Here is a 72,089-nt window from a genome sequence, read left to right as displayed (position 1 = left end):
ACCATTTGACACATTTGCAGGAAACCTTCGACATATTGAGAAGATACAACATGAAGTTCAATCCTGAGAAATGTGCATTCGGGGTCAGTTCAGGCAAGTTCCTCGGCTTTATGGTGTCAAAAAGGGGAATCGAGATCATCCCCGATAAAATAAAGGCAATCGAAGGCATCACAGTCGTGGACAATGTTAAGGTCGTACAAAGGTTAACAGGACGAATAGCCACTTTAGGCCGATTCATCTCGAGGTCTTCGGATCGAAGTCACAGGTTCTTCTCACTGCTGAAAAAGAAGAACAATTTCATTTGGACCCTAGAATGCGAACAGGCATTGGAAGAATTAAAGCGGTATATTTCGAGCCCACTGTTGCTTCATACTCCGAAAGCGGATGAGCAACTCTACTTATATGTGGTAGTCTCGGAGGTAGCGGTAAGTGGTGTCCTAGTTCGAGAAGAGCAAGGTACGCCATTTGCTATTTACTACATTAGCCGAACTTTAGGTGAAGCAGAGACCCGGTACCCACACTTAGAAAAAATAGCGCTTGCTCTAATAAGTGCCTCTAGGAAATTAAAATTGTATTTTCAGCGTCACCCAATTTGTGTTGTAACCGCTTATCCCCTTCGCAACATTTTTCACAAGCCCGAACTCTCGGACCGATTGGCCAAATGGGTCATCGAAATTAATGGGTACGATATCGAGCATCAACCTCGAACGGCCATCAAGTCTCAAATCTTAGCAGACTTCATGGCCGACTTTACACAAGCCCTCGTACCCGAGGTCGAAAAGGAACTATTGCTAAAATCAGGTTTCCTCGGGGGTGTGGACCATTTTCACAGATGGTGCTTCGAATGTTAAGGGGTCCGGGTTAGGCATAATTTCGAAGCAGACAATACAATTAGACAATCAATCAAAACTCATAAGTTGACTAACAATGAGGCCGAGTATAAGGCTATGATTGCAGGTCTCGAGTTGGCTAAAAGTTCGGGAGCAGAGGTCATCGAGGCCAAGTATGATTCCCAACTCGTGGTTAACCAAGTCAACAAAACATTCGAGGTTCGAGAAGATTGAATGCAGAGGTACTTGGACAAATTGTAGGTAACCTTATACCGGTTCAAAGAATGGACCCTACAACATGTACCTCGAGAGCAGAACGGTGAGGCTGATGCCCTTATAAACTTGGGGTCATCAGTTGAAGATGATGAAATTAGCTTGGGGACTATCGTACAACTTTCAAAGTCGGTAGTCGAAGAAGGCCACGCCGAAAAAACTCCACAAGTCTAACTTGGGATTGGAGGAACAAATATATCGATTATCGGAAGAATGGGAAACTTCCGTCGGACCCTAAGGAATCGAGGACTCCGCGAATTAAAGTTGCACCATTCACATTGGCCGAAGATGGAACATTGTACAGAAGGATGTTCGATGGGCCGTTGGCAATATGCTTGGGTCCTGGAGATACCGACTACATCCTATGAGAAATTCACGAGAGCACTTGCGGGTACCATTCAGGTGCCAAATCACTGGTTCACAAAGTCATCAGAGCGGGGTATAATTGGGACAATATGATAAAAGGTACTATGGAGTTCGTTCAAAAATGCGACAAATGTCAAAGACATGCACCAATGATCCATCAGCCCGGGGAGCAACTTCATTCAGTCTTATTCCCATGGCCGTTCATGAAATGGGGAATGGATATCGTCGTCCCTCTGCCATTGGCCTCGGGTAAAGCTAAGTTCATTTTATTTATGACTGACTATTTCTCTAAATGGATTGAAGCATAGGCTTTCGATAAAGTCAGAGAGAAAGAAGTTATAGACTTCATCTGGGATCACATCGTATGCCGATTCGGGATTCCTGCCGAGATAGTGTGCGACAATGGAAAATAATTTATCGGCAGCAAAATGACGAAGTTCCTCAAATATCACAAAATAAAAGGATTTTATCAACGCCATATCATCCTAGTGGGAACGGACAGGCCGAATCAACGAACAAGACCATCATTCAGAACCTAAAGAAAAGGCTAAACGACGCTAAGGGGAAATGGAGAGAAATTTTGCCCCAAGTCCTTTGGGCATATCGGACAACAACAAAATCCAGTACGGGGGCAACGCCATTTTCTTTAGTATATGGCACCGAAGATCTGATCCCAGTCGAAGTCGGGAACCAAGCTTCCGGTTTTGATACATAATGAAAGAATCAAATCACGAGGCTATGAACATAAGGCTCGAATTGCTAGACAAAAAATAGGAAGCCGCCCTCGTTCGAATAGCTGCCCAAAAACAGCAAATCGAAAGATATTATAATCGAAGAGCCAATCTTCGACACTTCAAAAAAGGGGACTTAGTTATGAGAAAAGTCACCCTCAACACTCGAGATCTAAACGAGGGGAAACTCAGCCCAAATTTAGAATTACCATATTAGGTCCTCGGTGTTATCAGAAAGGGATCTTACAAGCTTGGCACGATGAACAATGAACAACTACCAAATAATTGGAACAAATCACTCCTCAAACGATACTATTTCTAAGGTATGACTCTCTCCCTTTTTCATTTATATTCGATACTAACTTATTACAAGTGTTCGATCAAAGATATCGGGAAATTCTTCAACACAAAGACCTCAGATTTTAAAGTGTGTGTTGCACTCTTTTTCCCTTAGATTGGTTTTTGTCCCAAATGGGTTTTTCCGGTGAGGTTTTTAACCAGGCAACAATTATTTGTACTACTTGGGGACAATTCAACAGTATACGAGACTTCTTTACAATCAACCCCGAAAACTGGGGGGCATCACCCTCGAATGTTATGTTTTCAAGGAAGATACTTCGTGTCAACAGGGTCTCAATAGGAAAATTTTGTAAAGAGCCAAACGGTCAAATGAACCGTGCCCATGTAAATTGCGGGAGCCCTAATGACAAAACATGTACGCATGAATGATCTATTGAAATAAGTACTTTTTCCTTATCAAATGTTCCATGCCTTAGTGAAATTTTTACTTTACAATTTTGTACTTACAATATATTATGGAAACCGGCTCAAGAGCCAATTGCAACTAAAGCTCGAGAAATTAACCTCGTACTCAAGGACTGCCATCCGAAAATTGACATGCTCGAATTATTAAACTTCAAAATCTTAAGACCTTAAAAAGGCAATCCTCGATTTTATAGGTCACGGCAACCCCACTCGGGGACGGATACTTTGAACAAGTTTAAAATACAATCGAGAAATAAGCCCAATTGGCAAATATCAAGTTAAAGGCTACGACCAAACTAACACGGTTCGAAGATGTTCGAATTCCGTAATCAAACAAGCCTTCAAATATTTTTATAAAATTGATTAAAAATGGACTACCCTCGGCAAATTTACATAGGAATTCAATAACATCAAACTTCGAAAAACTTAAGAGGCGCCAAATTATTTGAACTCTTGAACAAACTTATGCTACGACATAACAAAGTTTTTCGATAACATTGAATCCTAATGGGTACAGATTTATCTTATGCTAAGTCATAACAAATTTTTAGATGACTAAACTTTTTAAGCCAAAAAAAAGGAAAAAGCCACTCTTTTAAGGCAGTATTGGCCTAATTCAAGAGCCTAAATTTTGAGTTCGAAAAGTCTTCCTCACTTAACTAAATCCTAAAGGTCATCATACTTCGAGTTCAAGCAAATACTTGCTCGACTATAGAGATTGCACTAGTCCGATTTTGATCAAACTTCCCATGCCTAACACTTGTGAAATTTCCAAGACATGGTTGAAACAAAATTTGTACGAAGCGAAAATTGAAATAAAACAAGTCAAGACAAAATAAGGGAAATTCAAAAAGGAAAATTTTTATATACCAAAATTTTTCTTACAAGCACCATTTGGTCCGATCTAAAACTTTTTACAAAGGCTAGGGGCAGCCTTAAAAAAATACTACTAATCTTAAGGGCCTAGTTTTCTTCGGAGGCAGCTTCTTCGCCCTTAGAATCTTCTCCATCAGATCCGCTCGCATCCTCGGAATCCTCATCGGGGAATGCTAACTTCCGAGCCATTTCTTCCTCAGCCTTGGCAATCTCAAGCTCAGCGAATATGTCGACACTGCAAACTAGGATGTCCTCGAGAACCTCCCTTTGAGCCTCCCACTTAGAATGATTGACCATGCCCCTAGCCTGCTCGAGGGTGGCCTCAGCATCAGCTTTGTATTGATCCGCGATAGCCTGGGCCTTATTATTGGTCGCAACCACTTCGGATCTGTCGACATCGAGTTCCTCGGCTAAATTGGCTAGGTTGGCTTCGAGTTCCTCAGCCTTCTTCGCTTGGGCCGAGGCTTTGTCCTTTGCTTGATGAAGTTGCGACTTGGCAGAATCTAGGTCTGCCTGAACGGTCTCCTTTTGTGCAGCCAGCATGTTCATACATCCCTTAAACCACTCAGCCTCAGCTCGTACCTCGTCTATTTTCCCTTGAAAGTCTTTGATCTGTTCGAGCCTCTGTCGAGCCTGCATAATGGGTTTGTTAGTCGTTATATCCGATTTGTTTCACTATCATAAAGAATTTGGCATACCTGCTCTGCCATCTCTTCATGTGCGTTTCGGGCTTCCAATAGGTCCACCTGAAGCTTTTCACTAAGAATCTTATGAGTGTTGCACTTCTTAGTAAGGCCTTGAACCTCGACCTTGCGTTCCTCTCGGGCTCGAAGAAAGGCCTTGTGGTGCAACACCGAAGACTGCAAGAAAAGAATTAATGTTAGGATATTTACGAGACAAAAAACATAAAAAGGCAATAACCTTTGAACTTACCCAATTCAGGGCATGTTGGGCCTCGTTGAACAAGCAGGCAACATCCACTGCGTCCATTTTGGCTTGGTCCTCCTCAATGATCAGACATCGAAGGTAGATTTCTACCCTACGGGGGTAGAAAAAACTTGTGTATCCTCCGGGATCGAGATGATAAGAGGCCATTTCCGGACTGGATTAATGCTGAGATCCGGGAACTGATTGGCCAAAATATAGCTCGAAGAAGCCTCATTTGAGCTTTTGTTTGGTACGACCAAACCACCCAAACCACTGACGTCTTCTACGTTGGTAAAATAGCCACAAAAAAGTCTTCCTCCCCCTGGAACCCCTCTCTGTGACAAGTCCTCGTAGTATGGGCGTCACGAATCATCGATTTCGGGACTAGAGGGAATAGGAGGAATCCCCGACCACTATTGCCCCAAGTGGATCTTTGGAGGCATCACCGTCATTCTGGGGAGCCTCGAGCTCAGTTTCTTCCACAGATTTAACTGGCTCCTCGATGGCCTCTCTATCTTGAGGTAAAACATCTTCAACTCTCGCTGACTTAGTAAGCCGAGATGAAGCAGCTTCGACCCCCGCCTGTTCAGTAGTTCTTTGAACCTCGGTGTCAGATCGCACATGATGCACCAAATCGGAATCTTCTTCTTGATCCTCATCTTCGGTTTCATCTGTTAACTAGTGGACAGACTCCAGAGTTAAGGGGATGACCTTCCCCTTTGGTTTGCGGGGCTTTCTGGATGGTTTTTTCTTCTCCAGACTTGAGGAGCTCGGAGCCTCTTTTATTTTCTTCTCCTTGCCCTGCTTTGGGGAAGACATATAAAAAAGCGCCATTTCTTCAGCAGAAGGGGGCCTTATCGGCACATCCTTCCAAGACCTACAAAAAGAGAAAAATGAATAAGTACAGAAATAAAAGCACGAATGGAAACTTTGCAAAGAAAAAGGAAATTACAGTGGTTTCGAGCCTCCCATCGACCTCTCGGCAACTCCATCCAGGCACACTCGGAGTAGACTTTTTGATACACCAATTCCTCGACCCATTGCCTCATGTCGGGGATCACTTCTGGCATAACATTCTTGGCTACAACACAAAACATTTTAGATGAAGGGCAAAGAAGAAAGAAGGAACATCAACAATAGGTACTCGAAAGGCCAAGCAAACACTTACGTTCCACGTTCCATCTCTCGGGGAATGGCATATCTCCGACGGGGATCAGGTCCGAGGTCCTTATTCACATGAACCTATCCATCCAACCTCGATCTCGAGTCTTGTCTATACTCGAGAATGGGGGTTTAGTAGCTCGACGATAAAAGCTTGATTATTTCTCCGCGATAAAGCCGAGGGTCGTAGAGGCGCATGAGATAATCGAGGGTAAAAGGATGCCCCTCGATCTTACTTATGAAGAATCGGATGAGGATCATGATTCTCCAAAACGATGGATGGATCTGGCCCAGAGTGACCGCATACCTCTTACAGAAGGCAATGATGATAGGGTCTAAGGGACTTATCGTGAAGGGGTAGGTATAGACGGTCAAATGCCCCTCTTTGTAAGTAGTGATGGATTCTTCAGGGCTAGGCACTACAACATCCTTGCAAGCCTAGTTGCACTCCCCTTTTACCTTCTCGAGGAGGCGCTCAGTAATTGTTACACATGTACCTCCACATGGGCTCACATCACCCAGTGTCGAGGGTGTGTTTTCCACTTTGAAATCGGACGTAGTCGCACACTTCATCGGAACGAAGTCAGCGAGAGGATAATTAGGATCACAGCGGAGATTCCGGAACAGATCAGATCAAGGGCGGTTGTTTAGGCTAATCATGGAATTTACTTCTGTAATTAGAGTTATACCAGAATTAGGATTCTTCTACTATATAAAGAGGAGTCCCCATCATTTGTAGACACCTTACATTTATACAGATAAAAGCAATATAATATTCTCTCTTTAACTCATGTTCTCTTGTTCATCAGTTTGCTGCTTTTACTGTTCTTGCTCTACTAGCTCGAGGATATTCCAACTTGAGGACTTTGTTTAAACACTGGTTCGCTTTACATTATTGTCAATTTCTATTGCTTATCTTCACGTTTCTTAATCGATATTAAGTGAAATCACGTGTCCTTAAAACCACATTACAAATTTAATTGTTACTCAATTTTTAGGGTAAATACACTTCTCTTGTGCTACGTCTTCTTCTTAATATCCACATCAATGAAGATTTTCATCTCGTAATCAAGTATGTCTCTCCAATTGTATAATCTCCGCCACCTTATTCTTACAGGAGTGGCAATTGAAGTTTGAATTACATAGTCATAAACATATAAAATGTTTTACTCACCAAAATGTTAGAAAATTACATCAAATTGGTCACTATTACTGCTGTTTCTTTTTATTCTCTTTGTCACACCTCTTTTTACCCCCCAAAAGATATATGTTATGGATTGTGGGTTAAAAAGTTTTTCCAATTAAAGTAACAAATTTGTGTAGGGATTATTTTATTTATAGAGACATCACTTGGAATTGAATTTTCGGTGTTCCAAGTCACCATTTTTTTGAATCCCTAGTCAAAGGAAGGTTTGACTCTACTTTTTATCGGTCCTCAAAAATAAAGTTCGGGTAAGGAATTCTGTTGACCGAGGAGAAGGTGCAAGATATTTCCCGAGTCCCGTGATTCTAGCACGGTCGCTTTATTGGCTTAAAACTTGGCTTGAATTAATTTTGAATAAATTGTGCTTTATTTGATTTTCATGTTTTGCCTATGTTCGCTTTTATTCTTGATGACTTTTTAAATTCAAACTAGGACGAGTATCCCCGACCCTAACTTAGTCTAACCAAGACGAGTATCCCCGACCTTAGTTCGTGCGTCAAACCTAAAATTAGAGCCTACTCGAATGTAATTAAATAGAAAATTGTATTTATTTGAAAGAATTGGAACAAGACGTGTTCTCACAACCTTGCCATTTTATTTATATCTTTATTCCGAAGCGAGTCTTCCCGATATCGGTTAAGACAAAATTAATTATTTTTTGTTAAAATAAATTACATTAGGGGGAGTTAGATTATGGGAAAAATTGTTCATCTTTATTGTGGAAGAAAGTGCCTTTTTGTGGCTTAATGGTGGTAGACAACATATGAATATTTTATTGATATCGGACTTTATTTATCGCTTTTATTTACTAAATTATTAAACTCAGACCAATTGACTTGCTGCTGTGAAACGTTCGCCTTTTGAGGCCTTAATATTATTATAAAAAAAATATTTCCACCAAATCAAATGCACTTTTGTTCAAGAACATCATTTACTGCCAATGATTGAACCATAAGGAAATGAAAGGAAAATTACTTTTTTCTTTAGAATTGCACTTAAAGAGGAAAACTTACTCTACTCTTAAGAATTGCACTTGAAGAGTATGGAACCATCATCATAACAACAGGTTAACTTTGGCTAGCTAAAGATAAATTGAAATCGAGACCCAAACACGAGATTCATTTTTTATTTTAATGAAACAATGTTTCAATTAATTTAATACATCAACCCCAAAAAAGAAATTATTTGCTAGATGTATGACCATGGATTCATGTTCTCTTGAAACGAGTAATATGAATGTATATACCTTTTCATTATTAAAACTGCTTTACATGAAAATAAGTCAATACCAATAAAGCTGAGGACCTAATTTAATCTCAATGACGGGCTGAGATAGAGAAATAAAATACATTCTTTTAACTACACCACAGATTTCGTTGGTCACGCAACCACAAAGAAAAACTAATTGATACCTAAAATATGTGTTCCATGTTTAAAACCAAAGAAAGAAAAGGCAAGTCAACATGCTGTTTTGTGATGGAAATATCTTATACATTTAACTGGAATTTATGATATTAAAAACTGAAACATACCAACTTAAACATTTGAACATATATAAGTACATTGTTGTTTCATTAGCGATTTTTCACAAAAAAAAAAAAGGTGACAGTGAGTCACAATAACAAATCAACTATTTATTATATATGCTCACATACAAAACTTTACAAGAAACAGAATGCTTTTAAAAGCTTAGATTAAGCTGAAGAGAACTCAAATTGCTTCGTCTCCATTCATTCTTGAGCCAAAATTACAGTAGCACTTTAAGAGAATTACCTGGATAGCAGGAAGAAAATAAAGCAATGAGATGGGCAGAAACAATAGCAAAATAGCAGAAAAACAGGAACGAAAATGAGCAACAACAACAGCAAATTTGTATCCAGACAGCCCCAAAACCTTAAAGAAGAAACCCGGAATAAACTCTGAAAGACTTATTCTTTTTGAAAAGAGTTTTCACTCTAAGAAGTACTCATAAAGCTCACAATTTCAGCTTGCTTTCTTTAAGTTCAGCTGCTGATTTTTACTCCTAAAAGTGTATTTAATAGTGTGTAAAAATGCCTAGCAGAAGTGTGATAGAGTATGTAAAAGATGTGTATTTCTAGAGTCCAAGATGTGTACTCAAAATTTCTTAGAAGAAGGCTCACAATTATCAGCACTTTCCCTCTCTGATGTTGTGTCTTTTTTAGAGTCTCCAGATGATGATCCAAAAGTGAGGAAAGACCTCCCCTTTTATAAGAGGGAAAGTAAAGCATGTATCTTTGAAAATTTGTCCTTTGGATGGATTTTTTACCAAAATCTGTCCAATACTATTCAAAAGACAGTTTTTTGGTCAAAAAATCTGTCCAAAGGCAGTCCCTTTTACCAACTATGGACAAAATTTTGGAGTATTGTACTCCAACAGCCTTTGAACAGTAAAAGGCAACTAAACAAGTACCACATACTCAAGTATTCAACTTTTATTATGACTGAAATTCAAGGTAACACACTCATATATTCAAACTAACCAAATTATGGGTTGATACAACAGGAACAAGACTTAAAAGGTAACGGAACTAAGTATTCAAACAAACTAGATTGAAATTAATTGGATTTGTACAAACTAACATGAAGCGATTGAGATTACAAACTATCGTGCAAAACAGAAACTAAACAAGCATTACTAAATGACTAATAACAACTTAATGAATGACTAACTAAATAAACGATTCAGCTAATCTTTTTGATTTTTTCATGAAACTAGCATAAAACACTTAACTACCGACCGGCTAGGTCGGAAAACTGAAAATTCAAACTAAACAAATTCACACAAAATAGTTGACCGGCTATGTCGAAGAACCAAAAATCGGGACTAATAGACAATAGCGAACCACTCGACCGGCTAAGTCGAGCAACAAGAATTCCAAATATAACTATACTAACACATAGAACGATCATATGCTCATTTGATTCCTTAAGATTTTCTTAAAAGGCTAAGTTTGACTTTGGTCAATATTGCAAACAGACCCGGATTCGTGTTATGGGACCTGGGTGTATGCCTAAAATCGAATTCCGAGGTCCCTAGACCGAGTAATGAATTTTTATTAGAAATTGTTAAATTGAAATTCTAAGGATTTAATGAAAAGGAATAATGCTTGATCATGTTGGTATTGGGTCTGTATGTTGGTTTCGGAACCCGGTACAGGTTCAATATAATATTTTAGTCTTGTCTGTGAAATTTGGTGAGAAACTGGACTGATTTGACGTGATTCGGACATCCGGTTGTAAAGATAGGAATTTCAATGTTCTTAAAGATTTCATGCATTTTGGTGTTGAATCCGTAGTTTTAGGTGTTATTTCTGCAATTTGATCGCTCGAGCAAGTTTGTACAACAATGTTGGACTTGTGTGGGTGTTCAGAGTGGAGCCTCGAGGGCTCGGGTGAGTTTCGGGCATGGGTTGGGGTGAAAAACACCCCAGTTTTCTGGTGTTTCTGTGAGAAATTGCATGTCTTGCAAATGCGAGGAATTTGTTCGCAATTGCAACCTCGCATTTGCGAGGAAACCACCGCAATTGTGATAAAGGTAGCAGGTGGACAACGTCTCATTTGCGACAATTGCACCGCAATTGCGAACCCTACAGTGTCTGCATTTGCGACCCTAGGATCGCATTTGCGATGAAAGCAGTAAGGGAGCCAGTTCGCAATTGCAAAGATTTTGTGGCAATTGCGAGTTCGCAAATGCGACATCAGAGACCTGAGCACAGCTTTTAAAAATGGGACTTAGGCCATTTATTTCATTTTATCTCTACACGTAGGCGATTTGGAGTTTTCAAAAAGGGGATTTCAACATAGCATTGTGAGGCAAGTTAATTCTACTTAATGTGAGTTTAATACTTGGGTTTTGGGTAGATTAACACACAAAAATTTATGAAAACTATGGGATTAGAGCAAGACCTAGGGTTTTGATAAAAGTTAGATTTAACCTCGAATTTTTTTATGAATGAATTATAAATCATATATTATTGATCCTTAGGTTATAGAGAACAACTTCCTTCGAAGAATTTCGGAATCAGGGCACGTGAGCCCGGGGTCGGATTTTAGGAAACTTGTGTTTAAGGTTGGGAAATTGCTTAAATAGCTAGAATACGATCTTGTGAGCTTATATTGACTAGTTCCTACCTCATTTAACTAGTTTTGGATCGTTCCGCTTCAAATTGAGGGTTTGGGCTCGTTCTTGGTATTGGAAGTACACTTTGGAGTGAGGTGAGTCTCCTTTCTAACCTTGTAAGAGGGAATTGTCCCCATAGGAGTAATAATTGTATAATTTGCTACTAAATGCAAGGGCTATGTACGCACAAGGTGATGAGAGTCTGTGCGTAGCTACTATCATGTTAATTGTCCGGGAAGTTGAGGACCCGTGGCATGCTATATTTGCAAATGTTATATGTCTTCTTGCTAATGTGATCATTTAGGATATGCTAGAGAATTGGAAATGAACATGAGTGAACATATTCTGTGTTGAACACTGCTATGAGTTTATCTGAATATAAGTGCACCTTCTGGTATTTTTCTGTTGATAATTGATATTTGTGGATGGGGCCGATCGCCTCGGTAGAAATAGATGCATCTATGGTTCGCGTCATTCGACCCTCTGGAAGTGCACAGTTTATTTTCTATTGGATCGGGCCGTCGACCTCGGCATAATGTGCGCATGATATCTATGTGAAATCTCATCCATGACTTGTTCTGCTAAATATTTGAAATGTAAATGGCTAACTATAAAAGTGTTTAAGAACATGACTTATTACTTCTTGCTACAAACTGTTGATTATTTGTGACTCCCATACTTAGAATAACACTTTATTATATTATTTGACCTTAGTAAGTATCAAGTCGACCTCTCGTCTCTATTTCTTCGAGATTAGACGGGATACTTATGGGTACATATTGTTTATATACTCATACTACACTTCTGTACTTAATTGTACAGGATCTGAGGCAGGAACATCTGGCTATCAGTCTGGTGCGTGCCCCTGATTCATAGTCCGAGACTTCCACGGTGATCTGCCTCTTCCTATGCCGTCCAGCAGCTTGATGGAGTCTTTCTTTACGTTTGTTGTCTATTCTGTTTCGGACAGTAGGATAATTTTATTCTTTTGTATATTTTGCTAGTTCCCCACTACTTGTGACACCAGGTCTTGGCACAAACATTAGAAGACTCTTACTTTGGGGTTGTATGATTACTTTTGGCAAATTACTGTTCATTTCTGGTTTTAGCTTTAACTTAAGGAATTGCTGCACTTATTTTTGGTGAAAGTAAAATGAGAACTTAATTATACTTCCGCGTTGGCTTGCCTGACAATGGTGTTGGGCGTCATCACGATCTATTAGGGAAATGGGTCGTTACATTGGCCGAGAATAAGAAGAACAAAAAAAATTAAAATAAAAGGACGAGATTTGGTATTTACCACTGCTCGAGGCAATGATTCCGACCTTTGAGCACCTTTTTCTTGGTGATAGATGATGGTTCGGCCATCCCTGAAATCACAGCCTTGGCGCCATCACCGTATCACAAAGAAAAGAACGCTTAAGAGTCGAGGAGGAAAACTAGAGGAAGGCGTGGCAACTTGGTGGTGGTAGCCGGCAGTGGCGATGGTGGACGAAGACGTAGGGTTTGTGTCAGAGTTTTGGGGTGAAACCAACATAGAATGATACATCATGTGGAGCTCTACACGCCTATGTAAGTATTTTATGAAGGAGAGGTCTAAAACTCGATGAATTTACAAAATAAAGTGAGTTGAGGTTTCGAATTTTGGTTTATTCGTGGAGTTTTGGAGGGATTCAAGGTATTTGGTTCGTGGATTCATGAAGAGGAAGAGGAGAGGAAGAGATTGTCATTGGTTTGAGGGTGTTTGGCCACCGGAGGACGGCGATGGACAGCGCCGCCGCCATGGTGAAGGGCGGCGGTGACAGGGAGTGTGGAGAGAAGAGAGGGGGCTAGGGTTTTGGAGCTTTAAATTTGGAATGGGAAATGAATCTAAGCCATTGGATCAAAAAGAATGGAGGATGAGATTTGATCTTACATTTACTTATCAAAACGACGTAGTTTAGGTATGAAACTGCGTCGGTTCATGATCTACTAGCAGCCCCTCAATTGGCCTTGATGTTGCACTTTTGGCCACTCTTTCAAATTTGGCCCAATTTCATTCTTAATCCTACTTATTAAGCTTAATTTACACAAACAAATAAATTAATTAAATAACTTATTCAAATGATCAATTAACTAGATTAATTCACCAATTGAACAGTTAGTTAATTCCTAAAATGCACAAATGAAAAAAGAACTATTTTTTGGTATTTTATGATAGGAAATATGCAATTAAAGACACAAAAATTGAGAAAAATAATTAAAATTACAAAACACTAATAACTTTAGGAGGTGTTAAAATAGTGCAAAAATTAGGTGTTCACACTCTTTATTCCTTCTCTTTCTCCAATAGCCTGAATTGAAGAAAGAGTAATTTCAGGACACAAGCCTGAATTCTGAACTACACAATTTGAACTTTAGATAGAGTATACCTTAAGTTTGAATTGAAAAAATTAAACTTCAAGACACTGAAGCTGAAATTGTGAAGTTTGAATTATAAAAATTATAAATGCAAGATATATGTCTTTCATATACGCAATTATCATTTAATCATAACTTACAGGTTAGATAATATCTGTTTACCTTAACTATTAATTGTTATGATTAAATTGTTTAGTTTCATGTAAACATCAAGTACAAGGAAGTATTTATATTTTAAGGGGAAAAAAAGGGAAGTATTTATATAAATTAGAACGAAAGGAGTATAAAGTATGCATCCCTTAGTGACAAAGAAGTAGCTAATGTCTTAGATACTCATTCATTAATTTGACCTATCATACTGGATCTAATAGTGCAATTGAAGGATAGAGACCTTTTGTTTTTTTCTGAATTTGAGAAGATGGGTTAATGGATGCTAGCAGCTCTAAGATCTCCGTATTTCTCTAAGTTTCCAGGGAGCACTGGCAATAAGAGAACGACAAAAAACATGATCGACAGATAATATAGTATGAGACTATTAGTTGTAACCTAAGTTGTAATAACACCTAGTGGCTTTTGTCCCCAAACATATTGATGGTGCCTAAGGGTTCCTATCACTCCTCTAAATGTGGGCTCCTTGTTTTCATTCTCTGCCGACTACATACTACTGGTTAATGGCGGAGTCAGAATTTTTACTAACAAAGTCAAAATATAAAGAAATATTCACGAAGAAGTCAAGCGAAGTCAATATATATATAGAGAGAGAGAGCGAGAGAGAGAGCATTGGCGGAGCCAGAATTTTCATCAAGGAGTATCAAAATAGAAAAATTAGATATACCGAAAATTTAAGGGAAGTCAACGTATAGTAAATATGCATAAAACAAAAAAAATTATCTACTAATATAGTGTAATTTTTCGGCGAAGGGGTGTCAATGACACCCCTTTGTTGAATGTGACTCCGCCACTGAGAGAGATTCAAAATATAAAGAAAAATTCATGAAGATGTCAAGCGGGGAGAGAGAGAGAGAGAGAGAGTGTGTGTGTATATATATTTATATATGCACACACAGATGTGGTGCAGGATGTTCCTCTCGATATAGTTGGGTGAGCTATTGTCGTCGCCTTGCGGAAGGATTTTTCTATCGTTTTGGCTCGATAGTTGTGCTTCTAAGAGCTTGGAGGCTATGCACAGGTTGCTATGATGCTCGCGATTGGTTATCGCACAGTATTGACTTGATGGTAGGAGACTTGCCTATGTGTTGGGGCGGTGAATGAGTTGAAAGGAAATCTACTCAGTGCACGATTTAGAGATATGATATTTCAGTTCCAACGGAGGAAAAGCAATTGGCCTATGAATGTCCACATATATATATATATATATATATATATATATATATATATATATATATATATATATATATATATATATATATATATATATATAATGTAATTTTCGACAAAAAAGTATTAATTGACACCCTTTAAATGTATGTTGCTCTGCCACTGATTACAGCTTAAGATCTTTGTGCATGTCTCGATCGACTGTCACAAGTGGCTAGCAATCTCTCAACTAGCTTATTTGCTAGTGGTTTTTGGGTTTGAATTTGTTGGATTATATACCACAGCGGAAGCAATAGCAGAATCTTATTCACGTGTAATCTAAACAACTAGCACGTATGGAGATTTTAGGGTTACCTCTTGAAGCGTAAACACAACAAATATGTCGTTCTCCAGTTCCTCAGTTGATACCACACACCAGTAGATTTCCACAATCTTCTACTGTGTTACCCAAACAATAACCGAAAATAGAGAATTTTGAGTGGGCAAAATTCTAGTAGAAACCGCAGTCAGAATCATACCCCAAACGTCCAGCCCTTATATCCATCTATATAGCTGCGTTGTTAGGTCAAAACCGTTTTCAATACCTGTTAGGTTTCCTTCTCCAACTAAGGGACGGTTTCCATGTTTTCTTTCCCACTAAGTAACAGTTCCCACTATTTTCTATTATTTAGGCACAGTAAGGACCACAAAATTTAATTAACAAGGCTTCCTATTATGATATTAATTTCGAAATTCTGAAATTAATTTCCATCATAATAAATTACGAATTATTCTACTAAAAATTCGTAATTGCACTCCTTAGTTCAATTTCGAAATTCTTCCATAAAACCTTATTTAACTCCCCATGTTAAGATTCAGATACTAATCAATCAAATTAAATTACTTACTATTTAATTTATTGATTACTTCCTTTAGACTTACACTTAACTTATTTCATGTGTCGGATACAAAATTCACCGGCCGGGTTTACACATGAAAACTTATAAGCTTTCATAAAGGAGTATCATCAATCTCAAAATCGAGACATGGATTCCATCAACTAATTATTACTTCGCCAATGTATATCGTTGTTATCCAATTTACCAGGCTTATTGACTCGCGAAAGAATCTCGCCTTTCAATAAATCAAAACAACAAGTGACATACATAACTAATAATAATTATATCAGGATTAAGAGTATAAGTACATTAAATGGACTAGAGAAATTATTTTATGAAGTCAGTATAAAACACTCATCTCTACTTGATCCGTTCAATACATACAAAATGTACTAGCACAAGAAGTTGGAATTAAACCATTCCCATAATCAAGATAAATTATATTTAATCTTGTGCTACAATCATTCCGATGATTTGTCCAATTTCATCATTAGATTGTGAACATTAACTTTTATGTCTTACAAGAACCGATAATTTAATCTTCCGTGTATAAGTTAAACTCTATACACTAAATCATCTACTATGTAAGCAATGGACGCACAAACCAACACATGATCTATTTAAAATGAAACTTTATTGAATTTAAACAAGTAAATAAATAATTGTTCATAAAGAATACTATAACAATACGCATGACTTATAGTATATTCTAACAGTAATTATCAAGTAAATATCACCAGACGGAATGCCAAAGATTCTTCTATTCTTAATTAAAAATTTCGGATTGAAGTTCTAAAAATAAAGTTTTTTTATAGAAGCGCTAAATAAATCTCCAATAATTAACGTTTTTCGATGCAAATTCAAATTAATTAGACCATTGAGTTTCGTACATCGAATGGTTGAAGCAAAAGAAAGAAGTATAAGCAAACTAGTATTTATATAAACTTTTGTACAGCTAGTTGGACGTTTAATTAGTCCAATGCTTCCTGCTCAAAAAACAATATTTACATAATTAACTTATGTGGTAATTTTTGAATTAAGCCTCTCAAGTGTTGACCTTTCTTCCCCCTTTGGTGAGATATAAATTAATATTACTCTAATTAATACATGTATTACTCGCTAACATTATCTAATTTATCTTTAATAATTAGTGTAGTATTTATTAAACTTGTCGAATGGTTATAACAAAAAAAGAATTCATGTTCAAGAAGAGAAAACTAAGATTTATTTATTATTTATCGTATATTATATTTACCACAATTTTGACTTCCTTTCAAAATAGTAGTAATTCTTTATTTTAATTACATGCATCCATTTTCTGCAAAATACCTTTTCTTTAATTAGTCCAAAAATTAATACTTCTTTATATTTTTGAAAACCATCCAACTCTAGCAGACACTTATCTTACTACTAGTCATGAGCTAGCCCGTGCTGAGCTCGGGCCCGAGCTCAAGATGGATAAGTAATAGTTGGTAAAAATAGCATGGGCTAGCCAGTTTCGGACGGGTCATGCAAAAATAGTCAGTGTTTGCAAAGTCATTGAAAAATAGCCACTATTTTGCTGTAACACGAAAAGTTACAGTATAATATACTAGAGATCGGTGCACCTGTGTACGAACTTCCAGCATATTATGTTGGAACTCCAACACGCGAAAAGTTTCAATCTAATATGCTAGAAATTGGAGCACCTGTGTATGAACTTCCAACATATTATGCTGGACCGGTATATTATACTGGAACTCCAGTTCCAATATACTGGAGTTCCAGTATACTTATACTGGAATTTCAGTATATTATGTTGGAATATTTTTCGAATTTTGAACAGTGTTTTCGTTCAGATTTATCTTTACATGAAAAGTGGCTAAATTTCGATTATTTTTGAAACAGTGGCTATTTTTGAATGACAACTTGTAAATTTGCCTATTTTTGAATGACAACTTGTAAATCTGGCCATTTTTGAATTTCTCAGTAATAGTTGTGATTGAATGAAAAGAATAATATGTGTTACATATTAAATTCCCACCAAATCTCTTATTAGCTCCCCTCGTCAACGACAATCCGAACAAACTGAAATTACAAAGCAAACTTAAACTACAATCACAGATACGTATTCAGTAGACACATGTTTCTTCTTGTAAGTCAAATTTCGAATTCTCCTGCACGTTTTCCACTCCTGTATTCATCTCCTGTGAATCCCGAATCAACAAAGCTTGTGACATACTTCAAGAGAGCTGCTTCAAGTCATGTCAGTGCATACATATCACATTTAGACTACACAGGAAGAAGAAAAAAAGAGCAAATATAATGTTTCTCCAGTTATCTCTGAATGATAGTGTGTGCTACCTAATGTAAGACTTTCTTAAGACAATCAATAGCAGGATTTGCAACCAAAAAACAAACAAATCCTAGATGTTATAGACCACTCTAACTAATGTACATTTCTTTGCCAGAAAACAAATAAAGCCAAAAGGCACTCACCATGGTCAATTTGGCTTCTTAGCCATGCTTAATGTTGTAGCTAATCATTTTTGTGTTTTAAGAGTTTAACAGAGTAGTATTGTTCTTCGCTACCATAACATGCATGCATTGTAATTAGGTGATCTTCATCAATATGGTTTGTTTAATTATAAGTGCAGCATGCCTAGAGACTTTCACAGATACATAACACATACACATATATTATCACTGAATAAACAAAAAATGAAAAGTACCAAGGGAAAATAACTGACTCATCACCAACAAACAACCTACGACTCCACTATAAATACAATTGGTTGCTAATGAACTAAAGAACATTCATTAAAAGACTCTTGCAAATAACTTTTCAAATATTTATTTTCTAATAATGGTCCAAAATCCACCTTAAACCTTTTCAGTTGAACAATGGACAACAATATACTTAAGTAGGAAAGTTTATTTTATAGTATATCTGAATCCTTTTAAAAAACAAGATGCTATTACACATATTATAAACCTTTTAGAACCACATACTATATTGATGAGGATCATATAAGAGAACAATTTGCGCCTTCTCAATTTCTATGAGCTATTACAATATTATAATTCTGGTGATGATTCATGAAATAGGAATTATTCAATTCATCTTTATTCGTTATATATTACCAAATCAAGAGTACCAACAAAATAAAAAGAAGAATTGATATTATTATTTCAGTTGCTATAAGTAACACATACTACCATAATTAAAGGTGAACTTATATTGATATATGGCCAAAGGATAACTGATGCAGCAAAAATATATCCTTCATATCAATTTCACCACATCTTCCTTGGAATTGTGTAAAAGTTTATCTTTCCTAGCATGAGAGGAAGGTAAGTTATCCCCTAATAGGAATTGTCCCTTGGAAGCATCTTTACTTGCATTTGGACTGCTTTGTTTAATTATTGTGTAGCCTTCATATCAAATTGTGACGACCCGGTCAGTCGTCCCATGAGTTATCGCTCTGTTTTCCCCTATTTTACCTTCTTTACGCTTCGTTATCCGTATTTTATGTGATCAGGTTGATTAGTTCGAGTTCGGAGAGGATTTGGTAAGAAATGAGACACTTAGTCTCTTTTAAGAAGGCTTAAGTTGGAAAAGTCAAACGAATGTTGACTTATGTGTTAGAAGGTTCGAAAGTGAGTTCCGATGGTTCGGTTAGCTTCGGGAGGTGATTTGTGAGTTAGGAGCGCGATCAAAATGGGTTTTCAAGTTGTAGAGAAGATTTAGGCTTAAATTGGCGAAGTTGATATTTCGGTGGTTCCGATTGAAAGGAGAGATTTTGATATAGGTGTCGGAATAGAATTCCGAGAGTGACAGTAGCTTCGTTGTGTCATTTGGGATGTGTGTGCAAAATTTTAGGTCATTCGGACGAGATTTGATAGACTTTTTGATCGAAAGCATAATTTAAGAGTTATTGCAGTTCTTAGGCTTGAATCCTATGTTAAATTGGTGATTGATGTTGTTGTGAGCATTCTGAAGTTTTGAACAAGTTTGAACGATGTCATGGGATGTGTTGGTACAATTGGTTTGAAGTTTCGGGAGTTCCGGGTAGGTTCCGGGATGTTTTACGCCAAAAATCATAGTTGTAGCAGGTCCAGAAGGGTTGCAGGCCTCGGAACTCACCCGCACGGTTCGCACAAAAAGAAGTGCGGCTGCGGTATGTGCTGTGCGGACAGAACAAAATGGTGTGCGGCCCGGTAAGTGCTGTGCGGACCGCACAAAATGGTGTGCGGCCGTGGTGAAGAACATTCCACTGGTCCTACTTCGGAAGCTCATATCTTTTGATTTACAAGGAATTTTGAGATGATTCAAAAACGAAAGTTGTAGCCCTTCGTGTCTAGTTTCCATAAAGGTAAAGATATTGCAATTTGGACATATCTAGTGAAAGTTATGGCTAAAATAATAAAGACTATCATTGCAGAGAAAAGCTTGTGCGGCCGCGGTCATTTTTGTGCGGACAACGGTCGATTTTGTGCGGCCCGCGGAGGTCGAGATCTGTGGGGTACTCTATAAATACGAGGTTTTGGGTTTTATTTGATATTTTGACCTACAGAGCTCGGATTTTGGCAATTTTTCAAAGGTTTTTCAAGAAATTCATCGGGGTAAGTGATTCTAATTCAGATTTCGCTAGAGTACATGAATCTATCATTGAATTCATCATTTAATTCGTGATTTGGGAAGAAAATTTGGAAATCTTTCAAAAATGTAAAATGATGATTTGAAGGACCAAATGGTATCGGAATTGGGTAATTTTCATATGGTTAGACTCGTGAGAGCATAAGGATTCGAGTTTTGTGAATTTTGTCAAATTCTTAGATGTAAGCCCGGGGGTCGGGTTTGACCAAATTCTAGAATTTTGTGGTAATTCGATTGTTTTTGCTTGGGCTTTGTTCCATTAGCCTATTGTGATGTATTCGTTCTGATTTTGGATAGATTCGACGCGCGTGGAGGCTGATTCGATAGGCAAAGGCGTCACGAGATAGAGATTTAGCCGGTTCGAGGTGAGCAATGATTGTAAATGATGCTCTGAGGGTTTGAAACCACGAATTACACATCGTAGTGCTATATTGAGGTGAGACATACGCCCGATGATGAGCGTTGGATCTTTTACTACGGGGGATTGAGACTTGGTCCGTCCCGATTGGTGATTTTACCGCGTATTTGACTGAAACTTACTTGTTATCATCATGATTTGGGGCTAATTTTCATATTTGGGCTTCGTGTTAACTATTTGAACCCTTCGGGGATTTTGACTGATTTTCCTCACTATACTTGTTAAAAATTGTATCCTCGCTCATGTTTCTCTCTATTTTAAACGATTCGAGCCGGTTTTGTCATACTATTCCTAAATGAGAGGAATTTGTGGGCTGAGATCCCTATCTTCTATTATTGTGCTCGAGAGACTGTGAGGTTAATGACTGAGAGGGGTTGAGAACCCAATGGTGAGGATATTATATATGTTATGGATCGGGCTGCACACCGCAGCAATACTTATATGGATCGGGATGCACGCCGCAGCAATATAGCGCTTGGGCTGTAGGAGCCCCTCCGGAGTATGCACACCCCCAGTGAGCGCACTCGACTATCTTTATGGATCGGGCTGCACGCCGCAGCGATGTACGGAACGGGCTGCACACCGTAGCGGTTATTCTGATTTCTGTTATTATGAGAGATATATGGGTCGAGAGCTGAGAATGAGCACCAAGTGATGAGAGTGAGCTCGAGGCGCTGATATTTTTCTAAGTGATTAACATTGTGCTCGAGGGGTGGATTTCTGCTTGTTACTTACCTGCTAAATTACCGTTTTACCTGATTTAAAGAGATTTCACTTGTCGTCTTCACTGATTTACTACTTTAAGTGATTTTTACTGCTTGATATACAATTGTTTTGTGCCTTTATGTATTTTATTGCTTTCAGCCATTATTTATGATTATTACTCACTGAGTCGGGGTACTCACATTACTCCATGCACCGTGTATGCAGATTCAGGCATCGCAGAGTCCGCTCCTGAGTGCTGATCCTCCCAGTCCAGGCAGTATTTTTGGAGACTACGAGGTAGTTGTTGGCGTCTGCAGCCCCGTGCCTCCCTTATCTTACTATTTTTATGTCCTTGAACTTCTGTATTGGATTTCGTATCTAATAGACCGGTATCCGAATTTATTAGTTGCTCATGACTTGTGACACCCCGACTTGGGTTGTGTCGGGATGGTTTCTACTATTGTTATCGTTACTTCCGCAAATTATGATTATTATATCATGTTTTAGAATATTTATGGTATTTAGTTGTTTAAACGAGGTGTTCTGCTTGGGTCTGGCTGGCCTTGTCTTCACGAGAGGCGCCATCACGATCAGGTTCGGGGTTAGGGTCGTGACAAGTTGGTATCAGAGCCTAAGTTTCATAGGTCTCAAGAGTCTGAGCAGGTTTAGTAGAGTCTCACGGATCGGTACGGAGACGTCTATATTTATCCTCGAGAGGCTGCAGAACCCTTAGGAAAAACTTTATATTCTTGAAATTCTTGTCGTTCGAACTTCTTGGTCCAAGTACTAAACTTCTGTTATTCCATTCTCTCACAGATGGTGAGGACACGAGCTATCGGACGAGGTGGACGACCACCAGTGGCACCAGCTGAGACCACCAAAGGTCGTGGATGCGGTCGTGGTCATGGCAGAGGCAGAGCAGCAAGGGCAACACCTGTAGATCCACAAGCTGCCCTAACTCCAGATCAGGCTCCAGCTATGGATGCTCCAGCAGCACCAGTTCAGGCACCAGCTGTGCCCATCGTGATTTCGGGTCTTTAGGAGGCCTTGGCACAGATCTTATCAGTTTGCACTGGCCTGGCTCAGGCAGTTTCAGCCACTACAGCAGCAGCTACTTCACAGGCCGAGAATCAGACCCCCGCTGCTCGCTCACCTGAGCAGGTAGTGCAGGGACTTCAGACGCCGGGGGCACCTCCATCCCAGCCGATTGCACCAGCTCAGGATTTTGTTGTGCCAGTTATGCCGGATGATGAGCAGCGTTATCTTGAGAGGTTTGGTAGACTCTAGCCTCCGACATTTAGCGAAGCAGAGGGCGAGGATGTCCAGGGTTTCTTGGATAAGTGCCAACGGATGCTCCGTACAGCAAGGATTCTTGAGTCTAGTGGTGTGGCATTTACGACCTTTCAGTTTTCTGGGGCTGCCTTCACTTGGTAGGAGGCGTATGAGAGACGTAGGCCGGTTGGAGAAGCGCCCCTTACTTGGCAGCAGTTCTCCACTCTCTTCTTGGATAAGCATGTACCGTAGTCCCGTAGAGAGGAGTTGCGTAGACTATTTGAGTGGTTACGATAGGGGGATATGACTGTGCCACAGCATGAGTCAAGGTTTTCTGAGTTGGCCCGTCATGCCATTTGGATGGTTTCGACAGATCGTGAGAGGATTAGGAGATTTGTTGATGGCCTTAACTATAATCTCTATATTCTTATGACCCGAGAGGGGGTGTTGGGTGCTACGTTCGAGGAGGTGGTTGATATCACTTGTGAGATTGAGATGGTTCGCCGTCAGGATCGAGAGGAGAGGAAGGCCAAGAGGCCTCGAGGAGGATCTGGTAGATACAGTGGTGCTCCTTCGAGGGGCCAGTTCCAGCATGGTAGAGGTCGTTCTTTCAGGCCTGCTCAGTCAGCCCGCCCAGGTTATCGTGGGGCATCTTCGGGTCATGGTTATCACGGTACTCAGCAGGGCCAGTCATTACTTAGTGCCCTTCCAGCCTAGAGTTCATCTCGTGCCCCTTTAGCTCAGGGTTCTTCTATGCCGAGTGCATCAGCTGGTCACTCCGGTGCGAGGGGTTCCCTTCAGTGCCCTTCTACAGCACCTAGGAGTTGTTTTGAGTGTGGAGAGTTTGGACATATGTGGAGGCAGTGTCCTCGTCATATTGCTAGTTCATCTCAGCAGAGGGGTCAGCCCTCGACTTTTGCTCCAGTTACTTCATCACCCGCCCAGCCAGCTAGAGGTGAGGGTCAGGCAGCCAGGGGTCTCTCCAGAGGGGGAGGTCGATTAAGTGGTGGCCGGGCTCGTTTCTATGCACTTCCCGGCAGGCCAGATGTCATTGCTTTAGATGTTGTCATTACAGGTATTGTTTCAGTCTGCCACAGAGATGCCTCTGTATTATTTGATCATGGTTCCACCTTTTCTTATGTGTCATCATATTTTGCTCATTATTTGAGTACGCCCCGTGAGTTTCTTGCTTTACCTGTTCGTGTATCTACCTCGGTGGGTGATACTGTTATTGTAGACCGTGTGTACCGGTCATATGTGGTGAATATTGGGGGTCTGGAGACCCGAGTGGATCTATTGCTATTAAGCATAGTGGATTTTGATGTCATTTTGGGCATGGATTGGCTATCTCCATGTTGTGTTATTCTAGACTGTCATGCTAAGATAGTCACTTTGGCTATGCCGGGTGTACCACAGATCGAGTGGCGTGGTGTGACTGATTATGTTCCTAGTAGGGTGATATCTTTTTTGAAGGCCCAGTGTATGGTTGGGAAGGGTTGCCTTTCATATTTAGCGTTTGTGAGGGATGTGGGAGCTGAGACTCCTAGCATTTATTCTATTCCAGTTGTGAGGGATTTTCCCGATGTGTTTCCTGCAGACCTGTGGGGCATGCCACCGGACAGGGATATTGATTTTGGTATTGACCTGGTGCTGGGCACTCAGCCTATTTCTATTTCGACGTATCGTATGGCACCATCAGAGTTGAAAGAATTGAAAGAACAGCTTCAGGAACTCCTAGATAAAGGGTTCATTCAGCCTAGTGTGTCACCTTGGGGTGCGCCCATTCTGTTTGTGAAGAAGAAGGATGGCACAATGAGAATGTGCATCGATTATAGGCAATTGAACAAGGTAACAATTAAGAACAAGTATCCTTTGCCTCAAATTGATGATTTATTTGACCAGCTTCAGGGAGCGAGGATGTTCTCCAAAATTGATCTCAGTTCAGGTTATCACCGGTTGAAGATCAAGGATTCAGATATTCTTAAGACTGCTTTCAGGACCAGATATGGTCATTATGAGTTCCTTGTTATGTCTTTTGGGCTGACCAATGCCCCAACAACGTTCATGCATTTGATGAACAACGTGTTTCGGCCTTATCTTGATTCGTTCGTTATAATATTCATTGATGACATTATGGTGTACTCGCGTAGTCAGGAGGAGCACGCGAAGCATTTGAGAGTTGTATTGCAGAGATTGAGGGAGGAGAAGCTTTATGCAAAATTCTCCAAGTGTGAGTTTTGGCTCGATTCCGTGGCTTTCTTGGGGCATGTGGTATCAAGCGAGGGTATTCAGGTGGATCCAAAGAAGATAGAGGTGCTTCAGAGTTGGCCTAGATCGTCCTTAGCCACAGAGATTCGTAGCTTTCTTGGGTTAGTAGGCTATTATCGCCGGTTTGTTCAGGGATTCTCATCTATCGCATCGCCCTTGACCAAGTTGACTCAGAAGGGTGTTTCATTTGTATGGTTGGACGAGTGTGAGGAGAGCTTTCAGAATCTCAAGATAGCTTTGACCACAGCTCCAGTATTGGTTTTACCATCAGCTTCAGGTTCATATATTGTGTATTGTGATGCTTCGAGAGTTGGGATTGGTTGTGTATTGATGCAGGAGGGTAGAGTTATTGCTTATGCTTCTCGTCAGTTGAAGCCCCGTGAGAATAACTACCATGTTCATGATTTGGAGTTGGCTGTCATAGTTCATGCATTGAAGATTTGGAGGCATTACTTGTATGGCGTATCTTGTGATGTATTCACCGATCATCGCAGTCTTCAGCATTTGTTCAAGAAAAAGGATCTTAATTTGAGGCAGCGGAGATGGTTGGAATTGATTAAGGATTATGATATCACTATATTGTACCATCCGAGAAAGACCAATGTGGAGGCCTATGCTTTTAGCCGAAAGGCAGTGAGTATGGAAAGTTTGGCATATATTCCAGTTGGGGAGACACCCCTCGCAGTTGATGTTCAGGCCTTGGCCAATAGGTTCGTAAGGTTGGATGTTTTGGAGTCCAGTCAGGTGTTGGCGTGTGTGGTTTCTCGGTCTTCCTTATATGATCGCATCAGAGAGCGTCAGTATGATGATCAGTATTTTCTTGTCCTTAAGGACAGAGTTCAGCATGATGATGCCAGAGATGTGACCATCGGTGATGATGGGGTGTTAAGGATGCAGGACCGGATTTGTGTGCCCAATGTGGATGGGCTTAGAGAGTTGATTTTGGAGGAGGCCCAAAGCTCGCGGTTTTCTATCCATCCGGGTACCGCGAAGATGTACTAGGATTTGAGTCAGCACTATTGGTGGAGAAGAATGAAGAAAGATATTGTGGGATTTATAGCTCGGTGTCTCAACTATTAGCAGGTAAAATATGAGCATCAGAGACCGGGTAGTTTGCTTCAGTAGATGGTTATTCCCGAGTGGAAGTGGGAGTGGACTTCCTCGGACTTTGAAGAAGTTTGATGTTATTTGGGTGATTGTGGATCGGCTGACCAAGTCTGCGCACTTCATCCCTATGTGTACTACCTATTCTTCAGAGCGGTTGGCAGGGATTAATATCCGGGAGATTGTTCGGTTGCATGGTGTTCCGATTTACATCATCTCAGATAGAGGTATTCAGTTTACTTCCCAGTTTTGGAAATCTGTTCGGCGAGAGTTGGGTACTCAGGTGGAGTTGAGCACAGCTTTTCATCCTTAGACGGACGGACAGTCCGAGCGTACGATTCAGATATTGGAGTACATGTTGCGTGCTTGTGTTATTAACTTTGGAGGTTCATGGAATGAGTTTCTACTGCTTGTAGAGTTTGCTTACAACAACAGCTACCAGTCGAGTATTCAGATGGCTCCGTATGAGGCTTTGTACGGGAGGCGGTGTAGATCTCCAGTTGTTTGGTTCAAGCCCGGCGAGGCTAGACTATTGGGGGCAAATTTGGTTCAAGATGCCTTAGAGAAGGTGAAGGTGATTCAGGAGAGGCTTCGCACAGTGCACTCGCGTCAGAAGAGTTATGCGGACCGGAAGGTTCGAGATGTGTCCTACATGGTCGGTGAGAAGGTCTTGCTGAAGGTTTTACCCATGAAGGGTGTTATGAGGTTTGGGAAGAAAGGGAAGTTGAGTCCGCGGTTCATTGGGCCTTTTGAGGTGCTTCGGAGGATTGTGGAGGTGGCTTATGAGCTTGTTTTGCCTCCCAGCTTGTCGAGTGTACATCCAGTATTTCATGTTTCTATGCTCCGGAAGTATATTGGGGATCCGTCTCATGTTTTGGACTTCAGCACGGTTCAGTTGGATGATGATTTGACCTATGATGTGGAGCCAGTAGCTATTTTGGGTCGTCAGGTTCGGAAGTTGAGGTCAAAGAGTATAGCTTCAGTGAAAGTGCAGTGGAGAGGTCGGCCCATAGAGGAGGCTACCTGAAAGGCCGAGCGGGAGATGCGGAGCAGATATCCTCACCTGTTTGAGGCTTCAGGTATGCTTCTTGACTCATTCGATGACGAACGTTTTCTTAAGTTGGGGAGGATGTGACGACCCGGCCAGTCGTCTCATGGTTACCGCTCCGTTTTCCCCTATTTTAGCTTCTTTACGCTTCGTTATCCGTGTTTTATGTGATTAGGTTTATTAGTTCGAGTTCGGAGAGGATTTGGTAAGAAATGAGACACTTAGTCTCTTTTAAGAAGGCTTAAGTTGGAAAAGTCAACCGAATATTGACTTATGTGTTAGAAGGCTCAGAAGTGAGTTCTGATGGTTTGGTTAGCTTCGGGAGGTGATTTGTGACGTAGGAGCGCGATCGGAATGAGTTTTGGAGTTGTAGAGAAGATTTAGGCTTAAATTGGCGAAGTTGATATTTGGGGGTTCCGGTTGATAGGCGAGATTTTGATATAGGGGTCGGAATGGAATTCCGAGAGTGACAGTAGCTTCGTTGTGTCATTTGGGATGTGTGTGCAAAATTTTAGGTCATTCGGACGAGATTTGATAGACTTTTTGATCGAAAGCATAATTTAAGAGTTCTTGGGGTTCTTAGGCTTGAATCCTATGTTAAATTGGTGATTAATGTTGTTGTGAGCGTTCCGAAGTTTTGAACAAGTTTGAACGATGTCATGGGATGTGTTGGTACAATTGGTTTAAAGTTCCGGGAGTTCCGAGTAGGTTCCGGGATGTTTTAGGCCAAAAATCATAGCTGTAGCGGGTCCAGAAGGGTTGCAGGCCTCATAACTCACCCACGCGGTCCGCATAAAAAGAAGTGCGGCCATGGTATGTGCTGTACGGACCGCACAAAATGGTGTACGTCCGCGGTAGGTGTTGTGCGGACCGCACAAAATGGTGTGCGGTCGCGGTGAAGAACATTCCGCTGGTACTACTTTGGAAGCTCATATCTTTTGAACTATAAGGAATTTTGAGATGATTAAAACAAAAAGTTGTAACCCTTCGTGTCTAGTTTCCAGAAAAGGAAAGATATCGCAATTTGGACATCTATAGGGAAAGTTATGACCAAAATACTAAAGTCTGTCATTATAGAGAAAAGTCTATGCGGCCGCGGTCGTTTTTGTGCGGACCGCACTGGTTTTGTGCGGACCGCGGTCGATTTTGTACGGCCCGCGGAGGTGGAGATCTGTGGGGTACTCTATAAATATGAAGGTTTGGGTTTTATTTGATATTTTGACCTACACAGCTCGGATTTTGGCGATTTTTCGTAGATTTTTCAAGAAATTCATCGGGGATAAGTGATTCTAACTCAGATTTGGCTAGAGTACATGAATATATCATTGAATTCTTCATTTAATTTGTGATTTGGGATGGAATTTGGGAAGAAAATTTTGAAATCTTTCAAAAATGTAAAATGATGATTTGAAGGACCAAATAGTATCGAAATTGGATAATTTTCATATGGTTAGACTCGTGAGAGCATAAGGATTCGAGTTTTGTGAATTTTGTAAAATTCCAAGATGTGGGCCCAGGGGTCGGGTTTGACCAAATTCTAGAATTTTGTTGTAATTCGATTGTTTTCGCTTGGGCTTTTTTCCTTTAGCCTATTGTGATGTATTTGTTCTGATTTTGGATAGATTCGACGTGCGTGGAGGCCGATTCGAGGGGTAAAGGCATCACGAGATAGAGATTTAGCCGGTTCGAGGTGAGTGATGATTGTAAATGATGCTCTGAGGGTTTGAAACCCTGAATTGCACATCGTAGTGCTATATTGAGGTGAGACACACGATCGATGATGAGCGTGGGGTCTTTTACTACTGGGGATTGAGACTTGGTCCGTCCCGACTGGTGATTTTACCGCGTATTTGGCTGAAACTTATTTGTTATCATCATGATTTGGGGCTAATTGCCATATTTGGGCTTCGTGCCAACTATTTGAACCCTTCGGGGATTTTGACTGATTTTCCTCACTATACTTGTTAAAAATCGTATCGTCAGTCATGTTTCTCTCTGTTTTAAATAATTCGAGCCGGTTTTGTCATATTATTCCTAAATGAGAGGAATTTGTAGGCTGAGATCCCTATCTTCTATTATTGTGCCCGAGAGGTTGTGAGGATAATGACTAAGTGGGGTTGAGAACCCAATGGTGAGGATATTATATATGTTATGGATCGGGCTGCACGCCGCAGCAATATAGCGCTTGGGCTGTAGGAGCCCCTCTGGAGTCTGCACACCCCCAGTGAGCGTAGTCGATTATCTTTATGGATCGGGCTACACGCGGCAGCGGTTATTCTGATTTCTGTTTTTATGAGAGATATATGGGTCAAGAGCTGAGAACGAGCACCAAGTGATGAGAGTGAGCCCGAGGAGCTGATACTGTTCTGAGAGATTAACATTGTGCTCGAGGGGTGAATTTTTGCTTGTTACTTACCTGCTAAATTATCATTTTACCTGATTTAAAGAGATTTCACTTGTCGTCTTCACTGATTTACTGTTTTAAGTGATTTTTACTGCTTGATATAGAATTATTTTGTGCCTTTACGTGTTTTCTTGCTTTCAGCCATTATTTATGATTATTACTCACTGAGTCGGAGTACTCACATTACTCCCTGTACCGTGTGTGCAGATTCAGGCATCGCAAAGTCCGCTCCTGAGTGTTGATCCTCACAGTCCAGGCAGTATTTTCGGAGACTACGAGGTAGTTGTTGGCGTCCGCAGCCCCGTGCCTCCCTTATCTTACTATTTTCATGTCCTTGAACTTCTGTATCGGATTTCGTATCTAGTAGACCGGTATCCAGTTTTATTAGTTGCTCATGACTTGTGACACCCCGATTTCGGCTGTGTCGGGATGGTTTCTACTGTTGTTATCGTTACTTCTGCAAATTATGGTTATTATATCATTTTTTAGAACTATTTATGGTATTTAGCTGTTTAAACGAGGTGTTCTGCTTTGGTTTGGCTGGCCTTGTCTTCACGAGAGGCGCCATCACGACCGGGTTCGGGGTTAGGGTCGTGACACAAATAGAACTCCCCTGCCTTCAGACATTGAATGCTTGGGAATGAAATCACTCCAACATTCCCTTCTTTGATAACAAATTGATAGTTCACTAATCAATTATCACATTCATCCAGGTAATCCCACGGAAAATGAGGGAATTATAATTATTAGATATACCTTTCTCTAATCAAATTCTAAACCAGAAAGCTCTTCGTTGTAGGATTGAGTAAGAATGTAGATACGCGTAGTTGCTGAAATTATTGATCATTTTGAAGTGCAGCCATCTATGTTATAGCCAGCGTTCTATTTATAGATAAAAAGTGGCAACTCCAGGACCATAGTTAATGGACAAAATTAATTATCTGTGAAACCCTCAGCCAAATCTTACCAACATAATAGCGTATCAAATCTAACTTCCTTGCAATTAACCAACAGCATGTGTAAGAAAATTGAAGACTGGTTCGTCGTATTATTATGTTCTTGCAGGCTGGTTATAATATAGATGACTGCACCTCCAAATGATCAATGATTTCAGTAAATATGCTTGTGAAAACTTTTGTATTGATAACTATTTACATTCTTACCTAGGCCTACAGATCAATGTCAGAAAAGAAGTCTGATCACAATGATCTGACTACAACATCTCAACTTAAATGTTTAAAAATTAAGATTCAGAATGGAAGTTGCAAATTGAGTTCGCCTATGTAGCAGTATCAAATAGCATGTTAAGGCTGAAGTATCAAGGTTAAGTCCATAGTATACCAAGTAAACCACAAAATACAACCATATTTGTATACGTTTTGAGTGGAATATTATCTTAAAAGATATTTTTATAATCACGTGCAATTAGTTCAGACCACAACTTAATTTCTGTTATTTCTTCTTGTTTCATTACTCTTCTTTTTTCCTTAATTTTTTCCATTTTTCTATGAGGGGAGGGGGTCGTCATTGGATTCTATACATTTTGTGAGGATTTCCTAATATTTCATTCATAAGAATTGAAGGTGAGAGAGATTCCATAGGAATAATGCCTTCAAAACATTTTTTTTGAAAGAAGGAAAAAATAAAAACTAAGGACAACTCTACGGATGCACACAACACAACAAAAGACAAGAGTAAACCAGTCATTGTTAGAAAATTAATTGATAATATTGACCAAGTATAATAAGAAAATAAAAATAACTTATCGAATAAAACTATGTCGTGGCAAGCCATTGTCTTGAAAGCGATTTCGATCTGACTGGATGTAAATCGTTAAGACCGCTCGCTCCCCAAATGATCAGCTAAAATAGCTCCTTGACCAATCTTCAAACAAAATAACAACTAAAAATTAATGGATAGAAACGTCAAATATGTCACTGATTTTGCCTTTATGACACTTCCTAATCCAAGTGGATATTAAAAATTTACATTCTCTTTGTTAAGTTTTATTGAATGAGGTGCTATTAAATAAATTTTGGGCTTCACACTCCACCAATTAAGTGCAAAGCGAGTGGTAACACTCATTCTAATGGCCCATAGGCAATAACTGAACTTTATGTGACCACACAATTCCTATAAGAAGAAGAAATCCAAATAAACGCTTTAACTCGACGAGAAACCTGGGAACTGTAGTTGTTCCCGGTGCTAAAAAATGAAATGTCGAACAAACACAAACGTTTTCTAAAAGAAATCAACAAACCAAAAAGATACCCAAAGAAAGATTAAAATACTAAAATTTGCAGCCCAAGCATTCCTAATCGACCACATACCTATTAAGATAGTTGTAGTGAGAGGGAAAGAATGAACTTACCTGTAGATTCCACCGGATAAAGAGAGCTTCACGCGGAGATGAGAGAAAGGACTGAAAGCCTAGGATTTTGTTACGTTTTCGTATTATTATCAAAAATGATGACAGGTCTCTGCTGGCATAAATGTTGTGGGTCCCATGGTACTGCGACCTTTTCAAGTCTAACTTTGCCCTTGGTTTTACTGTTATTTATACTAAGTGAGAGAAAAGTGAAATCATAAAACTACCAACAAGGGCATCATAAAAATTTTGCCAACTCCAATGCAGCTGTTGATATTCTCCAGCAGAATTCCCAACATACCTGTGAGGACGACGAAAAACACCTCAACTCCCGCTTCTAAATAAGTAGATTTTTGGCATGACTTGTTGGAGCCGACTTATAGCCCGTTTGGCCAAGCTGCAAAAATCAACTTATTTTGAGAATTGCTTTTTTCCAAAAGTGTTTTTCTCAAAAGTACTTTTGGTGAGAAGCAGTTTGTGTTTGACTAATTAGTTTGAAAAGCACTTCTGAGCAGCAATTAGTGTTTGGTCAAGCTTTAAAAAACTGCTTCTAAGTGTATTTTTCTAAAAAGTGCTTTTGGAGAGAAGATATTTTTTTCTGCTTCTCCAAAACTGCTTCTGCTTCTCCTCAAAAGCACTTTTTTTTCTTCTAGAAGCTTGGCTAAACACCTTAATTTTTGCCCAAAATTGCTTTTGGCAAAAAAAAAAAACATTTTTGGCCAAAAATAAGCTTGGCCAAACAGGCTATTAGTATAAAAGCAAATTTTTTATTAGAGTTGAAAGATAAAAAGATATGTGCGCGTACTATCTCTCAAAAAATTATTGGTAAAGGCGATTTTAGTACTGTACATATAATTAATTTATATTCAAATCTTTTCCTTTTATTTCTAAGTTCCAAATTCAACAGGACACCTCACATAAAACGAAAAGGACAAGATATGATTTAAATTTAGATATTAATTTTGTTTTCATGGTAAGTTATATGCGATTAACAACCGTGAAAAAAGGAAAGCCAACAATGGTAAGCAGTATTTTCTTTTCTTTTCCTTTTTAGTACTCCTTAGTACAAATGAAATATAACAAGATAATTCTTACCGTTTGGACAATATTAGATTTGTTGTACAATCCGCTTTCGATATACTCCGTTAAAACCTGTTGTTTTGTTACTAGCGTGTTCTTGTTTTGTTACATTCAGTTTTTCATATATTATGTTAAAACATGTTGCTTTGTTCTTAGTGTGTTCTTGTTTTGTTACTTTTCATTTTCGATATCCTATTCATCTGTTGCTTTGTTCCTAGCGTGTTCTTTATTAGTCGTTGTGCTCTAATTGTGGTTAATTTTTTTACCTCACTTGTATTTGCTTGCGGACTTTTTTAGCATCCTTTAGGGTATTTAGTCTCACATATGTTGCTGCTACTATCATTCCTAGTTCATTAGTTCTATCCCTACTTCTGTGCCTTTTAATTTCGGACTGTTTGCCTTGTTTATTAGTTTGCTGCTGCTTTTATCGTAGTTCCTGCTTAGTGTGTACTCCCTCCATTCCAGATTACGTGAACCTATTTCCTTTTTGGTCCGTTCCAAAAAGAATGAATCATTTTTAAATTTGAAAACAATTTAGCTTAAACTTATAATTCTAACCCTAATGAGAAGCTTTTATAACCACACAAATTCCCTAGGCCTCTTTTTAATTTGTTTAGGACCACAAATTTCAAAAGTCTTCATTTTTTCTTAAACTACGTGCCCAGTCAAACAGACTCACATAAATTGAAACGGAGGGAGTATTAGATTATAGTGGTTGTACTGAATGATGGCAGGGTAAGGTCATGTCCTCAAGGGAGATGGGGGTCCAAAGGGGTGAGGGTAGGGACAAGGGGTAGGGGTGGTAAGGATGCTCCAGGTTGAGAGTTTGGTGTTGGTACATAGGGACTTTGACGGAGAAGTCAATAAAGTTAGCAAGGATTCTCCATAAGAGGAAGACCGATATAGGTTGTCTCCAGGAGACTAGATGGGTGGGAGATAAGGCATAGGATATAGACGGGTTTAAGCTCTGGTACTCTGGACGCGTGGGGGGCAAGAATGTGGTAGGTATTTTGGTTTATACGGATCTTCGAAAACTAGCGGTGGAGGTTAGGAGGGTGAACGACAGGCTGATGAGCATTAAGCTAGTTGTTGAGGTTTTTACTTTAAACGTGATTAGTGTGTACGCACCTCAAGTAGGTTTGGACAAGGAGGTCAAAAGGCATTTCTGGGAGGATTTGGATGAGGTTGTGCATGGTATTTCGCACATTGAGAAGCTATTTATAGAAGGAGATTTCAATGGCCACATTGGGTGGGGAGACATTTGGGTCTACGATGACGTGCATGGCGGCTTTGGTTTCAGAGTTAGAAACGGAGGTGGAACTTCACTACTGGATTTTGCTAGGGCTTTTGATTTGGTGATAGCTAACTCAAGTCCCGAAGAAGGAAGATCACTTGGTCACCTTGCAGAGTTCGATGGCCATGACCCAGATTGATTATCTACTCTTCAGGAAGTCTGATAAAGGTTAGTGCGTAGACTGCAAAGTCATCCCGAGTGAGAACCTCACGACTCAGCATAAGCTGTTGGTCAAGGACTTGGAGATCATGAGGAAGCGAAGAAAGAGGATTGTGTTTGGTCTACCTAGGATCAGCTAGGGAGCTTTGACTAAAGATAGAGCATATGAGTTGGGGATAAGTTGCTGGCTATGAGAGCATGGAGGAGTAGTGGAGATATGAGTGGTATGTGGACTGCAACTGCGAATTGCATTAGGGAGGCTGCTCGAGAGGTAAGGGGTATCGAAGGGCTCATTTAGTGCCCGCAGAGAAGATTGGTGGTAGAGTACTAAGAATCAAGGCAAAGTGAAAGCCAAAAAAATGGGCATATTTGCAGCTGTTGGAAAACGTGGACGAGGAGGAAAAGGGACAAATAGGGAGAAGTATAAGATAGCTAAGAATGAAGTGAAGTTAGCGTTTACAGCGGCCAAGATTGTTGTGTTTGAACGGTTGTAGGAAGAACTTGGAGGCAAATAAGGGGATAAGAAGTTGTACAGACTAGCCAAGGTGCGAGAAAGGAAGGCACGTGACCTGGATCAAGTGAAGTGCATCAAGAACGAGGAAGACAATTTTTTGTTGCATGAGGCACTTATTCGACGAAGATGATAGACTTACTTTCATAAACTCTTAAACGAAGAGGGGGTAAGAACATTGAGCTAGTTAACTTATAATTTATAACACTCCGAGAATCATCGGGACTTTAAGCATTGTAGGCGTATAAGAGTCGAGAAGGTTGAGGAGGCTATGCGTAAGATGTGCAGGGGGAAAGCGACCGGTCCAGATGAGATTCCGATGAAATTTTGGAAGAACGTGGGTAAGGCGGGCTTGGAGTGGCTTACTGGTTATTTAATGTCATTTTTAGGACAAAGAAGATGCCCAAAGAATGGAGATGGAGTACGACGGTCCTGTTATATAAGAACAAGGGTGATATCCAAAGTTGCAATTGTCGCACCTCCTTTTTACCGCGCCCGCGGGGCGCGTGGTGGAGTTTTCTCCAATTGAAGGACAGTCGAAACGGGATTTATTTAATTATTTCAGAGTCACCACCTAGGAATTTTAAGGCGTCCCAAGTCACCAATTTTAATCCCTGAATCGAGGAGAATATGACTCTGTTTACTATTCTGCGAACCAGAAATCCTGAGTAAGGAATTCTGTTAATCCGGAAGAAGGTGTTAGGCATTTCCGAATTCCGTGGTTCTAGCACGGTCGCTTAATTGTTTTTATTATTGGCTTAATTATCTTGATTTTTGCGAAATACGTTTTTATTGCATGATTTTACTACCGCTTTTTACTTATTGTTTACAATTATATGGACGAATTACGCGTACGTATATTCGTATTATATACTTTTTATAATCATCGGGGATCATGCCACGCGTACGTGTACACAATAAAATTGTCCATGTTATAGTTTTTTTATAAAAAATATATGTTCGAAATTTAAAATAAAATCAGGAACATCATCACCCTTTTTATTTAAATAATGAACTGCACACCTCGGGCTATATGAAATTATTTTAACATCCTTGGAAAAATCCTTTTATTAAACATTCGCTCGAAATTGCGCGTACGCATAATCCGAATTTTTTTTTAATATAATCAGGGTGCGCGAACGCATCCCTAATTGCGCAAAATCTTTGTAATAATATTATGGATTTTTCACAAATTGTTTATTATATCTACACATTTTATATGAAAATCCTGAGAAATTCACATTTAAGGGAGCTTTGAATTCTTTTAAAAGAATTCACAATTTATTAAATATAGACCGTCGATTATAATTTCCGGATATAAATTATATTCAGCCCAACTATTCAAATTCAAAGAAAAGAAAAAAATATGATTAACACTATTTTCGGCAAATACAACATTATATATCTACCAAAGAATGAATTGCATATGAAACTTAAAAACAAATGATTCATAAAGGGAAGAAATATTTTCCAAGAATTTTCATTATTTTTATTTAGTGCAAATTCTATTTTTTACTTACCATTGATTTAAAGTGTTGCAATCTGTGCATGTACATCTCAACTTATTCTCATATACTCGTTTTTAATCTAATAGGCGAAATTATTTTAATTAATTATGCTTATGATTGAGTTGGGATAGATATATATAATCAAACCAATTTGATTCTCAATCTATATGAATTATTACTAAGCATTATCTTTCACATTGTATAAGTTCCTAGGCCCTTTATTATTAGGAAAGAAAACAAATCTTCATGTTGACTTAATAAAAAGATATTGCATACAATATTACTCATCATATTTGACATTGTGAACATAGCGGATTATACTAACGCGTCTTTCAACTATTGATTATAACACAACCAAGGTTGTGCCAAAAGATAGCAAATTACAACCAACATCATCTAGCTTTCAACAACAACTAACTTACTAACAAAATAAACCAATAGCGTATTTTTCCTTGATATTTCCATATTATACTATAACTAGCTAACAATACCATAAAGTGTAAATAAAAGCCAACTTTCTGCCATGCTTCCTATTTACACAACTCAAAGATAACTAAACTAATGAAATTTTGACATGGATAACATTATTACAAAGTTTTATATGAATTTCAAAATAAGACAATTAACTTGTAGCCATCGAGTCGAACTCACTACTGGTTAACCAACATGAAACCAAAGCTGAAATTATTAACTAAAGAACTTAAATGAATAGAAGATAGTATTACAATTCAAACTTTATTTATTTGTCATGTTGAATCTCTTTCCAACATAGAATTTAAGAGATATGTACCTGAAAATGAAGGTAGAAGAAGTAAATTTTCAGCAGTTGCAGCAGTAACAAAACCAGCAGAATATACCAATAACACAGCAAGTCTGAACAAGACCCGTTAACCCAGATGAATAGTGACAGACACTTGAGGGAAAGATTTCAGATTCAGACTGAATAATATCCACAAAAAAAACAAACAACGGACAGATTCTAGAAGGATAACATTTTTTCAGATTTTCAGTTTCTTCCTGTTTCGGATTCCTATTTCTGATTTTTTTTTTGTTTCTGTTTTCTTCTCTTCTTTCCTTTCTGTCTGAAAGCCCTCCTCTTCAGTTTTAAAATCTAATCCTTAAAACTTATTCCTTTCTCTTTACAATCTGACCTTAAACTCTGATTTTTCCTCCTCAATTTCACACTCTCTTTTTCTCTCTTTAAAATCTACTCCCGTCTGTCCCTTAAATCAGTCCAGCTCCCTGTATTTATACAGGGCTGGTCCTATACTCTTTTAGTGCTTCTTGGACCCTTTTCTCCTTTTAAAATCAAAAAGCTTCCATTAAAACTACTTTTGAATACTTTAAATCCTATTGAGTGCTATTATCCTGTTTTTCAGCAGCCCATTACCCTTTGTTTCCCACTATCCTATTAAATTAAAACCATTAACAAACCACTTTCAGCCCACTATTATGTCACATTACCCTTACTGTTTTATCCCAGAAAATGTCCCAGATTTCCTACTGTAATTACTATTATTACTGCCTTAAATTCAGAATCTAACAATACAGATTTTAAAATCTGTTTAAGCAACTATAACCAATCCTAAAGTTTTGGACTGAATCCTAACTAAGAATGTAACCTTCTAACACAATTACATCTAATCAACATTTGTAAAATCACACTGAATTCAGAACTAACATCATAACAACATATCAATGAAATCATTATAACAATTCAGACTGGACTTAAACATTGAATCAAGATCAAACATACACAGGAGCATTGTCAATATACTGACAATGCCCTGTTCAGAAAACAATATATACACATCATACATTTGAATTTACTGATTTGCAAACAAACATGATTTAATTGACAAATATTAATCAGTAGACTATTTACAACATTTGTCCATAATCAGTCTAAAACAATAGAGGCAGACTGTTTCCATTAGCATTATCATAAATGAGAATTCACAATATAACTAATCGACGAACTTAATCGAGTCGATTACTCACATTGTAAATAATCACGAACAACAGAAACAATTTCATATTTTGAGCATATAGACGGGTATGAGACAAAAAATGACAGAATTAATCAAAACAAAAAATGTAGAAAATTAACAAGTTATTAAAACAAACGAAAATACATACAGAATACACAAACAGAAATAGAACAGTACCTCTGGATTTTAATCAAACTCGAATTCAACTTGGCTTCGGATTTTGTTTGAAATCAAACAGACCTTAGTCGAAGTATTTTCCACTGAAAATACTTCGACTAAGGTCGATTAAACCTCAATCTTTCGTCTGAAGTGAACAGAATCCAAAAATCTGGTATTTCTAGGGTTCTTGAAGGTTCGATTTGGGACTTAACCATTTCTGGTCAGATTCGAGGGGGACCAAATATGACACAAGGGTGAGGGTAGCCTAGGGGTCATTTGGTGTCAGTTTAGAATGGATCTGAGTTTGTTCTTGTTTGGTCCGAATCTTCAAAAGAAGATTCGAGAAGCTCGGAACTGATTCAAGCCAAACAAACTTCAGATCCATAACGAGGCATGCTAGGGGGTACTATGGTGTTATTTTGGAAGCCATTGGAAAGATTTGAGTTTTCAGACCCACCTTCGATTTAGTATTCGAAGAGTTGGGGTCTGATTCGAAGGAAACTAAGGTCAGATTTGTGTAGAGGATGTTCAGGGGGTTCTAGGGTGTTATTTTGGTGACCGACGGCGTTGATGCCGCCGGGTTTCAGGCGGTGGGATTCTAGGGCGGCTAGGGTTAGGGGTGGGTCTGAGGAAGATGATGATGAACAGTGGAGAGGGGGGTTTAGTTAGGGGGCCGGGGTAAGGATTATGGGCTTATATAGGGACGGGGTGGGTTGATGCTGACCGTTAGATCTAGTAGGATGAGAGGTCAGGATTTATTCACTTAACCAAACGATGTCGTTTGGTTTAAGCTGGGGGGGACGGGTTGAACCGGGTATCGGATCGGGTACGGGCTATGGGTTACGGTTCGTGGGATCTCAGCCGTTGGTTGGCTTTGATCCAACGGTCTTGATAAAGTGTGACCAAACGTCGTCGTTTGGTCTTGGCTTTGAATCAGGCTGTTTGGATTGGGCTATGTATGGGGGGGGTAATTTGATTTGGGCCTGGATTTTAATCCAGGTCCAATTTTTTTATTTTACAACTTGTATATTTTTTATTTTCTAATTTTATTATTAATTAATAAAATCCTAATCAAAAATTATAAAAACAAAATTATCATTACAATAATATTAATTATCTTTTAATAACCATTAACGCGTAGATAAAACATTAATCACACAGTGGAATATAAAAAATAGAACGAAATGCATATTTTGGTGATTTTATTTAAATTATCTTTCAAATACATAATTAAATCCTATATGCATGCAACATGTATTTTATTTTAATTTTCATTTTATTATGACAAAGTAAACATTTACGGACATAACACAAATATTTAACACCACGCAAATTCAAAAAATTACACAGTAAAAGAAATTTATTTTATTTTTTTGATTTATTTTGGAGTAGTTTTTGTAAGGCAAAAATCACGTGCTCACAGCAATAACTACAGGGGCATCAAGTTATTAAGTCATACTATGAAAGTCTGGGAGAGGGTGGTGGAGCTGTGGTTGAGGAGGATTGTGACTATTTCTAAAAACCAGCTCGCATTTATGTCAGAACATTCGACTACGGAAGTTGTTTATCTTGTTAGGAAGTTGATGGAGCAATATAGGGAGAGGAAGAAGTATTTATTTATCGTGTTCATCGACTCAGAGAAGGCTTATGATAAAGTACCGAGGGAAGTTCTGTGGAGATATTTGGAGGCTAGAGGTGTTTCTATTTCATACATTAGGGCTATTAAGGACATGCATGATGGAGCTGAGACTCAAGTCAGGACCGTGGAAAAGGACTCGGAACACTTTCCAGTTATGATGGGGTTACACCAGTGGTTAGCCCTCAGCCCATTTCTATTTGCCTTGGCGATCGATGCACTGACGCACTATATTCAAGGGGAGGTATCGTAGTGTATGTTATTGCAGATGATATTGTATTAATTGATAAGATGTAAGGTGATGTTAACGAGAGGTTAGAGGTTTGGAGGCAGACCCCGGGGTCTAAAGGTTTCACATTGAGCAAGACCAAGACAGAATACTTGGAGTGCAAGTTCAGTGGTGCGACTAAGGTAGTGGATGAAGACGTAAGTCTTGATTCTCAAGTCATCCCTAGGAGAAATTTTTTTAAATACCTTGGATCAGTTATACAAAGGAATGGGGAGATCGACGAGGATGTTACACATCGTATTAGGGCGGGGTGGATGAAATAGAGGCTCGCTTCCGGTGTTTTGAGTGATAAGAATGTGCCACCAAAACTTAAAGGTAAGTTGTATAAAGCGGTGGTCAAACCAACTATATTATATGGGGTGGAGTATTGGCCAGTCAAGAACTCTCATGTCCACAAGATGAAGGTGGCTGAAATGAGGATGTTGAGATGGATGTGCGAGCATAACATGTTAGATAGAATTAGAAATGAAGTTATTCGGGACAAGGTGGGCGTGGCCCCTATGGAGGACATGATGCAGGAGGCGAGACTTAGATGGTTCGGACATGTGAAAAGGAGAGGCACAAATGCTCCAGTGAGGAGGTGCGAGAGGTTGGCCCTGGAGGGCCTGAGAAGAGGTAGAGGCAGACCGAAGAAGTATTGAGGAGAGGCGATTAGGTAGGATATGGCATTACTCCAGCTTACTGAGTACATGACCATGGGTAGGAAGATATGGAGGTTGAGAATAAAGGTAAAGGGTTAGGATACGATCTGCATCAGTAGCTCTAGTACATGACTTAGTGTCCTTGTGTATTGTCGTATCCCTTGACTTCTGTTATTACTTGTTGTTGCGTTCGTTTCAGCTTTCTAGTTACAGTAGCTACCGTTAGTTTTGTATTTTTGCTTTGGTTTTCTGATTGGTGTGCTTGTTGTTGCCCTTCTTTTGCCTTTCCTGAGCCCAGGGTCTACCGAAAGCAGCCTCTCTGCGTACACTCTACCCTCCACAGATCCCACTTATAGAATTACACTGGATTTGTTGTTGTTGTTGGTAATTCGGTGCAGAGTATTCACACATGGCCCGAGAAAGGACTATACCCCAAGGGGTGTAATGTGGACAGTGTATCATAATGCACGCACTAAAGACTGCTTTTACGGATCGAATCCGTAACCTATAAGTTACATGAAGACAATTTTACTATTATTCCAAGGCTCTCCTTCGTTAAGAAGTTCAATAGCATTTGTATTTTATTTAAACATGAAGTTCATACATAAAAAGTTTGAGTTTGAGGATGAAAATTATTATTTTACTTAAATTATGCGTCAAATTAGTTTTGTAAATTGCAAATATTCTACGGAAGTTAAAACTAAAATAATGAACATAAAATAGCGTTTAATTTGCAAGTAATAGTTGATTAAAGTAGGACTCGTAAAACGAACCTATTTCATAGAGAAGAGCAACGATCATGAAAAACAACGAAAATCAAAACTTCTTTCCAAGAAAGAAGTAATGTCCACATTCAGGTGGTCAAACTCAGGGTAAAGAACATGCTCCTCTAATCAATAACAATTGACAAACATCTACGGCAACTTGTCTTTTGAGAAATATATATATTTTTAGTTGCTCGGAAAAAATAATAATCTATAATATTATAATTTTTTACTAACAAATATAATTATTTTTTATCGTGGGTCTAATTTTGTATTTTCCCCTTTCTTTTTCAACCTAATTATCAAATATTGATTTAACCAGCTCTTTTTAATTTAACTAATTAAGTTTACTAGTATTTCCGATAAGTTTTTTCGCAAAGGAAAAGCAAATCATTTCTAATTTTGTAAATGCTTTTTTTTTTTGACTTCATCAAAGGAACTACGTGTCATTGGCTGAGGGAACAGCGGTGCTGATAGAGACAAGTGTAAGATGTAGCCTGGCCATAACGTGGTACATAATCAGTATGGCATGAGGCCATCGAGCTGATGATTCTCCACCGCTAAAAAACAAAGCAACACGAAGCATTCTGTATTTAGGCAGTATTTGGGAAGGGCTGCAACGTAATACGGGTAAATTACCTTAATGCAAGTATAAATGGCTGATTTCACATCTTGAACTCATAAAAACTTTACCGTTTTTCTAAGGCTCCCCTTCATTACTAAAAAACACTCCATCTAAAATAAATGTGATATTCTGATTCGACTAATTTAAATTTATATCGAATAGTTTACTTTAAGAAAATAAACGCTCCTTATTACAAATAATTTTATTTAAATTTTTTTATTAAAAATGAAGAAGTACTTATTATCCAACATAGTCTTTTGCTAAAGTATTCATGCTACATTACATACTTACAAATATATCAAACCAAATCAAAGATATATGACAAATGTAGCTAATTACTATTCAAAATATAGACTGCCACTGCCGACCATCCTAACGCATAACTCAATATCTTTTGTTGAATCAAGTTATAAAAAAATATTTTGCGCGTGCGTATTCGTTGTTTTGCTAATTACGAATGTTTAGTGTCCTAATGATGATAATATAAGCATCTAGATTAAAGTGACATATGTTGCTATTAAGTAGTAACACACACAATTAACAAAAAGCAACGGAACTTTTTTCATCTATAATCATCTAAGGACAGAATATACAATTTTAAAATATTATTTGGTTCAAGCTTACTCTATTATAACAGCCGATCAGTGGATGATAAAATAAGACCTTTACACCTTTTTACAAATTCCTTCTGAACTAATTTGACTCTTGATTTCTCACCATTTCTAGATATACTATCTCTTTAATGAGATAAATAATTCTATACAACATTGCAAAAAAAAAAAGAAATCTATATATACCTTCGTAATCTATAGTAAATTTACTAAAAAAAAAAGAATATTTTTATTTTTTAAAAAGAAATTCGTACTTAGAAAAGAGTTGTTAAGGCAGTTTTAAGCAAAATAAAAAGTTAAAATAACAAAAGAAGGCGAAAAGACGTAAAATATGAAAGGAAAAGTGTAGGAACATTCCACATCCAGAGCATAATTACAAAGGAAATAAATAGAATAACGAATATATTAAATGGGGAATCCGAATATACTTTTTAAGTAGGGGGACCTTAGTAGCTAAATAATTGAAATACTACTTTCGTTCACTTTTACTTGGCATGTATACTAAAAATAAATTTTTATTTTTACTTGTCACTTTTGTGCATATCAAGAGAAAATAATTTTTTTTACTGTTATACCCAGAGTACTTATTATTCATTTCAAATTATTTTCTCAAATTTAATAAAATATGTATCAATTAATATGAGTATCATGATAAATTATACACTTTATTTATTATTTTTTAAGAGACGTAAAAAGTCAAAACATGCGAAATAAAAGTGAACGGAGGGAATACTTTCTAAGTCACCCTCCACAATAACCTACCGCCCTCTGCAGTGCTCTCAATTTGCAATGTTTAACATTAATTATTAATATAATTTTTAATTTTTGACTCAATTTTGAATACATCCTGCGTATGATATTCCTCCAAGACCACTATATATTTTTTCAAGATTTCAAACACCCCCCCCCCCCCCCCCGCTCCCAAAAAAAATATTTAATAACTTGAATAACAATAGAGTTTGCTTAAACTTATTTATCTTTTTTTTTAATAGAAAATCTTACTTAATTAATACTACTCAACTACTTCAAAAAATAGAGAAAACTTTGGTAAGAATTGAGTAAATAATATTTTCTAAAACGTCAGACATTTCAAAACAAAATACTACAATTTATCAAAAAGATTAAATAATTGATACCAAAAGAGTAAATTGCTATGAAAAGAAATACCTTGTTGATTATGCAAATTATAATAATGCTATACTTTTAGACAAGGGAGTATAAAACTAACCACTAAGAAATGTAATGAGATGTATTAAATTCTTAATCCTTAACTAGAGGTACCGAAATCAAGTCCAGGAAATGACAAAATTTTGGTAGGAGCATTTTTCTAATAATAGATATTATGTAAAATTAATCAAGTTACTTGTGATGATCCAAAGGGTCATTTTTCGTTTTAGAATTCGATTTCGTATTCTGAGATCTTGAAAACCTCAATTTCTTTCTCTTCAATTTGCGTGCGCAGTCCGAGTGTGCTTCCGGAAAGCCTTAAATGAAAAATTTGAGAAAAATATTGAGTTTTGCCTTTAAAATTGATTTAAGTTGACTTCAATCAACATTTTGAGTAAACGGACCCGGACCCGCGATTGGATAGTCCCGAGGATCCGTTATCAAATATGAGACTTGGGCGTAAGCCCGGAATCGAATTCCGAGATCCCTAGCCCGAGAAATGAATTTTTGAAGAAAATTGTTTGCTGAAAAATATAAGGATTTTTAGAAATAGAATAGTGTGTGATCTCGTTAGTATCGGACTCGTATCTTGGTTCCGGAGCCTGGTACAGGTTTGATATGGTATTTAAGTTGTGTCTGTGAAATTTGGTGAGAAACGGGACTGATTTTACGTGATTCGAACGTCCGGTTGTGAAAATAGAAATTTCAATGTTCTTAAGGATTTCATGAGTTTTGGTGTTAAATTTGTTGTTTAAGACGTTATTTTGGCAATTTGATCGCACGAGTAAGTCTGTATGATATTTTTAGACTTGTGTGCATGTTTGGTTTGGAGCTTCGAGGGCTCGTGTGAGTTTTGAGTAGGTCACGGAGTGAGTTTGGACTTAAAAAATCTGCTATTGCATTTGGTATATGTTGCAGGCCTCTGATCTCGCAATTGCGAGATTAGGCTTCGCATTTGCGAGCTTCACAGGCTTGGCAATTGTGAGGGTTTTACCGCAATTGCGAAGAAGACCCGGGCCAGCATAGTTCGCATTTGCGAAGTCATCAGGGAGGAGCAATCCTCGCAATTGCGACAGTAGCAGAAATGCAGTAGGTTTACAAATGCGATGTCTGTCTTGCAATTGCGAAACTCTGGTCGCAAATGCGACATCTGCAACTGATCAAAACATGACTTAGACGGGATTTCAACTTATTCTCTCAAATTTTCAAACCCTAAGCTCCCATAAGCGATTTTCCAAAGAACAGTTCTTCCCCAACTTATAGGTAAACGATTTCTAACTCATCTCCTTCAATCTATTTCATCTTTTTACAAGATTTTATCACAAAATCTAGGGAGTTTTCATAATAAATTGAGTGTTTTGGGTAGAATTTAGGAATTTAAAATTTGGGGATTTAGACCTCAAATTCAGGTCGGATTTCAAAACCAATTGCATATTTTTGGCTTGTGGGTGAATGAGTAATCGGATTTTGGTCTGAACTTCGAGTTTTAACCAAGCGGGCCCAGGTCAGTTTTTGACTTTTTGGGAAAAATATTGGGAAACCTAAAATTAAGCATTAGAATTGAGTTCTTTAGCATTTATTGATGTTATTAAGTTAATTATGACTAGATACAAGCGGATTGGAGGTGTAACTGAGAGATAAAGCGGTAATTGAGGCTTGATTTTGGCTGTGGAATCGAGGTAAGTGTTTGGTCTAACCTTAGCTTGAGGGAAAAGGTGTTGTTGTCCTATTTGAAATATGTTAGTATTGAGTACGACGTATAGGTGTGGTGACGAGTATATATACGTTGATGTTGAGCATGCAAGTGAGCTTTATACTTGTGACCATTGTGTCTCTTATTACGTATTGTTCATGCTTAAGCTGGTTATTATTCATGTTGAATAAGTCTTGTTATGTTTTCTTGTTATTTGGTAATTGTTGAGTATTGACTCAAGTTGAGAATTATATTATGAATTTAACTGTTGAAACGATATTGATTATAGCTGATTCCCTTGCCGGGATGTTATTGTTTCTATTATTTGGGTGAGGAAGAGTGTAAAGTACGAAGGGTGATGCCGTGCCATATTCTGTGAGTGTTAATGCATGAAGAGTGATGTCGTGCCATTATTATGAAAGAGTTAATGCATGAAGGGTGATGTCGTACCGTTTCTGTTGTTTCTTATGGTAAGGACGAGAGTAAAAGCACGAAGGGTGATGTCGTGCACATGTTACTATGTTGTTACTTCTATTGGTTCAAAGTATGGTATTCATTTTGCTTCTTTATTGTATTACTGTCAGAATTTGATATTCCCCTCAACATGTTTCCCTTCCCATTATGTTTGTTAAATTTTTCTTATTATTGTTTTCTCGTATATGATTTAACTACACTGGTTTATATCGCTGTCGTGTCCTAGCCTTGTTACTACTTCGCCGAGGTTAGGCTCGGCACTTACCAGTACATGGTATCGGTTGTACTGATACTGCACTCTGCACTTTCTGTGCAGATTTCGATGCCAGACTTCGTGAGTAGAGTTTGGGTTGCTGCCTTCAGTCCACGGGAGACCCAAAGTAGATCTGCTGGTGTTCGCAGACCCTAGAGTCCCCTTCTCCCCATTTTAGATTTCCTGTCTCTTTCTATTTTGAGAACATATGTATTTATTTTAAACCTATATTTGTAAAACTTCTTAGACGTTCATGAATTGTGACATCAGATCATTGGGGTAGTCATGTATTAGAGTTATTGAACTTTTATAACACTTCTACACTTTATCTTTGTTTGGCTTTAGCTATTATTTATTTCTGTTCCGGTTAATAATTTATGTGGTAAAACTATATCTGTCGGCTTGCCTAGCTTTCAAGAGTAGGCACCATCACGATTCCGATGGTGGAAAATCCGGGTCATGACAAGTTGGTATCAGAGCACTAGGTTGCCTAGGTCTCACAATTTACGGACAAGCTTGGTAGAGTCTGAGGGATCGGTATAGAGATGTTTGTCCTTATCCCCTAGATGCTACAGAGTTAGGAACAATTTCACTTCTATCCATCTCTGTCGTGCGGTTTGATCTCTCAATGCTAATTGAACTCTCTACTCTATTCTTTCGCAGATGGTGAGAACACATACCGTTTTATCAGCTGATCGGCAGCCCGAGCCCCCAATGGCAGCTCCTACGAGGGGCAGAGGACGAGGCTGACGCCGTGCTAGAGGCCGTAGTAGGGGCAGGGCTCAGCCTAGAGTTCGAGCAGCAGCACCAGCAGCGGAGTCTCAGGTGGAGTTAGACGATGAGGTTCTGGCTCAGACCGTTCTAGCAGGGCCAGCTAGGTTCTCGAGGGATTCATTGCTACCCCGGTACTTTAGGATGCTTTGATCCATCTAGTGGGCCTAATGGAGAGCGTAGCTCAAACTGGCACATTCCCTGTAGCACTAGCCATCTCTCAGGCTAGGGGAGCAGCTCAGACTCCCGCTACCCACACCCCGAAGCAGATGACTCCTCAGTTCCAGACTTCAGTAGCTCAGCCAGTGGGAGTAGCTTAGCCAGTTGTTGTGGCTTAGGTAGCTGGTGGATCATCTGTCTTCTAAGGCTTTGTTAAGGTTGGATAAGTTCAATAAGCTTTTTTCGGTTCATTACAGTGGGGGAGCTTCTGAGGACCCCTAAGATTATTTGGATCGATGCCATAAGGTGTTGCGGAACATGGGGATAGTAGAGACCAATAAGGTCGACTTTTTTGCATTCCAGATGATAGGGTCCGCCAAGAGATGATGGAATGATTTTGTGTTGACTAGACCAGCTGGGTCATCTGTACTGACTTGTGATCAATTTTCTCAGCTGTTTCTCAAGAAGTTCCTTTTTGTCACTCAGAGAAAGGACTACCGCAGACGGTTCGTGCATCTTCAGCAGGGTTTTATGACCGTCACCTAGTACGAGACTAGGATTGTTGATTTGGCTCGTCATGCTCTTCTTATACTCCCCACCGAGAGAGAGATAAAGAGAGAGATAGTGAGGAGGTTTATTGAGGGACTCACTCAGCCTATCAGATTGCAGATGGCTAAGGAGACATGGAGCAAGATTTCTTTCCAGGATGTGGCCAATGTGGCCCCGCGAGTTGAGGCAGTGCTAGATTAAGGGAGTAGTCAGGGGTCTTCCAATAGGCCTCGTCATTTTGGTAGGTTCAGTGATGCCTAGTTTGGAGGCAGGGCTTCTTTTGGTAGGGGACATCCTCCCAGGCCGTTTCATTCAGCACTTCAGGCTTCTCACGGTGCTTCAGGCGGACGTGGTTCTTATATGCAGTTTTCTGATTAGCTACCCTACAGTGCACCACCAGCCCCTATCAGTGCACCTCTGCTCCAGAGTTTTCAAGGTGGCTACACAGGCTGTCAGGGTCAATTTCAGGGTCAGCAGTCCCAACAGCCGAGGACTTGTTATACTTGTGGCGATTCGAGGCACATTGCTAGATTTTTCCCTCGAGCATCGAGCAGTTTTCAGCATCAGGGTTCTCGTGCCGTTGTTCCGGTACCGGGTGTTCCACCGCCTGCTCAATGAGCTAGAGGTAGGGGTCAAGCAACTAGAGGTGGAGGTCAAGGTGTTAGAGGTGGAGGTCAAGCCGCTAAAGGTGGAGGCCAGCCAGCAGGAGGCCGTCCCAGGGTTGTAGTTCAGAGTTGTAGGGCCCAGCCCCAATGTTATGCTTTCCCAGCCAGGCCTGAGGCTGAGGCATTATCAAAGCTACGGTTTCAATTTGCAGTAGACATGCTTCAGTTCTATTTGATCCAGGGTCTACATACTTCTATGTGTCATCTTATTTTGCTACATATTTGGTTGTGCCTCATAATTCTTTGAGTGATTTTGTATATGTGTCCACACCGGTGGGCGATTCTATTATTGTAGATCGTATATATTGCTTGTGTGTGGTTATTATTGGGAGTTTTGAGACCCGTGTAGATCTCCTACTTCTTGATATGGACAATTTTGATGTCATTTTGGGGATGGATTTGCTGTCACCTTATCATGTCATATTGGATTATCACGCCAAGACCGTGATCTTAGCCTTGCCGGGGTTGCCTCGATTGGAGTGGAGAGGGACTCCTGGTTATTCTACTAGTAGGGTCATTTCTTATATGAAGGTTCGGTGTATGGTCGAGAAGGGGAGTTTGATTTATTTGGCCTATGTTTGCGATTCCAGTGTGGAGGTTCCTTCCATGGATTCCGTACCAGTTGTTCGTGAGTTTCCAAAGGTATTTCCTGCATACCTGCCGGGGATACCACCCGACAGGGATATTGACTTTTGTATTGATATGGCTCCGGACACTCATCCCGTTTCCATTCCACCATACAGCATGGCCCCGCCAGAGTTGAACGAATTGAAGGATCAATTGCAAGATTTGCTTGATAAGGGCTTTATTAGACCTAGTGTCTCGCCCTGGGGTGCGCCGGTGTTGTTTGTTAAGAAAAAGGATGGGTCGATGAGGATGTGCATATACTATTGGTAGTTGAACAAAGTCACATTCAACAACAAGTATCCATTACCGAGGATTGATGATTTATTTGATCAGCTTCAAGGTGCCAAGGTGTTTTCGAAGATTTATTTAAGTTCTGGCTACTATCAGTTGAGGATTAGGGCATCTGATGTACCTAAGACAACTTTTCGGACTCGGTATGGGCATTATGAGTTTCTAGTAATGTCATTTGGGTTGACAAATGCCCCATCAACATTCATGGATTTGATGAACCGAGTGTTCTAGCCCTATCTGGATTCTTTTATGATTATTTTCATTAATGATATCTTGATCTACACCCGCAGCCAAGAGGAGCACGAGCAACATCTTCGGGTCGTTCTTCAAACTTTGAGACACAGCCAGTTATATGCTAAGTTTTTGAAGTGTAAATTTTGGTTGAGTTCAGTTGCATTCTTGGGTCACGTTGTATCCACAGAGGGTATTCAGATGGATCCTAAGAAAATTGAGGCAGTCAAGGACTGGCCTAGGCCCACATCAACTACAAAGATCTGGAGTTTCTTGGGTTTGGCGGGTTATTACCGTCGGTTTATGGAGGGGTTTTCATCTATAGCAGCCCCAATGACCAGATTGACCCAGAAGGGTGCCCCATTCAGGTGATCAAACGAGTGTGAGGCGAGCTTTCAGAAGCTCAAGACAGCTTTGACTACGGCGCCAATGTTGGTATTGCCCACAGGTTTAGAGCCATATACAGTATATTGTGATGCATCACGTGTTAGACATGGTGCGGTGTTGATACAAAATGGCAAGGTTATTGTATATGTTTCGCGGCAGTTGAAGATTCATGAAAAGAATTATCCAATTCATGATTTGGAGCTAGCAGCCATTGTTCACAAGCTGAAGATTTGGAGGCATTATTTATATGGCATGTCTTGTGAGGTGTTCACGGATCATAAGAGTTTACAGTATTTGTTCAAGCAGAAGGAGATCAATGTGAGGCAGAGAAGGTGGTTGGAGCTATTGAAAGACTATGATATCACCATCTTGTATCATCCCGGGAAGGCCAATGTGGTGGCCGATGCTTTAAGTAGGAAGTCAGCCAGTATAGGCAGCCTTGCATATATTCCAGCGGGTGAGAGGCTGCTTGCTTTGGATGTTCAGGCCTTGGCCAATCAGTTCATGAGGCTGGATGTTTTTGAGCCCAGCTATGTTTTAGCTTGCACAGTCACTCGATCTTCATTATTTGAGCGTATTAGAGATCAGTAGTATGATGACCCTCATTTGCTGGTCCTTTGGGACACAGTGCGCCACAATGGTGCCAAGCAGGTTACAGTTGGAGATGATGAAGTTTTGAGGATGCATGGGCGTGTTCGTATGCCTAATATGGATAGACTTCATGAATTGATTATAGAGGAGGCCCATAGTTCCCGGTATTCTATCCATTCGAGTGCCACTAAGATGTATCAGGATTTGTGGCAACATTATTGGTGGAGGAGGATGAAGAAGGATATTGTTGCATATGTAGCTCGGTGTTTGAATTGTCAACAGGTAAAGTACGAGCATCAGAGACCTGGTGGTTTGCTTCAGAAGATTGAGATTCCTGAGTGGAAGTGGGAGTATATTGCCATGAACTGCGTTGTTGGACTCCCACAGACTCAGAGTAAGTTCGATGCAGTGTGGGTTATTGTGGATAGGTTGACTAAGTCAGCGCATTTCATTCCTATGGTAGTTTCCTATTCTTCAGAGCGGTTGACAGAGATCTATATCCGTGAGATCGTGCGTCTTCATGGTGTGCCCGTGTCTATAATTTCTGAATGAGGCACGCAGTTTACCTCACATTTCTGGAGGGTAGTGTAGCGTGAGTTGGGTATGCGAGTCGAGTTGAGCACAACATTTCATCCTCAAACGGACGGACAGTCCGATCGTACTATTTAGATTTTGGAGGATATGCTCTGAGCATGTGTTATTGACTTTGGAGGTTCTTGGGATCAACTCTTGCCGTTATCAGAGTTTGCATACAACAACAATTATCAATCGAGCATCCAGATGGCTCCCTATGAGGTATTATATGGTAGACGGTGTCGGTCACCGATTGGATGGTTTAAGCGGGGAGAGGCTCGATTGTAGGGTACAGATTTAGTTCAGGATGCCTTGGATAAGGTTAAGATTATTCAAGATCGGCTTCATACAACTCAGTCTAGGCAAAAGAGTTATGTCGACCGTAAGGTTCGTGATGTAGAATTCATGGTCGGAGAGCGAGTGTTGCTTCGGGTGTCGCCCATGAAGGGCGTGATGATATTTGGGAAGAAGGGCAAGTTAAGCCCTAGGTTCATTGGTCCTTTTGAGATCCTTGATCGAGTAGGAGAGGTGGCTTACATACCTGCGTTGCCGCCGAGTTTATCAGCTATGCATCCAGTGTTTCATATGTCTATGCTTTGGAAGTATCACAGCGATCCATCCCACGTGTTAGGCTTCAGTACTGTCCAGGTGGACAAGGATTTAACCTATGAGGAGGAGCCGGTGGCTATTCTAGACCGGTAGGTTCGTCAGTTGAGATTGAAGAGTTACCCTTCGGTGCGTGTGCAATGGAGAGGTCAGCCTGTTGAGGCAGCTACCTGGGAATCCGAGTGCGATATAAGGAGCAGATATTCCCATCTTTTCACTGACTCAAGTACTTTTTTATGTTTGTTCGAGGGCGAATAATTGTTTTAGAGGTGGAGAATGTGATGACCTAAAGGGACATCTTTCGTTATAGAATCTGATTCTGTGTTCCGAGCCCTTGAAACCTCATTTTCTTTCTCTTCGATTTGCGTGTGCAGTTTGGGCGTGCTTCCGGAAAGCCTTAAAGGAAAAATTTGAGAAAAATATTGAGTTTTGCCTTTAAAATTGATTTAAGTTGACTTCAGCCAGCATTTTGAGTAAACGGACTCGGGCCCGTGATTGGACGGTCCTGGAGGGTCTGTAGTAAAATATGGGACTTTGGCGTATGCCCAGAATCGAATTCCGAGATCCCTAGCCCGAGAAATAAATTTTTGAAGAAAATTATTTGCTTTAAAATATAAGGATTTTTAGAAATAGAATAGTGTTTGATCTCATTGGTAGCGGGCACGTACCTTGGTTCTGGAGCCCGATACAGGTTTGATATGGTATTTAAGTCATGTCTGTGAAATTTGGTGAGAAACGGGATTGATTTTACGTGATTCGGACATCCGGTTGTGAAAATAGAAATTTCAATGTTCTAAAGGATTTCATGAGTTTTGGTGTTAAATTCGTTGTTTAAGATGTTATTTTGGCAATTTAATCGCACTAGTAAGTCCGTATGATATTTTTAGACTTGTGTGCATGTTTGGTTTGGAGCTCCGAGGGCTCGGATGAGTTTTGGGTAGGCCACGGAGTGAGTTTGGACTTAAAAAATCTACTGTTGCATCTGGTATATGTTGCAGGCCTCTGATCTAGCAATTGCGAGATCAGGCTTCACATTTGCGAGCTTCACAGGCTTGGCAATTGTGAGAGTTTTACTGCGAAGAACACCCGGGCCAGCATAGTTCGCATTTGTAAACATATCTTCGCATTTGCGAAGTCATCAAGAAGGGGCAATCCTCACAATTGCGACTAAAGGTTCGTGATAACTAAGGATTCTAGCCTATTTTATGTTCCTTTTTGCTTAATTTTTGGATTAAAAGTATGTGCAAATATTCCCGAAAGCTAACTTATTGTGTTTGTTTGCAGTGTTTGGTCAAAAAGAGACAAAAAAGTCATAATCAGCACATAAAGGAGTGAAACCTGCACAAGTCAAAGCTGAGTCAAAAGGGCGCTGACAGCGAAGAAATAGAAGCAAACGCGGAGGGTTCACCGCTGAGGCGGTCTTAACTACGCTCTCAGCGGTAGCAAGGTTCAGAGAGTCGTTCTTGGGCTAAACAAGTCACCACTGCCCGCGGTGAAATTGCACGGTAGCGGTACCATCTGACGCGGCCGTAGTCTAATTCTCGCCCTCAGCATAATTAAGAATCAGAGAACTAAGTTTGGAGCTCAAATTGAAAACTGCAGTCCGCGTACATATTTCGTGGCCGCAGTTGAAGGAGCGCTGAGGCGGTTGATTTTCCGCTCCCAGCGGATTCAAAGTTCAAACCAAGTTCAGAAGAGAAGAACCACGATCCGCGCTTGCTTTTGCGCGGCCGCGACAGTCCAAGCACTAAGGCGATCAATTTTCTGCTGTAAGTGGAATCTTAGTAGGGGCAATTTTTTCTGGAAAATTTAGCTTTGTATAAATAGTTCTTTTTTGATTTTTAGGGGATCTATTGTTTTGGGGAGCACGTGAACAACTGCTTTTTACCTTTTTGAGTAATTTTAGAGCATCTTTTGCAATTAATCTTAGATTTTACTCTTGTAATTACTTTTTATGGCTTATATTTCATCTCCATCTTTGATTTCTTCTTTGATTATGAGTAGCTAAACCCATTAGCTAGGGTTGTGACCCAACCTTAGTGTGGGTATTCAGTGGGTCTTCAATTTTAGGGATTAAATATTTATGGGTTAATGATATTTAGCTTGATTTATGCTTTAATTGCGGAATTGGTGGTTGCAAATACTGATTTGTGCCTTTTGACTTAGGCTCTTCTCAAGAAAGAGAGACTAAGTCTAGGAAATTCAGGCTAACAAGGAATTGGGGTGCATTCAAAAGATTGATAGCCCCAATTAAAGGGTTAAACCTAGAGATAGTAATACCTGACTTGAGCGAATTTTGCTTGCATTGTTTAAACACCCAATTGGGCTTGAGAAAGCCAATTAGAGCAAAGTCACTTAAACTACCGAGAGGTATAGAGTGAGTAACTATGTGCAGTGGTTATATCATGATCCCAATGACATCAAGTTCGTCCTAAGTTTTAGGCCCTGTTAGATACTCACCTAGGTGTAAGTCACTTCCCTAGTGCCTTTTTATCAATTGAGAAAACCTTACAGAAATATAATACTTAGCTTATTTTCATTCTTCATTAGTGTTAAAAGTAGAATAATAACCAAAACAAAGCATGATTGGAAGTGCAATTAAGAACATCGCACATAACTAGATTAGATAGAAACCCAACTCCAAACCAATATTAGCTCTCTGTGGATTCGATCCCGGCCTTTCGGGTAAAAGCTGCATCGACCACTCTTGTCATTCTATAGTGGTATATGGTTGGAGCCGATTACTTTGTAGCGCCATTGCCGGGGGAGCTAAACGGTTTTGGCTATCTATCTAACTAGTTTTGTGTCTTGTTTTTCTTTCCTTCTGTTTTACTAACTTGTGTGAGTCAATTGATTCAGGTACAAAATGACAAACAATGATCCTCTTGGAAGTGTTCTCCCGGGGGAGGAGATAGATGATAATGGTGAAGATGAGGTTCCTCTAGTACCTCAAGGACAAAGAAGAGGCCGCCAGGCCAATGAAAACATTCCAGACCCTCCCTCGCCTCCTCCACGAGTGGCTCCTCAGGTGCTTCCAAATGAAGGATATGCAAGTGCAATTGTCCCACCCCGGATCCGGGCGGGCAATTTCCAAATTACAAATGTGATGTTGACTTTATTGGAGCAACGAGGGTACTTCACAGGCGCTTTCCATCAAAATGCATATAAACATTTTAAAGGCTTTGTGGATACCTGCTGGGGAAGCAAACAGACAAATGTGTCGGAGGATGCATGGAGATTGAGATTATTCCCCTTTTCACTTAGAAGGAAAGCTTTGGACTGGCTCGAAAGACTTTCCAACCATTCCATCACTACGTGGGATAAGTTGGCGACAAGTTTATTGCTAAATATTTCTCGCCGGGGCATATGGCGACATTGAGAGATGAGATCTTGTCCTTCAAATAGGAACCTAATGAACCACTTCATGAGATCTGGTACAGATATCGGACAATGGTGAAAGAATGTCCGAACAATGACATGACTAAAGCAATGATCCAACAAATATTCTATCGTGGCATTACCACGACCAATTAGTGTATAGTGAACCACCTAGCAGGGGGAAATTTTATGAACACGCCTTATGTTGTGGCGTGTGAGATCTTGGATGAGATGAAAGATACTTCCTCAGCTTGGCAAAGTCGGGCTAATGTGCCACAGGGTGATCCCATTGTCATTCACCTGCACAAAGAGCTCCACAACCATGGCCAGGCAATAACAGAGTTAACTAAAACAATGAACCAGTTGGCAAAAGCTCAATTGCAGCAAGTTCAAGGGCCGAGACAAGTAAATGCTATGCAAGGTGTAAACATGTTGGTCAACAAGAGGCAACAAAGAGGTCAACAAGGTCAAGGAAGTCCGGATCAATATGTGCAGGGTAACAGTGGTTTCAACCAAGATGATGGTTATGATGAGTAAAGTGAAGAAGTCCAGTATGTGAACAATTACCAAGGACAAAGGGGAAATGTTCCTAACCAATAACAACAGTGGAGATCCCAAGGAAACTGGGGGAATCAAAACCAACAAGGAAATAGCAACTGGGGGAACAACAATCAGAATTGGGGCAACCAGAACAACCAGGGCAACTGGAGTGGCAACAACAGCAGTTTGCGAGGAAACAACAACCATGGGGGTTGGAATAATGGCAATCAAGGGAATCGGGGGCAAAGGCTTTCAAAGACCTCCGATATATCAACAACCAAACAACCCACCTCTATTTCCGTCCCATGGTCCTAGCTCGTCAAACAATAAGATGGGAAGGATCGAGATGATGTTTGAACAAATGATGAAAAAGAAGGCCGACTTTGATGCCCAGTTAGCATCCCACATTACTTCAATCCGAAACTTGGAGGTTCAACTTGGCCAGATTTCACAATCTTTGAATATTCACCCTAAAGGGGCTCTACCTAGTGATACAGTAGTAAGCCCGAAGGGTGGGAACAAGACCGGGCATGCAATGTCGGTGATAATAGGAAGCGGTTGAAGGGGTGAAGTGAATACCTCCAAGCAAAAGGAAGTTGTGAGTGATGAGGTTGAAGTGCACGATGATGATGTTCATATAGTTGATGAGCAAGTGAGTGAAGAGAGATTGAATGCTGAAGTGAGAATTAATATTCATGATAATGAGGTGGAGACTCAAAATGACGTGAACCCGTCTAGGGAACACGTAATAAACATACTGTAAACGGTAGTGCTCAAGGCCAAGGCTCCCTTGCCAAGACCTCCTCCACCTTACCCTCAAAGACTTGTGAAGCAAAAGAATGAAAACCAATTCAAGAAGTTTATTGAGATGATGAAAAACTTGTCAATCAATGTTCCTTTGGTGGAAGCTCTTAAGCAAATGCCGGGTTACGCCAAGTTTATGAAATACTTGGTGACTAAAAAAATCTATGGATTGTGACACCGTCAAAATGACTCATCAAGTAAGTGCAATTGTGCACTCGATGGCTCCAAAGCTTGAAGATCCCGGCGCTTTCATCATTCCATGTACCATTGGGAGTGCGGATTTTGCAAAGGCATTATGTGATTTGGGAGCAAGTATCAATTTGATGCCTTACTCCGTGTTCAAAACTTTGGGTATTGGTCAACCGAGAGCTACTTCAATGAGATTGCAAATGGCATATAGAACAATGAAGAGGCCGCTTGGTATTATTGATTCATTCCCTCTTATGTATATTTGACGAGTGTCTAACGTGTGTATAAATTAAACTTGTACTCTGTCAAATTATAGTATAGAAAGATGTCGAACCCACAGAGATTGGTTTATCTATTCTACAAATGTTTCTTGTTTTAGTTACTATTTGAGAAAATCAGAAAGAGTTGAGTTGTAAATTAACTAACTAAAAATGCATGAATAGAGCAGTAGAAAATATTTTGTTTTTCACAAATATAATAAAAGATGTTGGGATCTTGACTTCACTTAATATTTCTATTATATAGTAGAATTATTATTCTTCAATTTCTATTTCTCAAAAATGTATAAATGCCTCTCACGATTACAAATATTATTACTCAAGTTAATAATTAATTGCACTCCTCTCGGTTATACAAATTAATCTTCAAAATAGTAATACTAAAGAACCAGAAATATATGATTGAACTAAAGCATGCACTTGATAGTAAGTTCCTTTCGGTTACCTTACTTATTATAACTGATTATCACACCATTCACCTCTCTCGATTACAAATAAGTGTAAAATTAATTATTAACATAAAAGAGATAGATGTTACTGAATAAATATTAACATTTATCAATACTACATTTAACTATATTATTTCTTCTGCATCTCTCGATTACAGAATTAATAAACAGTTAATATGTAGTACAAGATAGATAGATGTTAATAAATTAAATAATGTCTAACTATAAAAGCAGATAAAAGTTAAATAAATTCTAGCTCAAGCATGTGAATTTGAGGAATAATATCTACTATTATATAGAAATATTAAGATTCGTCTTTCTCCCAACACAAGAAAAGTTACTCCATACTGGAACTAATACAAACAATGGAAATATTCTTGTCCATTAAATAAGAAAATAGAAAAAATATTCAAGAAGAATAATTCCCCTATTTAATTAAAAGCATGAACTAGAGTAATTTCCTACACTGAAATTTATTTAGAAACAACAACTAAACCACTATTGTGATTTAAAAGAAAAGATAACTCGATACTAGTGAAAGAAATTAAATAGAGAAGCTTATTAAGAATTTGGATTCAGACTTCTAGCTCTAAGCTTCCTCTTTACTGCGATGCTCTCTTCTGATCGGGCGACATCTTCTTATATAAGAAAATTTCATGATGACTTCTCGATTTGGTGCTAGATTTCCATGGCAAATCTAGATTTTGCATTTGCAGATATGAGAATTCGAATTCTTGATTTGGTGCTAGATTTCAATGGCAAATCTAGATTTTGAATTTGAAGAGATGAGAATTCTGCAATTCTAAGTTTAGATTTCATTATGGCAAATCGAGACCTGGTGCATTGTCACGACAATAATGAATCATAGCTCAATCTTGCACTTCTTTGTTGTATTTTTCTTGAATATTTGTTTTTCTTTTTTCATGTTGCGCACAATAATTCTGCTATAGTTATTCCTGCAAAATAAAGTTAAGAATATGGAGGAAACATGATAATTTATTTTTTATGAGAGAAATTATGTGGTTAACATATGATAAAATGCACTTATCAATATTCGTCTCAATCCCCTACTGTACATATTCAGTTTACTTTTCGTATTTTACTTCATAACTTCTTTTGCAATTTTCCTTAATAGCATAGATTCTTATTTCATTTAGTAGCTTCTTTTTCAGTTTGTAGCTTCTTATTTTTACGAGTTTTTGTAATCAATAAGCCTTTGGTTTTCTTAATGCCACGGTTCTTTCCAAAAGTGGAGTTTGTGTGAACCGGATGGCTCTTCCCGATGATGGATGGCATGACAAACTTCTTAAGGGTTTGAGTCTGTTTTCTTTTCGTTTTTGTGCAAATAGTAGCTAGTGAACAATAGTACCTCAAGCAAAGCTTCACTTGGGCCTAACACATTTACCTTTGACCTTATGGTTAAAAATAAATTGGTGTGTATAGGATGGTGATAGTTGCGACCTTGAGACTCTTGTGTTGACTAAACAATCATTGAGTGGTTTCTCGGAACTATTTGTGTTGCTCAAATCTAAGCCAAGGTTGTTGTGGGCCCTTGACGCTGTCTCTTTAGCAATCCTATAGCTTATGTAGTGAAGTATGATTTGTAATTCCAAGTCTCGTGCCAATAAGTCTAGACTTGCCCTGAATGTTTGTCTAGGCGAAATCCTAAGTATAGCTCGACTTGAGAAGTGATTATAGGCTCTCCTTGATCCAAAATTAAGACTTGAAAACATCCATAGCCCACCAAAAATGATATCCCTAGTCAACCCCATTGAGCCATAGCCCTTATTCTTACAAAAGTCATGATACAAGCCTTTATCCGTTATAAAATGATCATCTCTTGGCACCTGATCTTTCTTTAGCACAAATTGGCAAAAGTATAAGTTTGGGGGAAGAGACGAGGAATGCAAAAGTGATAAAAGGTACAAAAGAAAGAAAAAGTAAGGCAAAAGAAAAAGAAAGAAAAGCCAAAAAGTCAAAAAGAAAGTGAACAATGTAGAAGAAATGAAGGGATTCAATAAAAGTAAAGATGAAAGACTTGGAAAGACTAGAAAGGAGAAAAAGGATTGACATGAACAAGAAAGAGTGACAGTGTGTCTCTCTAGTCCCCTAGGGAAGAAGTAAATGACTCAAAGAGTCAACAAAATGTGAGCCAAAATGAAGAAAATGAAGTGCTTAAGGAAAGATGAAACCTTCATAGACCAATATATCCTACCTTGAACCAAAAGCCTTCATTACATTCCCCCAGAAGTCCTATATGATCTTGGGTTGAGTGAGCTTACATTAGTGGTGACTCACATAAGGGGCAAGCTTATGGTACTTAGAGCCGGACTTGTGACCTTCCTTTAAGAGAGATGAGTGTGTTTTCCACAATTCTTGTTCTGAGTGCTACAATTTAAAAGTGAGGTTTGCATATGGAGAGTCGAGGAGTATGAGTTTGGGTCCCACAACGACCAATGTAGTAGAAAGAGTTTCCTTGATGAGTTGAATCAACTCTTGATGCTTTTGTGTCGTACTAAAGCCATGGTGCTAAAAAGGTTGCGTATTGTTAATAATGCATTTGAGTTTAGGGTAATTGTTAGTCCCAAGTGATTCTTGATGAGGTTACTTTAGGACAGCTGAAATATTCCTTTCTTTTATCTTGAGGAGGTGGGAATTACTTTATTTGCTTGAGAACAAGCAAAAGCTTAAGTTTGGGGAAGTTGATAACTAGCGATTCTAGCCTATTTTATGCTCCTTTTTGCTTAAGTTTTGGATTAAAAGTATGTGCAAGTATTCCCAAAAGCTAACTTATTGTGCTTGTTTACACTGTTTGGTCAAAAAGAGAAAAGAAAGTCATAATCATCTCATAAAGGAGTGAAACCTGCACAAGTCAAAGCTGAGTCAAAAGGGTGCTGACAACGAAGAAATAAAAGCAGACACGGAGGGTTCACCGCTGAGGTGGTCTTAACTACGATCTAAGCGGTAGCAAGGTTCAGAGAGTCGTTCTTGGGCTTAACAAGTCACCGCTGCCCGCAGTGAAATTACATGTCTATGGTACCATCTGACGCTGCCGCGGTCTAATTCTCGCCCTCAGCGGAATTAAGAATCAAGAACTAAGTTTGGAGCTCAAATTAAAAATCGCGGTCCGCGTACATATTTCGCGGCCGTGGTTGAAGGAGCGCTGAGGCGGTTGATTTTTCGCTCCCAGCGGACTCAAAGTTTAGACCAAGTTCAGAAGAGAAGAACTGCGGTCGGCGCTTACTTTTGCGCGGCCGCGGCAATCCAAGCGTTGAGGCGACCCATTTTCCGCTGTCAGCGGAATCTCAGTAGGGGCAATTTTATCCGAAAAATTTAGTTGTGTATAAATAGTTCTTTTTCAGATTTTAGGGGAACTGTTATTTTGGGGAGCACGTGAATAGCCGCTTTTTACCTTTTTGAGTAATTTTAGAACATCTTTAACAATTAATCTTAGATTTTACTCTTGTAATTACTTTTTATGACTTATATTTCATCTTCATCTTTGATTTCTTCTTTGATTATGAGTAGCTAAACCCATTAGCTAGGGTTGGGTCTGTGGGTATTCAATGGGTCCTCAATTTTAGGGCTTAAATATTTATGGGTTAACGATATTTAGCTTGATTTATGATTTAATTGTTGAATTGGTGGTTGCAAATACTGATTTGTGCATTTTTGACTTAGGCTCTTCTTGAGAAACAAAGACTAAGTCTAGGAAATTCAGGCTAACAAGGAATTGAGGTGCATTCAAGAGATTGATAACCCCAATTAAAGGGTTAAACCTAGAGATAGTAATACCCGACTTGAGCCAATTTTGCTTGCATTGTTTAAATTTCTGTTATTATTATTTTCTTGTATATGATTTAACTACACAGGTTTATATCGTTGTCGTGTCCTAGCCTCATCACTACTTCGTCGAGGATAGGCTCGGCACTTACCAGTACATAGGGTCGGTTGTAATGATACTGCCCTCTGTACTTTCTGTATAGATTTCGGTACCAGACCTCGTGAGTAGAGTTTGGGTTGCTTCCTTCAGTCTACGGGAGACCCAAGGTAGATCTGTTGGCGTTCGCAGACCCTGGAGTCCCCTTCTCACCATTTTGGATTTCCTGTCTGTTTCTATTTTGAGAACATATGTATTTTTTTTTAAATCTATATTTGTAGAACTTCTTAGACGTTCGTGAATTGTGACACCAGATCATTGGAGTAGTTATGTATTAGAGTTGTTGGACTGTTATAACACTTCCGCACTTTATCTTTGTTTGACTTTAGTTATTATTTATTGTTGTTCCGGTTAATAATTTATGTGGTAAAACTGTATCTGTCGGCTTGCCTAGCTTTCAAGAGTAGGCGTCATCACGATCCCGACGGTGGAAAATCTGGGTCGTGACATTACTCTATATCTATCTATCTATACTATATTAAAAGTACGAAGGCTCTTAGCGAAATGTCGTTCGCCTTTTTTACCCTTTAAAAACATATTTTACATTGAATAAAATTATAAAATCAAAAAACTTTCCTTATATTTAGGAGTTCTAAGTAAAAAATATTCTAATATAATTTAGTGTTTGATATCTTCTCCTAATAATGATACAATATATTAAGACGCAAAAGAATACATTTTTGTTAGTTTCCAACAAGAAACTTCATGTTTTATATGTTTTTTTTTGGGTTGTCCTTGTTTAATCATAAAGACCAACTAGTATTAGTACCCGCGCGGATGAGCGCACATTAATCATGTCAAATATTTAAGTTATTTGGATTGTATTTTAGTAATTTTAAAATTTACACTTTCTCAGTAAATATAGATAATCATTGGATATTAACTACATAAAAAAATTAACCATTTCTTCTAATTTTCTTTTTTGATACCATTCTTGCCGGTGTCATTGGATCCTAAAAATAGTCAGGAAGCAAATAATAACTCATATTATGGCAAAACAATCAAATGTTGAGACAATGAATGACTCTTTGAATGAGACTTAACTCTTTTACTACTACTTGAACTCTTATTTGGTGTGTTGATATCTCTTAAAAAATATTTCTTTCTTAAAATTTCAGTTACTAAAACATTATTTTTCAATAATAATTATTTTTATAATAATGTAATTGAAAATATTATTCTTAATTCAAAACTCATTTTAGTTGGTTATCTAAAAATATAAAAAATTCTTTAGCTAGTGAATTTGTTTTACTCCATTTTGATATTTGACATTAACCATATTAAATATCTGAGTTATTTGAATTATATGTAAATAACCTTAACATTTAAACCTTCTAAATAATTATAGATAATCGCCAGATATTAGTTAAGAAACACTACATGAAAAAAGACTAACATTTTCTCAATTCTCGTAGTGATAATTTTATTTTTGCACTATTCTCATAGGTGTCATTGGAACCTAAAAATAACCACAAAGTAAAACAATAACTCATCTTTATGGCAAAGCACAAAGGTTGACACGATATAAATGATTCTTTGATTACGACGTGACTCTTATACTACGATTTGAACTCTTATTTGGTATGATTTTATCTTTCAAAAAATATTTCTATTTTGAAATTTCAATTTCTAAAACTTTATATATATTATAATAATGATTATCTTTATAATAATAATAATTATCTTTATAATAATACAAGTGAAGATATTATCATTAGTTTAAAATTTACTTTAATCAGCTATCTAAAATTTAAATAATTCTTTGGCCGGATTTATTTCAGTATGAATCCACTTTAGATTTATCGATATCTCTAGCCTCAGAATTTGAATTTTTAATACCCTATATATATAAAAACAAATCACGTCATACCAATTTTTACTTTATATATACTCTTTGTTACACTTAAAAGTCGTTATAGAAACTATCAATTAGAAATCAATTTCTCTCTTATTGAGTTTGAAAAAAAAAAATCTTTCACATAATCTAATGATTCAAAACTAATATTCTTCAACGAAAAAAATATTATATCCTTGCAATATTGGACTACTACAGCTAAATGAAGGGGTTTCAGCTTCTACCTTTCAATTCTTTGAATGTGCTAAATTGAAATTAATGATAGCAATTGTATAGCCAAAGTTTTGCTATTTGTTTGATGTCCATTTATGCAAATTGACTCTTCAAACAAATATTCTTCAAGAAGAAAAAAGAAATAACTTTTTTTTAATGTTGACTGATTTTGTAATGTTTCTTTCTCTAGCATGTATGTTTACTTTATTATATATGTAAGTAAACTTTTATTTGATTTTGTAAACTCTTTTTTGTTACTTAGATAAACATAGACGTGTAACCTATATATTAAATTTATTTTAAAATAATTTTGTTTTATTCAAATCTAGCTACAGTGTTACAAAGAACTATACTTATAGGATTTTAAATGTAAAAGAGTTTTATAGTTATATGGAGTAGTATTTTTTTTGCTAGAGGCGAAGTAGTATTTAAATAATTAGAAAAAATAACAAAAGTTCCTAACATGATTGCATATGATAACATGTTAAAAAAAGATAAATTTTATTTTTAATTTAAATTCGAATTTTAGAACTTTATATATAAATTCAAAATTATCTTTTAATTCAAATATATATATATATATATATATATATATATATATATATATATATATATATATTATATTTGTATTTAACTAAAATAGTCAAATATATAATAAAGTCACCATATACTATTGACATTTATTAGCTTGTCACTTGGCTTAACCATAATGTCAATTATATATAGTGACTTTCTTGCTTTAATATATAGATTTTGCCTTTATTTTCCTTTCATATGATTTTTTTTTATTAAATTTAAATAATAAGTATTGTCACACCTCCTTTTTCCTATACACCCGAAGGGTGTAAAAGAGTTTTTTCCAATTTAAGTGACAATCGAAACGGGATGATATTTATTAAAATTCAGAGTCGCCACTTGGGATAATTTATGGTGTCCCAAGTCACCGGTTTAAAATCCCGAATCGAGGAAAAGAATGACACTGTTTAACAGTCCGCGAACCAGAAATACGGGTAAGGAATTATGTTAACCCGAGAGAAGGTGTTAGGCATTTCCGAGTTCCGTGGTTCTAATACGGTCGCTAAACTGTTATAAATGGTTCAATTATCTGATTTTAAAACCATTATAAACCTATGTGTATTTTTACTTTAAACCGCTTTTATTTAATTAATTAAAGGAAGATTGCAACGTCATTTAAAATATGTTTCAAACAACGTCATATAAATATACCCGCAGTTCGTAACACATTTCAGCTGACGTTGAGATTTGGATTTGGGTCACATAAATGCGCACCCGAGTTTAGGAAGGTAAATTATTAAATAGTGCGCCTAAAGTAACTACGTGTTTTTAATTTTGCGAGGGCCATGAAAATTTGTTATATGGCACGCCTCAAATTCTAAGAATTTTAAGGGATATAATTAAGTGAGGACCACACATTTGGGATTATATTTGGCGAAGCGCACCTCAATTTTTTTTAAAAAAAAATAATTAATTGATTAAGGAGAGGCTTAATGTGATTCTACTATTTTTTACCAAGAGTTCAAGCCTGTTTAATAGCTGATGGACCTTGGTCAGCATATGTTATTAACCAGAAGACTGAGTCCCACAGACATAGGGGTATACTAAATTAAGAATACAAACCCAATACGGCTTTTGCTAACGAACTACCCTTTGACAATTGCTTCGGTTAATTATACAGGGACAGTTATGTGAGATTCTCAATATAATTTGAGCCTATTTTCATGCGTAATGTTAAGTAGAATCTTATGGGTCTATCCAGTAGATGTAAGTCCTAAAGTCTATTTTAAACTAACACATTTCTGCATTACAAATGAATCAATGCATAGCTCGTATTTTAAGGCAACTTGGATCATTTTCCTTTATTCTAAGCACGAGTCATATTGATTACTACTTAAAAAGAATTCGATCACTCATTACATGAATATGACACTATTGAATTACAAGGTAACTTGCTGTAATAACCATATGCATTGCTTAGCAAGAAGATACATACACAATTTATACCATTTGGCATGATCTAACTACGTATGCAACCAAATAAGCTATGCACTCAACTTTCCCAGAAGACTTTCAATTACACAACATTTAACTTCAAGCTGATATTATGCTTTAAACTTCCAGTTTTCCATATTAGACATGAAACAAACTTTACATTAGGAGGAATTAAGTAATATACCTGAGAAATAAGAGGAAAACAAGAAGTAAATGAGGGTCAATGGATACTACACAGCAGATCGGCAATGTAACAGTAGTAGCAACAACTCGAAACCAGATTTTAGAAACAATAGAATTTGAGCTATCTTAAATTAGATGCAGGATCTTTGAAGCTTTCAGAAATTCTAAGTAACCAAGAACACAAAAACCAAACAGAATTTGAGTGGCTTTCAACAAGGAAATGCAGGAAACTTAAGGCTATTTCCGAGTTTTCTTTTCAGTTTCCTTTCAGCTATCTATATCAGTGTCTCCAGTGAATTCTCTCTATGTTCTTTAGTTCTCTTTTCCAAATGTTTGTCTTTTTCACCTCTAAACTCTGTCCTTTTATTTCTGTCACCAACAGCCCTTGAAATAGGCATTAAGTTAGTGTTCTCTCCACTACCAGTCAACTTTTTTATTTTTAACTATCCACTAACTTAGTGCTTATAATTTAATTCGTAGTGCCATTTCTAAACCTTATCACTTATTAGTAGCCACCTAATTCAATTATTGAGGTTCCCTTAGGCTAGACTACCCAAATTACCCCCCATGACCCTGTTATTATTTCAGAAAACAGACCAAACATGGGTCAGATTGACCCAAATTGACTTGGTGTGGGTCTGTACAGCCCAGGTCTTGGGCTTCAAATTTCAGTGTCCAAATCTAATTCAAAGACAGATAGCAAAGCATTATCCAATTTCAATCGGACCTTAGAGCAAAATGCTCTCAATCGGCCCAAAGCTCAAAGAAACAAACAAAATAACTAAAATTCAACCAAGACTAAATAAGCTAATAATTATCATGCTATAACCTAAAAATAAAAGTGCAGCAATTTAACCGTAATTAAAAAAAATTAAAAAAAAACTGAAAAACTAACAAACGATCCTTAAATTGATATAAAAGAAAAAAAAACTGAGTTCGAAATTATTCGAACACTCAGACCAAGAGCAGACCATTAGAACAGGGCTAGAAGAAGAAGAAGAAGAGAAGAAAAAAAGAATGAACTAGTCAATAGAAAATAGAACTCACCTGGCTAGACTCGAAGTTAAAATCTGATAACTTGATTCATACAAAACTGATACCAATCGTTTTTCTCTGTCAAGAAAGAGCGAATGACATCAATTTTGTAGTGAATCGGCCTTTCCAAGTCGATGCATGCCACCAGTTTTGACCGTATCGAGTTTTGAATTTTTAGGGCTTGAATTTGGATCTAATATTCGAGGGGTTCTAAAAATATTCGAAGGAAACTAATATGGGATTTGTAAAGAGGAGGTCGTGGTGGTTCTGTGGTGTATTTTTGGTGCTAAACGGAACCGGCGCCGCCGAGTTTAGGGCGATGGAAAAGGGTCGGCGTCTCTAGGGTTTTCAGAGGTGAAGGGGTTTGGGAGATGAAAGGGGGAGTGTGAGAGACGGGTTTGGGGGGGTTCAAAGGGGGTTAGGGTATATTAAAAAGGGATTTTGGTTCTCATCCGTTGGATCAATGGAAATCGACGGCCCTAATCAAAGCGTGTCCAAACGACGTCGTTTGGTTTTTGTAGGGTCTGACCGGATAAGGAACGGGTTTTGGGCCTGGATCGGACGGGTTTTGGGGTAATTTGATTTGGGATTTTAATTAATTAAACATGGCCCAAGAATTCTGATTTCTCTTTTATTCTTTTCTTTTCCTATTTATTTCAAAACTATTTTCTCCTCAAAATTAAAATAAAAACTTAATTAATCCCCAAACCAAATCATTCTATCAAATTAACTTAATTATCTCTAAATAATAATTATCACCAATAATTAAATACCAAGAAAATCACATAATTTTGACATTAAACACTAAAATGCAAAAAATACGTTATTTTTTGGGATTTTTCATTTTTGTAAGACGACAATTTACTTAATTAATCTAAAAATGTAAAACTAAATTCTAAATGCAGATGCTATATTTTTTGTATTTTCAATGCATTAATAAAATTTAAATATGTACAAAATATGCAAACACTCAGGCAAATTGCCCAGTAATTCCTAATTTTAGCAAATAATTAGATAAAAAATCTAATTTTGGGAATTCTTTTTGGAGTAATTCATGTGAGGCAAAAATCACGTGCTCGCAGTTGCCCCTCTTTTTTCGGAAACATGAAAAGTTTTCGTGCAAAGATAAAGTGAGCGGATACGAGCGATTTTTGCCCGTTTGAATACTCCGTGGGAAGCAATTTTGAAAGATTTGACTGAACCTCTGCTTCAAAGGTTTCCTACATATCCTTGGCTATAAAGGAATCAGGTCAATGTAGTTCGGGAAGTTTCGGTAGCTGGGACTACCATGAAGCTGTGATTTTACTGTTGTTGTTGCTGCTGCTACTACTTACTGACCTTCTTATTACACCATGACAAAAATAAAGAATCTAGACTAAAATATGTTCTATGTATTACAAAGATCTACTCTATACTTCTCAAGCTTGATCTTGTGATTCTTGTTGCCTCATTGACTTGCGCTTTCCAACGGAAGTTCCTTTGCTGCTGACTTGAATTGTATTCTTGAGATGCTTTGTCTTTCCTCCAGGCGGGCACCTCATTGCTGAACCTTTAAACGTCTTCCTTTGACCATTGTAGCCTATCCTCTGTTCTACAGGCAGGCTCCTGATTACTCGAACTTGAATTGCTTCTTCCCCTCGTTCTCTAGTCAGGTTCCTGACTACTTAAAATTTGAATTGTATTCCCTTGTTCTCCAGGTGGGCTCCTGATTACTGAAACTCGAAATGTATTCTCTTGTTCTCCAGGTGGGCTCTTGATTGCTGGATTTGAAATGTATTCTCTTGTTCTCCAGGTGGACGCGTGATTGCTGATACTTCAATTGTTGTTCCTTGAAACTTGATTTGTTTTCCCCTTGTTCTCCAGGTGGGCTCCTGATTATTTGATCCTGAGCTGCTTTTTGTCCTTAACATCTGTGTTGCTCTTCCCTGTTCTTCAGACGGGTATCTAACTTCCAACAAAATAGACAAAACCAAAGAAAATTTTCTTCCCCAGTTTGGTAACCAGACGTATCTGTAAGTGTTAATTGAATCCTTTTACCAAGCATCTCTAACAATCTGCAAGCTATATCCCATTATCATGAGGGTCCTGAAAATCTCTAGCAAGTTTCCAAAGCTACATTATATTTTTTAGGGGTATGATTTCCGTCGAATCTTATTACTTAAGACTGTCTTAAAGCTACATCTCATTATCCAGGAGGGTCTTGAAATTACGAATTAAAGCTTATCTTACGAATGACAATTTCAATGCTAAATTGTAATCTCTTAAAACAACACTTACTTATCTAATGGAATGTTTAAAGTTACATCTCATTATTCAGGTGGGTCCTGAAAACTTTCAATTAAATCGGGGAAAAAGGTGGAAAAAGATGGTATTTCTTCTTGGGGGAAGAAGGTTGAGGAAGCAAAAAATCATAATCATCAGTTTGGGAAAGAAGAGAAGTCACAATCTTTGTTCTCATGCGGTAAAAGGGTGAAAAAAGATGGTGTTTCTGCTTGGGGAAAAACTTAAGGAAGCAGAAAATCATAATCATCAGTCTGGGAAAGAAGAGAAGTCAGAATCTTTGTTCTCATGGGGTAAAAAGATGGAAAAAGATGATGTTTCTTTTTTCTTGAGGAAGTAAAGCGGAAACGGGTTCTTTTTGGTCCCTTTGTTGGCCAACCCGAGGGATAGAGGCTATGAGAGTCTCCCCAAATTACTTTGAAATTTGAGGCCTCTAGGGTAATGTCCAAAGTGTACCTCAAACATGAAAACTTCGTAGCTCCACTTATAATCCTTTGGGGTGCATTTATGCCAAATTTCGCTACTCATGATTATTTTGAATTTTAAACTAAGTCCCATTTTCCAAGAGGGTTCTGAGAATTCTGCGATCAAACCTGCATGGTACTTGCTTTCCTTACAGGGTGCTTCCTGAAACAAATGCCTTCTTTGCCCCTGTTTCAAATCAAAGAAAATCTTGTTAGTTTAAAATGTGGCGGTTAGTTATGGCATTCTTTTTGGGGATGGTTTTCTCTTTGCCATGCTTTGCTTCGACCGATTGCCTTGAACTGGTCGAAAGATTATTTTGACCTTCTGACTAATCCTTAACTGCAGGATCCCCCAACTGTTGTTCTCTCCTTCTGACCTTTCTGCCTGAACCCGTACATCTCCCACGTCATTACTGAACCATTCCACCGATATAGCTTTTGCTTACACCATATATCCCACTTTTCATCATACTATATCTATCATGTCTTAGCCGCATTTTGCTTTGTGAAATTTTGAATCTGGTAGTACACTTTGACATTTCTTCTTATTTGTTGAAACAAGGCTAACCTTGGAAGAGCTTTAGAGGAGTAAAGTTAACAACAATGAAATGCAACGATTTTGAGAATTAAGAATAAAGAAGAAAATCCAAATTTGGATGACCGTTGGAGATAGGAAAAGAAACTTATCTGAGTGGATTCACTGGCACCAATGATCATGGTATGCATTTTGGATTAATCAGCCCAGTCTATTTAACCAATCTCCTTTCCAATTGTTTTACTTTGTGCTCCAAGATTTCCACAACCCAATTTTTTACTTTCCACCAACTTACGAACCTTGTTCGACTTACAGTGCCCTGAAGGGTTTTCACCGACAAACTTCTCTCATTTTTTATTCCTCAATTCTTTGTCGCCTCATGGTGTCCGCGAAGGTTTTCACTGATAAGACTCTCTCATTTTTACTTTCTCTCAGCTTTCGTCACCTCATGGTACCCGCGAAGGTTTTCACCGATAAGATTCTCTCATTTTTACTTTCTCTCAGCTTTCGTCGCCTTATGGTGCCCATGAGGGTTTTCACCAATAAGACTCTCTCATTTTTTGATTTCTCTTGCTTAAACCGGAGTGTTGCCCCTGATATAAATTTTCTTTACTTGCTTGATTTGGCATCTCTCGAAGACTAATCGGGAGGTCTTTCTTTGGACAGCCATGTGGGTTCTTGGATATATTTGTAAATAAAAGGGTATCGCAATGGGTTAGAATGGGTTAAAATTAAACCGGAGTGTTGCTCCAAGCATCTCAAATGGGTTAGAATTACAACTTTTAGAATCAGATTTCTTATCACAATCACAACTTCTGCCCCAGTTTCTTGCTTGGGGATCTTTTGATATTTTATTTTACTATGACCGAGCCGTGAGGCTGCCTACTTATCCTTAATAGGAATCAGGTCAAACATAGTTCACAGCCTAATTTCTTTGTTTTCTTATACTTTCTCTTTTCGCTTCTTTTCCTATTTCTCTATTTTTTTTCTTTCTTTTCTCTCTTTTCATTATTGATTCCAAAAGAAGGGTATGAAAGAAATAAATAAAGCTCAAAATGGGGGAAACAAAGGGTAAAGTGTTTAGATAACAGAACAAATTGCTTTTGTCATTCCAATCTTCGAAACAATGCCAAATACAAACAATCAACAAATATACCAAAGAAATCATACATAATATCTCTTGACTGCATCAAAATTGATAGCCATGTCTATGAATTTTCCTTCGATATCTGTTAAACATAAAGCACCATTGGACATTACTCTGGTCACAATGAATGACCCTTGCCAATTCGGTGCAAACTTGCCTTTTTCTTCAGTCTGATGTGCAAGGATATGTTTCAGCACTTGCTGGACCACTTCAAACTTCCGGGGACGCACCTTTTTGTTGTATGCTCTTGCCATTCTCTTTTGATACAACTGGTCATGACACATTGCTGCCAATCTTTTTTCATCAATCAAGTTCAACTGCTCCAAACGGGTTTTGACCCACTCATCATCATCAATCTCAGCCTCAAC

General features: G+C 38.4%; 2 long non-coding RNA genes across 2 annotated transcripts; both read right to left on the bottom strand.

Annotated features, from left to right (window-relative positions):
* Positions 1-8,576: 8,576 nt before the first annotated feature.
* On the bottom strand, positions 8,577-9,463 carry LOC142162635 (uncharacterized). Its single transcript, XR_012693877.1, has 2 exons — positions 9,027-9,463; positions 8,577-8,906 (listed from the first exon to the last, which is right to left on the bottom strand). It is a non-coding gene; the product is annotated as an uncharacterized LOC142162635 (long non-coding RNA).
* An 8,350-nt stretch (positions 9,464-17,813) lies between these two features.
* On the bottom strand, positions 17,814-33,053 carry LOC107768277 (uncharacterized). Its single transcript, XR_012710930.1, has 3 exons — positions 32,120-33,053; positions 31,511-31,632; positions 17,814-18,121 (listed from the first exon to the last, which is right to left on the bottom strand). It is a non-coding gene; the product is annotated as an uncharacterized LOC107768277 (long non-coding RNA).
* Positions 33,054-72,089: the final 39,036 nt, after the last annotated feature.

The sequence above is a fragment of the Nicotiana tabacum genome, chromosome 1 (assembly GCF_000715075.1).
Source record: "Nicotiana tabacum cultivar K326 chromosome 1, ASM71507v2, whole genome shotgun sequence".
Classification (NCBI taxonomy): domain Eukaryota; kingdom Viridiplantae; phylum Streptophyta; class Magnoliopsida; order Solanales; family Solanaceae; genus Nicotiana; species Nicotiana tabacum.
The sequence above is the reverse complement of the archived record's forward strand: the minus strand, read 5'-3'. Positions and strand labels throughout refer to the sequence as shown.